Consider the following 53,414-nt stretch of genomic DNA (forward strand, 5'->3'; position numbering starts at 1 on the left):
GTTGGATGACGTCACGAAGTAGCGTGGGATCATGGGAGTTGTAGTCATATAACAGATACTTTTCTTACTTAGCTTTACAGTTAGTGATGGCTTCTCCCTCTCTGCTGCTCTCTCTTGCTCAGTGCGTCTTGTGTTTAGCTATTCCTCTGCCTCTTTTATAAATGCAGTTCATTTACCGGCATCAGCTCAGCATTATAGAAACCTATCGTTAGATGTTGTGGTTAGCCAGCCTCCACTCCACATCGCTCCGCAGCGGAGGCCGCTGGCCGGAGCGCTGGTGTCCCGGCGGGCAGCAGTGCTTGCAATACACTGGTGGAAATGATTAATATTTCGATAACATCAGCCAGATGTTTGCTTACCTGTCTAGTAGAACACACGCGAGGTCGGTGTCGAATTGTAGTCCTAGATTTTCACGAAGCTCTCTCCATCTCGGAAAGGCCGAGATGGAGAGAGCTCTTCTTATCCCAAATTCTTCTGGGATCGCTTGGTTGACCCATACGTTTCCGTTTTACCGGCTTGTTTACCGGGACAGCTTCGGTGTCAGAAGATGCAGCAACCGTCAATGCATTATCATGATCCATGACGAGTTAGCTTAGCCTAGCAACAGTAACGTTCATTCTCTGACGTCTCATCCGGTCTGCTTCTTCTTCTTCTCCTTCATTTAATGGCTATGGTAACTGGAGTTACGCCGCCATTGACATGCGACCTAATGACACGGTCCGTAACTTTTATTAATATTTCATATTTATCTGGGTTTGAAAAATTGTTGGAAACATTTCTGATAATCAAAGTACACAACTAAACAAAATATATAATATTGGTTTAGTCGTTTTTAGACATTTGTATGTGGAAAAACTACATATTATACCTTTAATTAAAAAAGGGTTTGCATTTATTTCTCACTGTGCCTGATTAAAAAATCTATCACAATTAGTGGTAAGACTTTGTTGTATTATATTGGCACTAACACCAGCCCTCGAGTTAAATAGTGGTACTGTTAGTTTTGTGCAAGAGCCATTTCTTGACCAGTTATCAAGATTATTGTTTGGTGTAGCCTAACACAGTGTGATGACAGCCTCTGGGGAAATCAAAGCTAGCTATTTCCCTTATAGCCATTCTTTATGCAAGCTAAGCTAAGCTAACTGTCTCCTGGTTCGAGCATACGTGATGTACAGAAAGAGTGGTATCAGTCTTCTCAATTTAAATTGCACTTATGTGTATTTTCTAAACCTGCACTAACTGTAAACTTCTTTTATTTTAGTAGGGGAAATGTCAGGGTCCCAAAGTCCAGGAAAAAGCAGGGGATTAGTCGGCTGTGTGACACATGGGACCAAACTGGTGGCAATAGTGGGACAAGAGGCCAAGACGGTTTGTGTGTGTGTGTGTGTGTGTGTGTGTGTGTGTGTGTGTGTGTGTGTGTGTGTGTAAGATGAACAGACTGATCTTTATGACGGAGGAACTTATGAAGACAATAGACTCAGTGTTCATCTCAAAAGACTCTGGAAACGACCGGCTGGAGGACAGACACTGATCAAACACTGTGCGTGTGTGCGTGTGTGTGTGTGTGTGTGTGTCACATGATGCTTCGTCATCATCATCATCATCATCATCATCATCATCACTGCAGGTTTCATCACATCTCCTGCTCTGATTGAAGGAGAGTGAAGTCAGTGCTGATTGGCTGATTGTGTGACCTGCACAACAGGGTGCTTTTGATGTCGGTGTCTCACGATGAACAGTAATCAGCTTCTTTTGTTTCGTGCTCCTTTTTTTATGTGAAGCACAAAACGTGGTTGGTGTAAATGACATAGCAACAGGCTTGAGTTGCATTTTATATTAATAATTGACAGCTCAACAGAAGCCACATGGATATGAGGAGTTAGAGCTCTTGTAGTGTTCACGTCATGGCTCCCTGCTCATACTTATCCAATAAAAATAATAATAATGATTAAAATAAAAGCCACTGTAGACCAGAGCTTTTTAATTACACATTTAATTGGGCCAGATTTTAAAACCAGGAAATGTAGATGGACCAGACATTTTCAGCAGCCAATTCATAACCTTTTCTTTTTTAGCTTTTGGTTAAGACAAACTTCAAACAAATAGAAATGAATGTAGCAAAAAATAACAATGTTTATCATTTCATTTTTTAAATAACTACATTTTTGGTGATTAAATATCTGACTGCACCATTAAATATCTGACTGCACCACATTACAAGCAGTAACAATAAAAAAGAGCTATCAATGCACAGAACCATAACAAGTGACACTCCATCTCCCTCTACCTACTTTGCATATTTTGTCATACTGGTGCATCAGATTTATGTATGCTGGGCCACTTGGACGTTGCTCCTGGGTCGGATGTGGCCTGTGCGGCCGCCAGTTGCCTCGGCCTGCTGTACACTGTAGACACACAGCTTCAAAGTGTTTCAGAAGCTCACTGCTCACCTTGATTTGAATTCAGTCTAATGGAGAAGAGACGCTGTTTGGCAGTCAAATCAGCTGCAGGTCGAATGAGCTCACGTTCTGAACTCTGACGGTGGAAGGAAACGACGATCCACTCTCTCCGTCTCATGTAACACCTGAGTGATGCTGAGTCACGTTACCTTTAATCACAGCAGGGACAATTTCTTCTCTGATCCAAATGGTGTGGATTATATCCTGGGATCAGCTGTTTTATACTGTATGTGACTCTTCATTTCTGGAAAGAAGGACACCTGTCTGACATGTATGTTAAGTTTCATTTAAAGGGCTTTTAACATCTCAAATGTGTAGGTGTGTGGTGTCATTGCTGTGATGAGGATATCAACTCACCAGTTTGTTACTTGATGTTACTGATTGAAAGCTGCATCTGTTCTTCACTGTTATACTGACTACTTTTAATTACTGTCTTGTACTTGTGCTCCTTTAAAGGGGTTCTGCTGCGCCTGTTTAAAGCACCATCACACTTGACTTACAAGAGGCAGACAAAAAAAGAAAAAACAAGGTAAAATCAACGCTGCAGAGACATATCCTGATTTTTAATCTTTAGTATGAGTCTACCTCCAAAAACATTGGATACATTTCCCGTGATTCAGCTTTTTGTTGGCTCACCATCAGGATTATTATTAATCCAGAGCGTTTAAGTAAATCTGACATTGAGATTATTTTGTCACATATCCTGTTCAATGTCAAGAATGAAGCTGGAGACTAAATATTGTTTTCACCAGGCCAGTGTCCTAACAATTATATCCATATTGGAAAATAATGTGTTTCACTTGTTCAGTGTAAATGCAGGAAGTAAGAGTGTCCCTTATAAAGACAGGAGGAAAAGTAAGGGATTGTAAATCAGAGTGACCAGAGAAAGAAATTTTCATTTTGGGGATCCCGTTGATTAGCACTGTGGCCTCACAGCAAGAGGGTTCCTGGTTCAATCCCTTCTGTGCAGAGTTATATATAGTCATAGCCCTTTATACTGTGATTTAAGAAACCATCTGTTTGAAAACATTCAGTGGAAAAATCTTGATTTATTTTGCTTGTCCGAAGGTGAGATGTTGCGTTGGCTTTTTGATGAGGAGACCTTTGCCTTGGCACTTAAGACAGAGAACACTGTACCCAACGTAATAAGATGTTTCTGTCATGGAATTTGGCTGTTCTGAAATATGTGCTTTTCCTTTGATCTGATATCAGAATCAGCTTTATTCACCAAGTACGTGTGTACATACAAGGAATTTGACTCTGATAGACTTGCTCTCAATGTACCAGAATATGGGCTGGGCACCACTTGGTGCACAACACTTAAATAAATAAAATCAATCAATCAAAAGCATCAACATTCAAAACAACACTTATCAGTATTAAAGGATAACTTTGGTATTTTTCAACCTGGGCCCTATTTCCCCATGTGTATGTGTGCGTATGATTCATAGGTACAACTTGTTTTAAAATTGGTTCAGTATTGAGGGAGGCGGATGCAGCCGGGAGCCACGAAGCCACGAGCTAAAATGGTAACAGGGGCAAATGCATCCCGTATAAGTTTGCGCATTAAAAGTGCTTTTTTTCGCCACTGACCGGTTCAGATCGCCAGTGCTATCTCTGTAAATAGCATAGTATATGTTTCCCTTACCTCTGGGCTGTGACGTCATCTCCCGAGAGCTTTGCTCCACTGTGTCTGTAGCTCTCTCTACTCGTGGGACAGCTGTTTTCTTGAGGAAGAGGTGTTTCGGGATTGGATGTCTTCTCTTCTTCGGCTGGCAGTAGTCATCTTGGGAGAAGTGAGCACTGCAGACCCGATGGTCTGCAAGGCGCAGTGTCTGAACAGGAGTGTTAGCATCCATTTGTAGCACAACTAGCCACAACTTCAGCATCTCGCCGTCCGACAAAGGCAGCCTATGAAAGCTGTACGGGGTGTTGCGCCACATCCTGTTCTTGCAATTCGGATAAGCACAAACACGAACCATTGTTTTCAATCGATGCAGTAAAACTCTCAGCTGTACTCCGGGACAACCAGCGCCACTCTGAGCGGCGCTCAGCATGGCTCCTCTGTTTTCTTCCGGCAACAAGCAAAGCTCTCGCGAGATGACGTCACAGCCCAGAGCAAGTGAAGGTCAGGGAAACGCTTAGTATGCTATTTACAGAGATAGCACTGGCGATCTGAACCGGTCAGCGGCGAGAAAAAGCACTTTTCATGCACAAACTTATACGGGACGCATTTGCCCCCGTTACCGTTTTAGCTCATTTCGCGGCTCCCGGCTGCATCTGCCTCCCTCAATACTGAACCAGTTTTAAAATGAGTTGTACCTATGAATCATACGCACACATACACATGGGGAAATAGGGCCCAGGTTGAAAAATACCAAAGTTATCCTTTAAGGTAGCAATCCGGCCACTGCTAGCGTACACTGATTCTTAAAACAGAGGTGGATTGAGAGTTTTTTAGTTTAGATTTGAGATGTTTTTACTGCTTTGGCTTCACCTATTAAGAGACACAGATCAAGTGCAATGATTGATGCGTTGTGATTAGACTGCTCCGGTGCATCAAATCAAGCGCTCCCTAAACTGTTTGTGCCAACTCAGCTCCTCAGGTCCACAATCCATGTCCACATTTTCCTACATGCATCCGCTTCTCTTTACAGGACTCAGAGCCCTGCTGCGTCTCACTCCCTACATCTACTCAGGGATTATTTTACACCTCTGACTCCAGGTGAATTGTAATAGACTAACTGTGATAATAGCCAGGTGATAGAGCCGAGGAGCAGCAGGACTCAGGGCCCCGAGGACTGTAAACAGGTAGAGCATTAAGCCCCTGATCTGCCAGAGACACATGGAGGTTTTCTTTTTTCTATTCATCAAGTGAGCTGACTGGCTAGAAGCCTTAAAAAACACACAAACTCTGAGTGTCTCAGGCATTAATCCATTTTCCTGAAGTGCTCCTCAGTCCTGCTGCGTTTAATTTCTTTCACCAGGAACAATCAGGTTCTGATCAGATGGCAAGAAGGAAACCCAGCAGGACTCTGTGTGACCAAGTGTTTAATATGTGCTGCTGAGAAATTAAAAATCTAGCCATGCCTTGTCCTGAGGGCAGCGTCAGAGGAGAGGTCATGTTGTCACTTAATTTCATCTCTGTATGGTGGCCATTTTAGGACACCTCAGATTCAATTCTTCAGACTCAGTTCGACAACACAAGATGCAAACTGTTTGCAGCCTTAGCCTTGATCCAGTTTTGCTGTAATTAAGCTGAATACTAATATTTGCATGTGAATATTAACAAGTTCAAAGTTTAGCATGCAAGCTTGTTAGCAATTACAATGTTTACAGGTAGCAGTAATCTCAGATACGACAAAGACTTACAGGAAGATGGTATTATGTGGGTGCTACATGAATTACCTGGGCTGCGTTCAGCCCCGTCAAATGTAGCAAAACATTTATTCAAACAGAAATGGTGTTAAGTTGAGAACCCTCTTGTGTTACGCAGGTGCATTGCCTTTTAATACAGAAAAGTTTAATTCAATTTAATTTAAAGGGGCTCTCGGCATGGGAAACATACCTTTACATCGCCAAAGCAAGTGTAAAGATCTACTGGACATTTATTTATATACACATCGCTGCTGACTGGGTAACTCTGACACACCCACCAAATGAGAAAACGTACCTCAAAGCCTGTTGCACACAATTTCAAAGAACATGTCGTTCAGCCTGGAAACTGTAGCAAAATGGTGCATGTCTTGGGATTGAACATGCCGCTGACTTTTCATCTTGCACCACCGGCAGGATTGTATTTTTGTGACAAACCACTACTGGATGGGTTGCCATGAAGTTTGGTCAAAATTTAAATCTGTCTAATACTTTGGTTTATGACATTCCCATCAGCCTCAGATATCAGATCCACTCCCCGCTTATCCACAGCTCCACCCTCCAGTCTGAATATTCAGATTCAGATTCAGATTCAGAATACTTTATTAATCCCCGGGGGGAAATTGTTTTTGTTCCAATGCTCCGTGCAAAGAAATACAGCATGAATGGAAACAAGAGATAAAGATGAAGATATAAATAAAATACTAAAATAGACAATGAAATAAATAAAATAAAATATTAAGGTAGACATTAAAATAAAATAAAATAATTTCCACCGCAGGAACTTCGGGGTAATTTTATGGGGCCGGGGCCGTTGCTGCGTGTCTCCACCACAGGAACCACCCCTGAAGGACAGAGTTGCCTCGGAGTAGGTACTCAGAACAGCCCTGAGACACAGTACCACTAAAACCACACTTGCCTCTACTGAAATACAACCTAACGCTGCCGCTTGTCTCGAGAGCCTGGTCTCACTCTAAAGTCGGCGAAATCCGGTGCTTGGGCAGTGACTTACAGCGTCAGCAACCAAGGAAAAACGCATCCTTTAACTTAGGCATGACACACAGCCAGTTGCCATTATAGTTTAACGGCGCCCAGCGAGGTCAGAGGTAAATGCGGTGGGAAAGGTATGGTGGCAAAAGTCCAAGTGGGGCGTGAGTGGTGGTGGATGGGTCCAACAAAAACCGACTGTCACCCGAGAAAGCAGTGATTGCGTCCCGTCAGATTCTAAAGCCAAGCCCTGTTCTTTTTTCCTTTTTTTCGTGTGTTTGTTGCCTAAACCTAACCTCATCTTTTTGTTGCCTTAACCTAACCACATGTTTTTGTTGCCTAAATTAACCACGTGTTTTTGTTGCCTGAACCTAGCCACGTTTGTTTGTGGCCTAAACCTAGCCACGTTTGTTTGTGGCCTAAACCTAGCCACGTGCTTTTGTTGCCTGAACCTAACCACGTGCTTTTTTGCCTAAATTAAACCTTGTGTTTTTGTTGCCTAAATTAAACCTTGTGTTATTGTTGCCTAAACCTAACCTCATGTTTTTGTTGCCTAAACCTAATCAGGTGTTTTTGTTGCCTAAACCTAACCACATGTTTTTGTTGCCTGAACCTAACCACGTGCTTTTGTTGCCTAAACCTAACCTTGTGTTTTTGTTGCCTAAACCTAATCATGTGCTTTTGTTGCCTGAACCTAGCCATGTGTTTTTGTTGCCTAACCCTAACCACATGTTTTGTTGCCTAAACCTAACCACATGCTTTTGTTGCCTAAACCTAACCTTGTGTTGTTGTTGCCTAAACCTGACCATGTGCTTTTGTTGACTAAACCTAACCTCATGCTTTTGTTGCCGAAACCTAACCTTGTCTTTTTGTTGCCTAAACCTAACCATGTGCTTTTGTTGCCTAAACCTAACCATGTGCTTTTGTTGCCTAAACCTAACCTTGTCTTTTTGTTGCCTAAACCTAGCCATGTGTTTTTGTTGCCTAACCCTAACCACATGTTTTGTTGCCTAAACCTAACCACGTGCTTTTGTTGCCTAAACCTAACCACTTATTTTGTTGTCTAAACCTAACCATGTGCTTCTGTTGCCTAAACCTAACCTCATATTTTTCTTGTCTAAACCTAACAAGGTGTTTTTGTTGCCTTAACCTAACCACATGTTTTTGTTGCCTAAATTAACCACGTGTTTTTGTTGCCTGAACCTAGCCACGTTTGTTTGTGGCCTAAACCTAGCCACGTGTTTTTGTTGCCTAAACCTAGCCACGTGCTTTTGTTGCCTGAACCTAACCACGTGCTTTTGTTGCCTAAATTAAACCTTGTGTTTTTGTTGCCTAAATTAAACCTTGTGTTATTGTTGCCTAAACCTAACCTCATGTTTTTGTTGCCTAAACCTAATCAGGTGTTTTTGTTGCCTAAACCTAACCACATGTTTTTGTTGCCTGAACCTAACCACGTGCTTTTGTTGCCTAAACCTAACCTTGTGTTTTTGTTGCCTAAACCTAATCATGTGCTTTTGTTGCCTGAACCTAGCCATGTGTTTTTGTTGCCTAACCCTAACCACATGTTTTGTTGCCTAAACCTAACCACATGCTTTTGTTGCCTAAACCTAACCTTGTGTTGTTGTTGCCTAAACCTGACCATGTGCTTTTGTTGACTAAACCTAACCTCATGCTTTTGTTGCCGAAACCTAACCTTGTCTTTTTGTTGCCTAAACCTAACCATGTGCTTTTGTTGCCTAAACCTAACCATGTGCTTTTGTTGCCTAAACCTAACCTTGTCTTTTTGTTGCCTAAACCTAGCCATGTGTTTTTGTTGCCTAACCCTAACCACATGTTTTGTTGCCTAAACCTAACCACGTGCTTTTGTTGCCTAAACCTAACCACTTATTTTGTTGTCTAAACCTAACCATGTGCTTCTGTTGCCTAAACCTAACCTCATATTTTTCTTGTCTAAACCTAACAAGGTGTTTTCGTTGTCTAAACCTAACCACATACTTCTGTTGCCTAAAACTAACCACATATTTTTGTTGCCTAAACCTAACAACGTGTTTTCATTGCTTAAACCTAACCTCGTGTTTTTGTTGCCTAAACCTAACCTCATCTTTTTGTTGCCTTAACCTAACCACATGTTTTTGTTGCCTAAATTAACCACGTGTTTTTGTTGCCGAAAGCTAGCCACGTATTTTTGTGGCCTAAACCTAGCCACGTGTTTTTGTTGCCGAAACCTAGCCACGTGCTTTTTTGCCTAAACCTAACCACGTGTTTTTGTTGCCTGAACCTAACCACGTGCTTTTGTTGCTTAAATTAAACCTTGTGTTTTTGTTGCCTAAATCTAATCAGGTGCTTTTGTTGCCTAAACCTAACCTTGTCTTTTTGTTGCCTAAACCTAACCATGTGCTTTTGTTGCCTAAACCTAGCCATGTGTTTTTGTTGCCTAACCCTAACCACATGTTTTGTTGCCTAAACCTAACCACGTGCTTTTGTTGCCTAAACCTAACCTCATGTTTTTGTTGCCAAAATCTAATCAGGTGCTTTTGTTGCCGAAACCTAACCTTGTGTTTTTGTTGCCTAAATCTAATCAGGTGCTTTTGTTGCCTAAACATAACCTTGTGTTTTTGTTGCCTAACCCTAACCACATGTTTTGTTGCCGAAACCTAACCGCGTGCTTTTGTTGCCAAAACATAGCCATGTGGTTTTGTTGCCTAAACCTAGGCATGTCTTGTTGATGCCCCAAACCTAACCACATGCTTTTGTTGCCTAAACCTAACCTCATGCTTTTGTTGCCTAAACCTAACCACGTGCTTTTGTTGCCTAAACCTAACCACATGCTTTTGTTGCCAAAACCTAACCTCGTGTTTTTGATGCCCCAAACCTAACCACGTGCTTTTGTTGCCTAAACCTAACCACATGCTTTTGTTGCCAAAACCTAACCTCGTGTTTTTGATGCCCCAAACCTAACCACGTGCTTTTGTTGCCTAAACCTAGCCACATGTTTTTGTTGCCCCAAACCTAACCTCGTGTTTTTGATGCCCCAAACCTAACCACGTGCTTTTGTTGCCTAAACCTAACCACATGCTTTTGTTGCCAAAACCTAACCTCGTGTTTTTGATGCCCCAAACCTAACCACGTGCTTTTGTTGCCTAAACCTAGCCACATGTTTTTGTTGCCCCAAACCTAACCTCGTGTTTTTGATGCCCCAAACCTAACCACGTGCTTTTGTTGCCTAAACCTAGCCACATGTTTTTGTTGCCCCAAACCTAACCTCGTGTTTTTGATGCCCCAAACCTAACCACGTGCTTTTGTTGCCTAAACCTAACCACATGCTTTTGTTGCCAAAACCTAACCTCGTGTTTTTGATGCCCCAAACCTAACCACGTGCTTTTGTTGCCTAAACCTAGCCACGTGTTTTTGTTGCCCCAAACCTAACCTCGTGTTTTTGATGCCCCAAAGCTAACCACTTATTTTGTTGCCTAAACCTAGCCACATGTTTTTGTTGCCCCAAACCTAGCCACGTGCTTTTGTTGCCCCAAACCTAACCTCGTGTTTTTGATGCCCCAAAGCTAACCACTTATTTTGTTGCCTAAACCTAGCCACGTGTTTTTGTTGCCTAAACCTAGCTAAGTGTATGTTGAAAGAAAACAATGCATGTGCAGTAACAGACAGAACTTGACAAGGTGTCCCAGAACATCAACCCAGGGTACTCTGCAGGTCGTATGAGGACGTGGAAAGTCCATGACCAAACGTCAATATGTGACGAGGTTGGAGTGGGAATGTGTTGGTCTGGCTGTACAGACTGTTAGTTGGTGTCTGGTGGTTGAGCATCGTGATAAACCTGCCTGACCATCTGACCAATGAGACAAGACAACCAAAACCACCATTTTCCCCCAACAACTCCAAAAATGATGTCTAAATAAATACTTTGAGGACTTATGTCTTTTTGTCACCCACAGTTTCAGCACTGGAACAGATCTGAGAGCACACATGAATAGACCTGTGTAATGTAAATACTTTGCATACACACGTATGTATCACCCCACTATTTCACACCTACAACTCTCCCTCCTCGCGCCCTCCACACAGCGTCTGCCTTCCTTTTGCCAAGTCGTGCGTCCCTGGAAAACCCCTGCCGGCAGGTCGATTTGTATTCTCATCATCCAGACAGGCAGACAGGCTGAATGTCACGAAACGCTCCTTCTGCTGCGATGAGAGAGAGAGGGAGGGACTGAATGAAGGAGAGGAGAGAGAGGAAGGGAGGGAGGAGCCAGGCTGTCAAGGTGAACCGATAAACCTCTCTTTTATTTCCCTTGACGTCCAAAACACGACGCGCAGCTCCCGGCAGGGAGGAGATAGAGAGTGGAGGAGCTCACATCCATTACCGTGTGATAATCGGACCGGAGCCGGTGAACAGTACAGACACACACCGACAGGGAGCAGACACAGCAAAGTGTTTCTTTTTAAAGCATCCTTTGTTTTGTTATTTTTCTAAATTTCTGGACATAAAACTTAGATGGCACGGAGCGAGCTGAGTGCGTCATGTCGTCGGAGAAGCCAGGAAAATTAAAGGTGAGTTTTTCCACCATGACATGATTCAAACAGGGACCTGTGGTGTTTGTGTGTGGAAACAGCTGTGAGTTTACAGCGACGTTATTGTTTACAGTAGTCTGTGTCATCACCTGCGCTGTCACTTTATCTCCTGATCTCCATGGAGAGAGGATGTCTTACTCTGCAGAATTTCATTTACTGGCCCTTTGTTGCTGTTTTGCTAAAAAAAAAAATAAAAAATAAAATAAATCTCTATTCTCAGGATGAAAAACCCTCCTGCTGTTTCACTCATGGAGGAAATTACAGAAGGGACATTTATAAAAACAAAAAACAGCAGTGCGTCTGTTGCGTAATGTAGAAATCATCGGTATGTTTTGGATGACTTGGCACAGACATGACTGAGTTTAATTCAGAGGACAGAGCTGCTAAAACACAGCGAAGGCGCCAAATGTCAAACTCAGAGGTTTCTCTTTTTTTTGGCAGCCATGAGCAGTGTAATTCTCTCTAGCAACACATTCAGATAAGCAACAAATACAGGGGACAGGCTGGGGCCCCTAACACCCAAGGGTCCCTGAAGAAGTAACACTGTAGGCTCCATAACTTACAGCTGAAGTGGATAGAAATATATATTAATGAACTTAATTTAATATGAGCCTATATGGATTTTTATAAATTGATTAAAGCTGGAATTTGATTTAAAAAAAACGAATAATTTATCAAAAAATTAAAAGTAAAATTAAGTATTCAGTGTTAACCTACGGACTTACTGAGCTTTGACTCATTTTCATTCATCTTTTATATACATTTTGATATTTATTTCTTTTATTTAAAAATAAAAAATGTCATTAGTTACTCCATATTTCCTGTTTTTTTCATCTGAGACATTTTGCAGATATGACTCAATGTGTAACCTCGCCATTGCCTTGCTTAAGGACACTTTTCAGCCTCCACTGTCTTTTGTTGTGTTGTCCTTGATGGACACCTTTGTCCTGCTGCCAGAGTGAAAAGCTACAGATACCATAGAAATGATGAGGTGGTGCTTCAGGTCTTGAACATGTGTTATCCATGGTAGCATACCCAACCCATTCTCACTGCCAGGTTGTTAGATACTGATGCTTTGTCACGCCCCTTAGTGTTTGAGAGCAATTCATGGGGCATCCTTTAAGGTATCTTTGTGATGCACAGGTTAGGTTTCGAAAAAAGATGTTGTTGGGTTAAAATAAGAATGTTTATTCAGCCCGTTTACATTCCAAAGTTGTCGAATACCGCTGCTTTATATCAGTGACAGACACCTGACGCCAAAAGCAACCTTTGGCGGAGGGATGATACAAGGCCGGATGGTGTATAGTATCTAACGCAAACGGGCGGAATCTTTCGTGGTGTTATGACACGCCACCAGACAGTTGAATCGCACCTGTCACAGCGGTATGATACGCTGCTGGGAACGACGTAACATAAGAAGCTGGAAAGTCCCTGTAGGGCTGGAGTGAGTGGTTGGTGGTGGATGGGTCCAACAAACCCCGGACTTTTACCCTGGACCCCAGTGTTTGCTCCAGGTATTAATGCACAGCCAAACCTTGATTTTTCTAAACCTAACCATGTTCATTTTTGACGTCCTGGTGTTGGTAGTGGCATCCTGGAATACCAACAGCAGACGGGTAGGATGGTTAGACGCAAAGATACCTAGTGCATAATATGTTGACGTGAATGCCCACTGACAAAGCAGCGATATGCGACGACTTGGGATGAGAACCTGTTGATTTATTATGTAACGTTATGTGACGTTAATATGTTACGTGAGTGATGTCAGTGCGTAACAACTACCCAACTTGCTTAATGTTATTTTAAAACAAGATTGACTTTTGGTGTCACACGAGACACGAACTGTAGCCTGGACAGTCCCATGAAGATTTTCTTGCTCTTTATACAACGTCAGTGTCAAGTGCTGCCGCAGATGTGTTTACATGGTAGTTTGGTGAAAGCCTGACGCATCTCATAGAGATGTTAAGGGGTGCCTTTGTTGTCAATCACACGCTGATGGGCTTGACAAAGCAGCTGCATTTGGCACCCTAGAAAGTAGAGCGGGCTGGCTTACCATACATCAGTTTTGTTGTTCTTTTATCTCAGACATGTGTTAAGGTGTTACATACCTTTTTTAGGCTTACCATACAGTTTACACAGACATATATTCATGTAAAAAACAAAACAAAGATCAACCTTGGTTCAGACGGAAACATATCAACAACTAATTGATGGATTGCCATTAAATCAGACATTCCTGATCCCCAGAGGATGAATCCCAATAACTTTGGTGATCCTCTGACTTTGCATTGAGCATGATCGAGTCAGAATTTTAAAATTTTGTCCAATATTTTGGTTTATGACCAACTCGTACTCGTACTCGTCGTCCTCCGCTTATCCGGGTCCAGGTCCGGGTCGCGGGACCAGACAGAAGAAGCCCAGACAGTCCTCTCCCCAGCCACTTCCGTCAGCTCTTCCGCGGGAACCCTGAGGCGTTCCCAGGCCAGCCGGGCGACGACATGCCCGAAACACCTCCCAAGGGAGGCGTCCGGAAGGCATCCTTACTAGATGCCCGAACCACCTCAACTGGCTCCTCTCGATGTGGAGGAGCAGCAGTTCTACTCCGAGTCCCTCCCGAATGTCCAAGCTCCTCACCCTATCTCTAAGGCTGAGCCCAGCCACCCTGCGGAGGAAACTCATTTCAGCCACTTGTACTCGTGATCTCGCTCTTTCAGTCACTACCCAGAGCTTGTGACCATAGGTGAGGGTTGGAACATAGATCGACTGGTAAATCGAGAGCTCTACTTTCTGGCTGAGCTCCCTCTTCACCACAACGGACCAGTTAAGCGCCCGCATCACTACTGACGCCGCCCCAATCCGCCTGTCAATCTCCAGCTCCATCCTACCTTCACTCGTGAACAAGATCCCGAGATACTTAAACTCCTCCACCTGAGGACCAAATTCCTGCAAAACTAATCACAGCATCTGCCTCAGTTTTGTGTCTGCAGCAAATTAGCCAACACACTAGACGAAAGCAAACATGGTAAACATGCTGCTAAACACCAGCATGTTAGTAAAAGCATCGTCTAAGTTAGCGAAGTTGGAATTTCAATCAAAGCGAGGCTCTGTCTACGTACAGCCTCACAGAGCCTCGTCTGTCATCTTGTTTTTAAGAAAGTGTGACAGAAAAAGACAAAATGTAAAGTACCAACAGAAAGAGAGAAGCATGGGAGACACAGGCTGGTCAAGCAAATCTACATAACAAGCAACAGGCAGCTGAGTCACATCAATTTGCTGAGACTGTTAATTTCCTGCATCCTTTACAGCTCCACAGTTTTAGGGGACCAGAAGTAACCCGATAACATAAACTTAAAGTCATCATGTTTTATGTTTGGCGTGAAGTGTTTGACTCTCAGACCTCAGCAGGTGATACACCACATGCCTTAGACTGCAGCCTGACTTCCTGCTTGTTTTAGGGGTTGTTTACCTTCAGTGTAATCTGCAGCAGTGAAAAATAAGTTGGATCGTTATGTGACTGACATGGACGGTCAAGTCAGTCTCGTATATTTGCTTGTAAACCTTGTTTTCAACTGTGCTGGAATATCTGAATTCATAAGTAATGTTTCATTGGCTGTTTATGTCCTAGAGCTCACTACGAACCATGATGAGAATCTCAATAACAGTTTATGAGTCACACTGACCTCTTGTGAATTTTGTAAACAAATAAGAAAAACACTGAAGAATCTGCCAGAAGTTGGTAATTTGTTCATAAGCACAAGCTATGTCCTGCTGCCTTGCTCTGAAATTGGACACTGTTTATCTAACTCAAGTGTAAAGACGCAGTTAAACGCTGATGCTGAAAAGTCAGAACTCTAACCATTGTGCCACTTCTGCTCCTTTATTGTGTGAAAGCTTAGTGATCTTTATGGGAAAAAAAAACCTCAGAGTTTTTGAAGAATCCAAGGACACAAGATGGAAAACTAATTTCCTGGGAAAAATAAACTCACTTAAATCGGACACCGACCTCATGTGGATCCAGCGATCATGTAGCTTTACTGCCCTGAGTGAAATGTGACGACAGACATGCTGCTTTCTGAAACCTCAGAGGATATGAAGTGGCCTGCTGAGGCCTTGAGAGTGACCTTGAAGTAAAACACTGAAGCCTGAAACTGGAGAGTCACGAGACTTTGAGGTGCATTTGAGGTGGAAACCTTCATTTATACAGGATATTTGAAGATTTAGCTTTTCAAGTTGTTTTTGTTTTAAATACTTATCACACAAACTGTACAGTAAATAATGTACGAAAAATTAGATCAACAGTTTCTGACGTTTTATGACTTCTCACTTTTCAAAGTTAGTGTAAATGATGATTTTTAGAGCTGCAACAATGAGTCAATCGACAGAAAATGAGTCAACAATAACTCTGCTCAGCCCTGTCAGCAGACATTAATGTTGGTATTGGATGTTTCTGGAAACAACGAATACGTTACATTTGCAAGTTTCATATATATCATATCGATGGTTCTCAAGTGACGTAGCAATGAGCAGACTTTGGGAGGTGGAGGGGATGGTGGATGGTGTGACACCTAGGGAAGACACGTGCCGAGCTGTTGGTCACTGTTCAAGACCAACAAACAACAACGCTGGTTATGATTCAGTGAGTCACTGACATGTTTCCCCCGCTGATTGTGCCATGAAAAGAGGTTGTTTTTTGACTAAGACATTGCTGCTTTTCCTGCCAGGATTGTGTCCCCCAGAGCATTTATTTTAAGCCAAACATGATCTTTTCTTCACCATAACCAAGTGGTTTTTGTGCCTAAACCTAACTGCATGTTAACCACAGCGTTTCAACACATCTGCGTCATGATAACGTGCAAATGTAACATGTCTGTGGTTTGCAGAAATGTACAACGCCAACATTTTTATTGGCAATTGGATTGTTCTGGTAATAGATTCATCATTTAAGTAAAGTATTTTTAAGTAAAAAAAAAAAAAGCCAAATATTTGATGGTTCCAGCCTCTAAAGTGTGAGGATCTTCTGCTTTTCCTTGACTTAATTTATTGTAAACTGAATATCTTTGGATGTAGATAAAATAAGACACTTTATAACTAGGGATGCACCGAAATGAAAATTTGTGGCCGAAGCCGAAGCCAAATAAAATTAAACACTTGGCCGAATACCGAGTGCTGAATACTGAATGCTGTTGTTTAGTTTTTCAATAGTTTTTGCAGATGAACCCTCCAGATTAGTGTTGTCACGGTACCAAAACTGGGACCCACGGTACGATACCAGTGAAAGTATCACAGTTCTGAGTAGTATCAGGATACCACAGCAAAAATGAGGCAGATGTGCCTTTTGTCATTTATAAAAAGATAAATCACTTTTCTATAATACATCAATGATATTTCAATGGAATAAATTACTTATTGACTTATTTATAGAAAAACAGCATCAATAAGTGATTAACATAGGGGGGATCAAAATAAATAAATAAAATAAAAATCAACCAGCCACCCTCCTCCCCTGACAAGTCCCTTCATAAGTAAAGAACAGTCCCTAAAGTGCGGTGAGGTTTGTGGGCCGTTACCTGCCACAAAGAGAGAAATGTGAACGGCTCGTTTCTCCTCTGACACGTCACATACTGTGTGCCGCCACGGCTCGGCTGTTCAGGTACTTTTGGGCAGTCATGACGCCAAGTAGAGGAAATTATTGGAGCCGGACTTCTCCGTCGCCGGTAAGCCTTATCTTGCGCCGCGGAGCACTATGGCCGCCGTATTTGACAGGAATACATTCCTTCTGTGTCTGTGAGCCCCGTTCAACCCAGAACCGGCAGGATTCGCCTTTCATTTCTGCTGCTGGTTGAAATCTGTACTCGCACAGCGTGCTGAATGATTTATTTTGCCCGCACAAAACTATTTTTAGTCGCAAATGTGAGTGAATCACCACACTGCCGACATTTAACTCCGTCTGTCACCTTACGCTGTTTGATTACGTTATCAAAACACGCCGCTATTATTCGGCCTTGCTTTTCACTTATTCCACCAAATACCGAATGTGTGTTTTTTTGCAATATTCGGCTGAATATATTCGGTTACCAAATATTTGGTGCATCCCTATTTATAACGTCACTTTGCGCTCTTTTTCCACAGTTTTGCAGTGTTTTGTAGAGCAATTGGTTGAAAACGATGAATAGTTTCAGCCCTACTCATTTTTGAGAAGGAAACCCCAGCAGCCACAGACTGTAATACTTCTGACACCTTTTCTTGTCGGTGCATTCAAAAGCCTCTGACTTTTAAGAATTTAAATTTGGCCACCGAACATCGACTTTTAAATAGAAAAACAAAGAAAATCACAAGATCCTTTTCAAAATAGCGAGTTCGGTTGTAATTTTGCCGTCAGAGTTTGATTTTATATCGACACCACATGGCAGTGATTAAACTTTTATCACTGTTTTATCACTACATACTGTTAGGTACTTTGAATCTCTGTGACGTGAAATTGTTCTTTACTATTAAATATGAGCTTAAACATTTCATTTCTGAATGAGGTCTGAATAAGTCTATGGATTAAAGCAGCAATGCTGCATTAAATGTTCTATCATGTAATGTCCTTCACTATTACTGCTTTTATATTTTACCTGGTCACACTTTATTGTCCCCCCCAGTTCTAAGAGTTCAGATTCAAACCTGAAACATTCGTCCTTTAAATCAGAGAATATTAGCTTTATGTCATAGTGTGGTCCGTATGAGAGAAAGATGAAAGACAAAAGAGGGATATACATAACGTACGTACTGTACATGTGTGTTGTAGTACATGAGTGGGTGTGAAGGTCTGAGTAAGTATATATCGCTGAAAGCACCCCTGCGATGACTGGATCGGACAGGCAGGAAGCGTGGGGAGTAAACAAAAGCTCTGTACCATATCAGCGCTCACAGATGGAAATATCAGCGGCTGTGAGACCCTGTGAAGGCCCTCCGCTGATGAATCACCTCTGGTGAACAATGTGAAATTACAGCAGACACAGGAGTGTGATTCCCAAAGGTGATATGAAGGTGGAAGATGAAAGAAACAGAACAAGAACACTGTGGCTCCACCTGTACTATAAATGTTACTGTAATACAGTAAGAGTGTCCAATTGTGTCCAAAAAAGGAAAAACACAGCCCTTACACTGTTAGCCATTTGATAAATAAAAGAGAAACACTTTGTTTTAACCTGGATAAAAGTCGGTGTCATTTTTCTTAGAGCACATATTTATTTCAAAAAAGCGGAAAATGTAATGTTTGCAGTTTAACTTGAGTTGTGGCAGCGTGAGATGTTGCAGCCCGATGGGATGAGTCACGACTGTTAAGAGCATTTCAAGGTGGAGGTGATTCCCTCAGGAGCTGTTCAGACAGGAGGGGAAGAAACATTACATTCATAATCTCATCAGGGCTTTGCAAAAAAACACAATTGCTGCTCTTTGCTTGTCATTTTTGCTGTCGCTGACAACTGGAAGAACCTTGACAAGAGAAAAACATAATGACGTTGGCTCCCAGAGGTGATGTGGAGATGATCTCTAAATTGTAAAATAAACAGGCAAGCTTGTTAGCATGACTCCCATACTGAAAATAAGCATGTTTTACATGTTTACATGTACCTCACAAGAGCATCTGGAGGGTCTTCGTCTGACAGCAGCTGATAATCTGCTCCCCAGCACAGATGACAACAAGATTCAGAGTCTTGCACAGACATTCATGTCCCCTCAGGATTAATTGTAACTTGTTAGACTACTCTTTAGTGTTTCATCTAGTGTCATCATCAGGTCAGAATATCAGTTTGCCCAATACTTTGGTTTCTCCTAAACTGTACTGTGTGTGTAGCCCTAAATGTGCTGAATACTGATGTCAGCATTTAGCTAGAAGCTGCACAAGCAGAATGATAGCTGGGTCGGGTACTCTTCACATTTGTACCTGTAATTCAGCACATTTTATTGGTAGTTTGCTTTCTCTGTAATAACACAAAAGTAATTTCTGAACAAGCTGCAGGGATGACATAGCAGACTAAGAAGCAATTCAGCTTCTCTGCTCTTTTCTAATCACACACAGAACTAATCATCTGTCTGTCTGCTTGTGTGTGTGTGTAGTTTGACTCGCTGGGAGGCCAACAGAGCGGCTGCAGAGCTCTGTGGCTGGCTTCCCGGCTTTAGGGCACTTCCGCTTCCTTTCTCAATCGAACCCGGTTGCTCCACGGAGCTCTATCACCACTGTGGAGCTCATGGCTGGCTTCCAGACTTTGGGGCAGCGCTGACGTGATGTAGTCGGTACCCTTAAAAGTACAGTTTGGTACCTAACCCTAAGATAACACATTAAACCAAGATGGTGACCACACAGCTACTAACCGTATTCAACCTGCAAAACATCAGCATGTTAGCATTTGCATTAGCATTTAGCTTGTTGTGTGTCAAATACTGCTGTGTGCATTGTGCAAATAGAATCTTCATTTCCAACAGTGTAACCTAACATCACATGACATGTTAGCATTGTCATTGAGAGCATGTTAGCATTTAGCTCAAAGCACCACTCTACCAAGGCTGAGCAAGAGGCAAGCTGGACTGTAGACTCTCTCATTCAAATGAAAACTTGACTTCATGAAATCTGGTCCAGCCGTCAGCACATCCCTTAAAGAGTATGAACAACGCTTTCTAGTGTTAACCTCCTCACCAGCAGACAGTTCAGTATTATCTGTCAGCAGAAATCTGGGTGTCAGAGCTCACCAGATGGAGGTCTGCAGTCTAATTAATGCCCATCTGTTTGTGGTTCGCTGACATGAAAACCTGCAAGACCTTCTGTTCTCCACCGCTGGTCTTTTACTGAAACTTGAAAGGAACAAAACTCAGGCTTTGTTCAGACTGCCAGCCAAAATCTGGATTGTGGCATATCCAGAATGTATCCAGATTGAGTTTAGAAAGTCTGGACAGCAGAAAACTACACGAATTGGATCCAACCACATTTGGAGGTGGGTTGAAATATAACTCCAATCGGACGCTCAGGTCAGATTTCAAAGTAGTGTCTTTTGTGTGACGTGCAGTGCAACACACAACTCTCTCATTTCTAAATTTGTACACGTCGATTCCTTTCCTCACCTTCTCTCCTTGCATCTCGATCCGTCCAACCTGAGCTGTGAGAGGAGGAGCAAAGGAGGAGACACGAGAGGAGTCAAGGCAACAGGCAAACAAAATGAGACAGATCTGTCGTTTTAAAGTAACGTGAATGAAATATGATGTGTGTCACGGCTCCTTTATACGTCAGAGATGCAAAAAAGACTTCGCTCACAGCTCCTCTCTCCTCGTGATGCATTTTAAGCATTGAGACATCTTTCAAGTTGGTGCGCTGAGACTGATACTGGGGACACAGGCAGGAGGACAGAGGAGACAAGGGGGTAAAAAATAGAGACAGGAGAGGAGCCCTCGCATGTTACTGCCACATCCTTACTGGACACCATGACCACGACATGGCGGGGCACTATGGGGGACAGCATGGAGAGCAGCAGACACTGACTGTGGAGTTCTGCACTGCAACTTGATAGCTCGATTGTTTGCAGGGCGAAAAAGATGGTCCTCCATTCCTCATGCTTCCGCGTTGGAATGCCTCGTCACCAGCTCAGCTACATAGTTACTCACGTCTACGTGGTTACCACAGCAACCCATGCAGATTTTTTGGTGAGGTCTGGACACACAAGTCCGATCTCTTCACTTGCAAATTACAGTGGAGACAGTCCGTCTTATTTGAGAAACAAATGTTTTGCCTGCAGTCTGAACGTAGCCTTATAGTCTGCACCATGGTTGGGAGTGACATGTTTACTTCTTCTTCAGAGTTAAACACAATCATTCTGCACAGTTTTCAGTTTGGGTCCAGCTCGTGTTTTTGCAGCTATCAACTGCTCATCAAGCTGCAGAAATGCTCCTCAGATTGGAGCAAATTGAGGCACAAAAAGCAGCTGCTGTTTGTGTGTGTGTGTGTGTGATGATTCTGCCGGCGGTTTTACCACAAAATTATTCATGTATTCTGTTTTCTGCCATTTAGAGGCCACCGACTGTGTCCTTTTAGCCAGTTAATGCTTTTTAGGAAAACACACACGTTTATCAGGAATATAAACATGGTGGCTTGTTTGGGCAGTGGAAGGGAACAGCATCTGTCTTTGCCAGGAGAAATTATTAACTGTACTCCATTGCTAAAGAAAAAAAATATACAAAAACGTTTATTTCGAGTTAAAGTGGAATTTTCTACCCTGAGCCTCCCAGGCAGATGATTTTCGTCTTATTCTTTCTCCTCCTTCTACGTGTTCCTTTTCTCTGTCTCCTGAATCCAATATTTAATATCCTCCCTTCAGACTCTAGGTCGATATTGGATAATATATTCACATCAATCCCCAACTGTGGGTATTCATATACCATAGGTGGTCCCATCTCCCTGTATTATTCTGTCTGTCTACTTCATGGATTTCATGAAATGTGGATTTGGGCAACTCTGGACACTCGTAGACTAGATTCACATCAGAAAACAACAGCATTAGCCATTTCAGCAAATGCCCAGTAATAACACAATGTTTATGTTCAAGTGATAAAACAAAAAGGAGGAAAAATGTGATGTCACAGAGCCACAAATTCAACAGATGACTTGATGGATGTTAGCTGTGACCGGGGAGATCAGTGTTAGTTTCCGAACAGTCAGCGTTCTTGCAAACATGATACAGATGATTCCCTAACCCTCGACCAGGAGGTTATTTTAACCTAAACTATGATGCATGTCACCATAACCAGGCCGTTTTGTGCCTAAACCCTAACCAAACCTTTGACCATAATGGTGTGAGATATATGTATGCCTCTGCATCGGCATCAGCCATGGCAGGAGGTATTATTGTTTCAGGTTGTCTGTCCATCTGCTCTTCTGTCATCTTCTCGTGAACCAGATAACTCAAGAACACCTTGAGAGAATTTCCTCAAATTTGGTATTTGGACATAAAGTAAGATTTTCTATGCTAAAAATGACCAATTTTCCCCTCAAATGTTGAAGAGGTTTAAATGATGATGATGATGAAGTGATGACACTAAAAGGCCAAAGGTCAACTCCACCATGACATCATTATGTTCCGCAAAAACACTCTTTTTGACTCAGGACAGAGGGAGAGACATTTGGTCGCACACAGAATTGGTAAAAACTAATCTTAGCTGCCCACACTGAAACTGTGCTGTCTGTAAAAGTCAAATCAATAAAGTAGAAGATCCTCACGTCACGGACATGCAATCAATCAGCGCTGAGCAAACACTGCCTCAGTTAAGAAGAGGCCCACCGAAAAAATAGAAATGAAATAAGTGGAAGTGTTTTTTGACCAGGGGCTGAAGCCATTATCTCAAAGCCACCAAACTCCACTGACAAAAACAGTAATTTAATTTATCAGAACACTGAGTCGCATACACTTACACTGATTTTTTTTTTTTTTTTAGGTGGCTAAAATACGATTTGTTGCTGCCCCGTTCACGGCATTACATTGCTTGGCTTCCATAGTTTGGCATACATAAAACAGGGATGTCCTGGGATCGGGTATCGGCGCTGATCACGTTATTTTTACAAAATCGGAATCGGTAATAAAAGATCAGATGAATCAAAACAACAAAAATGGCCAGGTTTTTCATCTATGTTGTTCATTGTTGCCTCCGCTTTCCAATGTATAATACTTCTAAACTGCTGCCGTTAGCATGCTGGCTGTCCATGCCATAGACATCACTCCCCCACCTGCCCAACGTTAACACGCTCATTTCGACACTCCTTTACCACAGGGCCTGCGGTAAATGAGTGTGTTTACGTTGGGCAGACGGGCGGCTAGTAACGGTAGCAAAATGTCAGCAATATGGAACTTTTATACATTGGAAGGCGAAGGCAGTACAACAGCCACTTGTAAAATGTGCAAGTCTCGCATTTTGCAAGGGGGCAAAGACAGAGCTCATTTCAAGACAACTAATTTGATACGCATCTGGAAAGGAAACATCCATCACAGCATGCCGAGTTACAGGCAGCAAGTAAAAAGCCACAGAACGAACCGACATTGGCGGAGGCTTTGAAAAGGAAAGAGAAGTTTCCCCAGGACCACGATAAAGCCAAAAAGATCACAGCCAAGCAGGGGTCGCGTTAACCGGATATTCTCGGTCACTGACCGTTTTTTTACAACAATGACTGGAAAATCTGAAGGCCATCAGTCATTTTGACCGGTTGCAACTACCACCCCTGCCCACTTGGCGGCGGAGTGCACAGTCAGTGGTGTAAGTGGCTGCTGTTTTCACACTGCAGAGAAAAAGTCATTCATCTGCTTCATGTAGCGTTGTTGACATAACGCCCTGCAGCGCTTCAGTTCGGCATCTGGTCTATTTTTCACGGGAGCCGCGAGCGCTTCTGTCAAGCTGGATAGAGCGGATCGTACCAAACAGGAAGTCGGACACAGAAAAGACGAGAGAATCCGGCCAATTTTCAAAATAAAATAACAACAGCACGCACTGAGGAACATGAGGAGAAAATACCGTGTTTATAATTTAAAATAACACAACAGTGCATAACCGAACACATTTTTCAATACCATAATCACTTCATTACAATTTTAATTTAGTGTCACCGAGCCTACAGGCATAACTACATAACGCCCTGGACACACCGGACGCGTTAGTGCCGTCCGGTGTGTCCAGGGTGAAGCATAATGGCACGGGTCTGTGGGTGTCTGTTCATCTTTTCGTTCATGTCCTCATTAATGCACACTTTATAACTTGCTTGTTGGATTTATTAAAAACGAACGAATGAAAACTAAATGTCTTTGAATATCTTTCGAAAATTAAAATGACCGGTAAAAATAGATTATGACCAGATTTTTATGACCCTGTCGGTCAAAATGACCGGCAATGAAAAAGTCTAGCGCAACGTCTGCAGCCAAGATAAACAAACGTTATGGGACAACTTGGATGCATTTTTTTTTCTTTCTTAATGCTTTGCAAAGTATCGGATTGGACTCGGTTTCAAAATAAAGGACTCAGTATCGGATCGGATGCAAAAAAGATGTGATTGGGACATCTCTAACATAAAATAAGCACCGCAGAAACATCAAATGAGTCAGAGCACTGTGTTTAACTATAAGCCTTTTAACATTACAGTTACAGCTAAAAATGACAATAGAAATCATGTCTCTGCAGTTGTAATCAAGTGATTGTTGTTGTTAGCACGACATCACAGTGATTCAGTCTGTAGATCCTCTGTGCTGCTGGGGAGAAGGTGTGTGTGAAGCATCCATGTTTTCAAAGACAAAAGTGTAAACTCAAAGTGCAGGTTGTTGGTTTCGTGGAGACATAACTAGTTCTTAGCAATCAATAACTTGAAGAATTTAAATGTTACAGAGATCATTATGGGCGGTGCAAAATAATAAACAATGCACACTTTGTCCTGGTTTTTAGTTTTTGTTTCAGTAACTCTGTCTCTTTTCTCTACATCACCGTGAATATTTTCCCTCTGAGCTGCTCTCTGAAGTGTGAAACTGATACTCACCCCCCGAGGTCAGCGACATAATCCTGCCTCAACAGCTGAGATTTATAAGCACACGGCCTCTGCGCTGTTTTTACTGCTCTGTGTTCTCACTGTGTTGAAAATATTGTCTGAATCTGCCCTCTGATAATCACCGATGATGGTCTTGTATCATCCCTGTGTGTCTTTGTAGAGCAGCGTGCGGCCGAGGAGTCATGCTGGGATCTGAGAAGGAAGAATTCGGCGTCCCAGAGAGTAGACGGACCCCCGACTCTGGTCTCCCACAGCCCTGAAGGGACCAGCTTGGCTTCACGTGGACAAACCCATCTGAGAGGGATTCACACATCACCCTCTGGTGTCGCTTCTGATTGGATGTCCAGCCTCAACTTCTTCCTTGTTTTTTTTTTTTTTCCTCTTGGACTTGAAGCTCTGCCTCAAAAATCTGGAGATGATGCCGCTGCAACTTTGTTTTCCATCAGAGAAGATGGAGAAGTTTTCAGCCACCACCGCTGAGAGGGTGGATTATTGAAAGGAGTCTGGCAGAGCTTTCTGAAGAATTAAAATGGATTTTTGCTGCTGCTGAAACACCTGTGAAGGTGCAGAGTTCATGTGTAATCTTGTGGAATAACAGTGTGTCTGTCAGTGTGTGAATGTGTGTGATCCATCTAAATGAGGAGGGCTGCAGAGGAGCTGATTTCGAAAACATCTGGATGGATACAGAAGATTTACAAACAGAGAGAGAGATAGTATTTTTTACATGTCCTGCACTTTTCTGTCCCACTTAACAGATTTTGGACCTTAAAGTAACTTTGAAACAATAGAGACTGATTTTTTTTTTTTTTAAATGGCACAATATTTCCTGAGATTTTTTTAGGGAATTTCCTGGCGATGCAGTCACTTTCTCATTTCCAGACACTAAGTTGGAAGAAATCATATTTTTCTGCCCATTTTCTGCCGTCACGCCTCAAAAGTGTAACATCCTGTGATTTACATTCATTGATCTTTCAACCAAGTGGACAGAATCAGTTTTGGTGAGACTAACGAGCCACTGCCGCTGTTTCCGAGCCAATTAACCTCATCGTTAACTTTTGGCATTCAGGTCCTTCGTGCTCCTTCGTCATTAATGAGAATGCTGACGTATGCGATTACACATTTCATTGAGGATGGTGCTTTTAACTGACAGTCAGCCCTGCATGATCACAACCAAGACTGAAACTGCAGAGTGCTTATTATTCAGACATGTGACAATTGCTTTCCAGAGAATATGCAGGTTCTACGTAATTTTAATGGATTTTCTTAACACATATCGAGCCTACGTGAACTGAAATCATCACAGTTTTTAAGGAACTTGGATCTTTTTTTCTTGATAAACAAGAAAGCAGAGGCCATTTTAATGTTTGTTTAAATTTTATAGTATTGAGTGAAACAAACCTGTTATTATTTTTTAGATATCACAGCTTTGGATCAGATTCTTTTGCCATTATTTTTATGGCTGTTGTAACTTTTACTGACTTGAATGCATCAGTATTCTGTTCAAGTGGCTGAACTGTCACTGCCAGAGAAACAAGCGCTCTTTGAATGGTGTTAACACCTTTTATCGCCTCCTCTTATTTTTTAGTTCCCACCTTGGATTACAGCCCACAGGATAGCAATGTCAGCATTTTAATCTGCAATACTTTTCATCACTGAATTGCCGGAATTTGGCTTATTGACCCCTGGAGAGACGAGCCTTGAGCTTGCCAAGTTTTACGCCAGGACCTCGTGTACATCCCATCCTGCGTGTCTGAAATCACCTCTTCCTGCCTCGGAGGGGAACTCTCAGCTGGTCCCATCACCGCCATGGTGATGTCACAGGGCACCTACACCTTCCTGGCCTGTTTCGCCGGCTTCTGGTTGGTCTGGGCCCTCATCGTCATGCTGTGCTGTTTCTGCAGCTTCCTGCAGCGCAGGTTGAAGCGCCGCCAAGAGGAGAGGCTGAGAGAGCAATGTCTGCGAACCGTAGAGATGGAGCCACTCAGCTGTCACCCCGCAGGATACCCGCCTCAACCTCCTCCTCCTCCACCCCCACCACCACCACCTTTACAGCTGCCCAGGGAGCCACCGCAGTTCTGCCCTCCTCAGACCTTGTCACCGCCTGTTCCTCTGCAGGTTCCTCATCCCATGCCGCAAGCAAACTGGATCAGCATGCCAGGTAATGTAAAGAGATTGTAATTATTTGGTTATTTGTTGTTGTTTGAATGGTTCTTACAACGGTTTCAAACCATTTTTCTATGAAATATAATGGAGGGGTGGAGCAGGTAAAGGAGGTACTTGTGGGAAGTGTGGAAGGACTCAAGAAGGATTGGAAAAGTGCACAGTGCCTTGAAGTTCAAGTGTTGTTATGTTGCCATACACTTTTCAGACCACAACACGAGCATGTTAATTAGTCACCACCCGCAGTGCTTAAAACAAGCTAAAGTTTATCACACAGCGAGTTTGTAACACTTTTTAAGGCTGTATTACATCTATTTCAATTTCTGGCAGTTTGGTAACAAAATCTGAGTAGGTGGGGAGGAGGCGAGATTGTACTCACAGTGTGAGGCTGGAGCTATTTCCTGGAGACAGTACATACCAGTGCAGACCCAGTACATCCTGAACTGGAAAAAGTCTCAGTAGAAAAGATATTTTTTTTGCCAGCACTGGTGACACAGGAGCTAGTGAAAATGGAGGATTGTAGGTTTGATGTACTGCGAGTACGAGTACGAGTTATCAATGACTATGTACTGTGTTAATTATTATTATGTTTAAGTGATCACCATTCAAACGCACAAGGGACGCAAGTTCTACAAACAAGCTGCCCACCATCAGATCCAGCTGACTTTAAATTCAAGATATTCAGCACCAGCGGTGTATGAAATAGTTGGTTTTCACTGCGCAACAGTGTGTTTTTCTTCCCTCATCTCTTTGAACCTGTATTTTAACTTCAGCTGTCAAAATATCAGCTATTGCATCCATTAGTCTCAATGCTACGCTCATTTCTGGAGCAGAACATTAATCTCTTCCCTACTGCTGAGTGTAAAATTGCGGACAAATCTCAAACCTGTCACATCTTATTTGTTCTCACCGGCCAGTTGCAAATTTTATGCAAAAGACTAATAATTTGAGGTCTTGAACAAAAACTACAACAAAGACTGAGAAATAATGAATTAATTCACAACGTCCAAATCAGCAATTCAGATGCAGACAGAGAAGCAGAGGACAGGAGGAGGATTTCATTATTCACTGTGTCAGATTTTTTTTTAGACTCTTTGCTTCCCAGCTTCCACCTCCCCGCCTGCCGGGCAACGTTCCCCCGCGGGGCGTCATGGTGACAGCTGCCGCTGAGGCGTGGGTGGTGACTGTGGAGGCCGAGCGGTGACGGAGTGAGCAACAACATGCATGGGCTAAACTGAAAGAGAAACAAAAAGACGAGAAGAAAGAGACAATCAGAGTGTAGAGTCAGCAGGAGCACAGCTGGGCAGGAGAAGGAGCAGAGAGACTCCATCGTAAAGGACAGTTTTCCCTCGTATGTGCATAGAAAGAGTTGCTGATTACTGTAATCATTCTTCGCTGAAATAGTCCCTTCATAACATAATTACTTTGTAAGAAATGGGACACCATTTACAATCCTTGTTCTGTGAAACAATGTCTTCTAAAGTTCAGCCAAAACTAAACTGAGGCTTCAGCAGTCCGAGTTACCGCATTCAAATTGGTATCTTCGTCCTAGTGGACACAGTGTTAGTGCGTGTTAGCAGTTAGCTCTCTTGTGTTGCACCAAACAGTATCATCTGTCACATGCTAATCTTCTGTTTTGGTGTCTCTGTGTGCTTCACTGATAGCCTGGGACTCAGATGAACCTGAGACCTCATGTTTTCCTTGCTTTGGCAGATACGTCTGGTCTACCTCCCATTCAAACAGATTTCCAGCGGACTAAACTCTGGTTGGGCCAATCATAACCCTTTATCTGATATGGGGCGGGCTGGAGACTCTGGCAAGCATAAACCTAACCTAAAGTGCTCGAGTCTCTCTTTAAAGGCTTAGGGCTCTAGTTTCCCGGCACAGCGCAGGGTGGCGCAGGGTGGCGGACCCCATGCAGAGCTAGTTTCAAGCAGCGCAACCCGAGGCACGCTCAGTTTGGTAGTTTGGCAGACTGAGGTGCGCTGAGATGGGTGTGGCAGCGCAGCAGGGGGAGGTGTCAACAGATCCAGCTTGGCGCAGTGACAGTTTCGTGCCAAAAGGCTTCACCGAAGGTGCGCTAAAAGCTCGCCAGCTGAAACCAGGTTTACTGTCAGCGCAGGCAGAGCGCAGGCGGTGTAGTGGAAGTTTGGCTGACCGGCGGACAGTGCGCACACGTCACCAAAACCTCACAGGCAGGTTTCCAGAATGTCAGGCACATTAACGATGCAATAAATACCCAAAAACCACTATTCAATGCAACTATCTGCAATCAGCACATAAATGTATCTCTATATCGACTGTCCCGTCACATCTGATGTCAGATCAAAGGGGATTGGCACCGTTTGGCACCGTTTGGCACGCATAATGGAAACCCAACCTGATTTGATTAACACAGCTGCAAACTAATGAGTTCACATCCCTCTCGAGTGCGAGAGATAAAGAGAGAGCGCACGCACGAGAGAAACGCAACATTGATTTACAGTTGTGGTGACCTCCTCCCAGGCTACCTTTGCATCATCAGCCCATGGAGGTCTGCTCGCAGTTCCGTATATTCAGACACTGCGAGCTTGGACCTCCCGGACCAAAACATCAGTTTCCTCCTGGGAGAAGTTTGGCCGTCTGACGCTGCTGCTCTCTTCTGCCATGGTGAATTGAGTAAACTCTCATTACGCCTTCGCGCGGCGCATTTAAGGGCGAGAAGAGGGGCTCATTTGATTGGTGTGATGTGTGTAAAACTCACTCTGCGCCTTCTCTCCTCCCTCTTTCCGACTTGCGCAGGTAGGAGGGACGGAGGTGGGAAAGAGGAGTAGCTGCGCCAGGTGCACGGTGTGCCAAACTTGTAAAATCCGCCTGGCCACACCCAGTTGGCGAAGCACAGGTGCGCTGCGCCTCCGCCTCGCCCGGTTTGCGAAACTAGAGCCCTTAGTGTTCTTAGGACCCAAAAGTAGACACAAAAACAGATGATGGCGAATTTATTTGGAAGGATAGGTGGGAAAAATTGGGAAGGTGGAGAAGGCAGTGAATGATGCCCCTGGGTTGTTATACTGTGGTGATAACTGAAGACTGGAGTGGCAATGAAACAGAAGCAAGGTGAGGAAAAGCCACGTCCACAACACACTGAGGAACACCAGGAAAATCCGGAGTCAGGGATTCTGTTTGAAGAGTTTACAGCAGCCTCAGTCAATAAGATTTGTTGTAGTGAAATATCTTCCAATGCTGAGCTAGGGGTGACTAGCTCCCCATACTTACCTTACTTGTGCTCAGTAGCCTCCTCCATAAAGTTCTCCCAATGCACTGTAAGCTTCAGCAAGAATTTGCTCTTGGTTGCCTCTGAAACCTGGACAATGTCAGGTCTGAGGGTGGTCTTTGCAGCATGCTGAGAGAACTTGAGTTTCCTACCAAGGTCCACCAACAGTGACCGGTCCTGTGCTGTGCAGAGGAGCCCGATGTTGCCTTGGATGTATCTTGCGGTTTCTTTCTGCCACTGATGAAGCTGTTTGCCTGATTTGAAGGTTTTTTCCTCTGGCAGCTGTAAGCTTCAGCAAGAAGCTTACAGCTGCCAGTGCTGGTGATGGCACTGCAGATGGTCTCAGCCATAGTCTTGAGCACCAGTGGTATCATCACTCCCCCAGAGCCTTTGGACAGCAGCTTAAGATGTGTTCGAGGCCTATCGACCGTCCTCCATCAGTGCAGGTTGGACGGAGTGGGAAGAACATCATAGATGACCAGGACTAAGAATTTGATGCAGTGTGGCTCTGACTTTTGAAGGTCAGTCCATGAGATCCTCCACTCCAACACTTGCTCTCATCTAGTCTCCATCCCTTGTTGCCTCATTGCCACTGCGCTGCTGGCCCTCTCCTCCTCAACAGTGGCTCTCACCTTGTTCTAGACCAGTTGCTGCCACTCCTTTCCCCGGGCCTGCTCAACTGCAGCCTCCACATTCTACTTACTGCCAGTCTTGACTGCTACCCCTGCCCCCAAGACTTTAGGGTCACTTGACTCTTGGAATGGCAGCACCTCCCTTGCAAGCAAGACCCTGAACTCTTCCTCAGTAGACCTCAGAGGGAGCCTTAGCTTTAAGCTGTTTGCATAGAGAACAGTGTTGCTCAAGGTCCTCAGCAGATCTAGCCATCTCCTCAAGTAGCAGCTGACTCTCCTTTCTAGTTCTGAGATGCTAATGATCAGGAACTCATAGAGTAGCTGTGGCCACAGTATCCTTGGTAGAATCCCGTGCTGGAAGACCCATGCCTTGAATTTTCCTGGGAGGCCTCTCTTGTCAACATCTTAAAGCCACCCTGCAACTCCTCGCAGGTGCTGTCATCTGTCTCTCCAATCATCACCATGTCTTCTTGGTTGCCAACCAGCTTTATTCTGGTAGTCACTGGTTTCTCCTGTCTAGCAGTTGAAATGAAACATGTTGTAATTTAAGGCTAGGGCACATCTTCAGTGATGTGGGCACAGATAGATGACGTTACAAACTTTGGCCACACTTCTGCAAAGGCAATGATTGGTTCAGTTTTTGATCCAGCTGGTGAAACAGCCATTCATAAGAGCAACACCACAGCTCTGAATCAGTCAACATGATTCAGATAATTATTCAGACATCTGGAAACTACAAGTCCTTTTTACTCCCTGCTCTGCTGATACATACTGTCACAGCTGGCAGATGCCAACTACAACCACAGACTGACACTGCAGGTGACTGAGGTGCTCCACTTTTGCATTTGGCAGTTAAGTGCCTTGTTCAAAGGGTCAACTCTTCAAAATCAGGAGGCGTTTTCTCCTGTCCAACATACACAACTTTGCAGCCAGGAGCCTTCTTTCCTTTTTCCCCACTTAAAACTTGCCAATCATTTCTCAGCCCAAAGTGTGTGTGTGCATGTGTGTGTGTATACAACTACTTTTTTAATGGAAATTCATTCATGAGTTTTGGGAACATTCTGCTTCACCTTTCTGGCAGATGTAAACATGAGGCAATTTTCATTTTTACGGAATTCAAGCTTCAGCCTTGAAAGCTAGAAAAACTTGAATCGTAAAGACGTCTGAGATGAAAAAAAAAGTGCTACTGCAGTGAAAATGATTGTCAGCGCTGAGCAGCATTAGCATTACGTAAAAGCACAGGCATTTCACACATGGAAGTGAAGGACCAAGTGAAAATCCTACAGGCTCTGACATTAGAGCATTAATATATACAGCAGATCTGCCATGTGCAACAGCGTTTCATCAAATACCAACTACACAAAGATTCAAATGCAATTTTCTGTTGCTGATGTGCCTAACTTCAAAATGAGGCAAGGAAGAAACAATACCAAAATTATTCACAGAAAAAAAAATATATAAGAAAGAGACAAAATCTTGAAAATCTTTAAAAATCTATAGAATGCTAGAAAATACAAGGGATGAGACAGAGAGAGATGACTGGAGAGTAAAGGGAAAGCTGGAGTGGGTAAAAGAATTACAGCATCAGCTGCTGTCAGAGATGGTTAATGAGCACAGACAGACAGTAACGGATAAAACAAAGGGTTGCTGGAGTCTCGGTCACAAAGCAGACTGATGAAGAGGTTTAGTATCCAGGGAGCAGCAGAGCTAAAAGGAAAGCAGGTGCCGACTGGCTGAGCACAGCAGAGGACGGTGAGAGAAGCCAGGATCTGGTCGTATATTTACCAGAGGGAGAGAGGGATGTGGAGATGGTGAGTGTGGAGAAGCAGTATCACATCACCTTTTACACTCATACGTCTTATACTCCATTTACACTTCTTCAGATAGCTATGCCATACCGAAAAGCCGTGTATAAACGCAACCAAGAGTCACTGGAGACGGATTGAAAACTGATCTCAAACCACTACAGCTCACAAATGCTTTAAGTGCAACACACACCACCGCCATACGCCGCGCGTCAAAACGCCCATCTCCATTATATTCTATGAACAAACCCGCGCCGGCCGCCGCTCTGCTTCAGTCCACTGCTCTATTTCCAGTGTGGCCGGCGCTGCGAGAAAAGCCTTTTAAGTACATCTCGGCCTCCGTAGTATCAACTCCGGTTGCTAGGAGAGACGATATTTGGCGCCACCTACCGTTTCTGTTGTTGTTTGTGGTTGTTTTTGAACAGTAGCAATTGGTATAGTAATCAAATTTTTAAGACGATTTTGATAAGAAACTCACCTGTGAATTGTTGTTGCCTCAAAGTTTTCCTCTTCTTCTTCCGTTAGTAGCAGTTGGCAACCGTTGGCAACTAGTGTAGGTACAGCCACCTAGCGGGCTGGGGTGGGAAGTGCACTTTAGTGTCGACGGTGCCGTTATGCGCCGCTGCCAGTGTGTGTTGGGGGGCGGCACTTGACGGCCACAGCACCGCGCCGGAGGCTATGGGGTGCCGTTTGTAAAGTGTCTCACGCTGAAAATAACATCAACATTTTGCTATATTTAGCTTCAAACAATGTTTAAAAAAGTGTTGTGAATTTTTTAACGTCACCTTTTACCACATTTACAGCAATATTTGTTAACTTAGAAATATATTAAATAGTTAAATCTAAATATTAAATGTGGCACTTAAATGTTAAATATTAAATGTTCTGGGTGAAACTAAATATTTAGCTAATATGCAAACTGCCGGTCACCGGAAGTACCAAAATAAAAGCTCAAGATGGTCAGACTGTGTTTATAGAATCAAATAACGAATTAAAACCAACTTATCGGGGGAAATGGACACTTGAACATACATTAGCGTGATAATAACTACCTAAAATAACAAAAAACATGTTTGGAGAAATTTTATTTGATGTGTACTTTGAGTTGTTAGTATCCCTTCGGAGGGAATCACCTTGTTGTTTACAAATACTTCTGGGTAGAAAACCAGCAGAGTTTAGCTACATATACGAATATCTCACATTTTTCACGTCACTGTATCACCGTTTAGACTAATCTGATGTTTGTAAAGTCTATAAACACAATGATTGAACAAACATTACTATTTCTGTGTGCACGTTTTGAAATTAATAGTTATCGTAGATTAGCGGGGCTAACTGTTAGCTGTTAGCTGTTAGCGGTGTCTGTAATGACTTATTAACTCTAAACGGTCCGTGAAAAAAATATTTTTTCCAGCGAATGTCTTAGTTACAACATGATTGAGCTAACTGGAGTAGTTTCATGTCGTATCCGACAACGGGAGGCTTTTAACAGATGACGTCCTGATGTTAGCTTTGCTGCTGCTGTTAGCTGTCCCTGTCAGCTGCAGCCACTGATGCTTTCTAGACATCGTGATTTCCCAAAACTGAATAAATACCACACATAGCAACACAAAACTGCTTTGCTAGCTCAATCATGTTGTAACTAAGATATCTGCTGGAAAAAAAAAAAATTTTTCCACGGAAAAAAAAAAGGAGGAGTTTTGCAAACATACAGGAGACCACAGAGGTTCTCATATGGATGAATTAACTTCTGGTTGACTCACGTATGTGCACAGAACTATATTAATATTGGCAAAATGAACATGCTGCATCTTGTTCATTTAATTCCATACCATTCAGTTGCGCCAGTTTACAAGCACACCTTGCTAAAACCAGTGCTGCACAGTACATTACGCAAGTACTGTAGGCTAAAAAAAAGGTATTTGAGCTTTACTTGAATATTTCCATTTCAGACATCTTACTCAACTACATTTATTTGATAACTTTAGTAAGTCTGGTCTACTTACTTTGCAGATTTAGATGATTAATCCAAAATCTAAATTAACTTTAAAAATGATATGATATTATAGAATTATTTACCTAGCAGTGTCTAAATTGAAATTAGCTCCACGTTTACTAGCTGCAACATTAAAGTGATGAACACATTAATGCATCAATAAGTTTAATCCAGTGATATATATGACTCTGAAATGGGCCATGCTGCATGAGTACGTCACTATACACTATACTTTTTTCATGCTTATACATGTGTACTTCTGCTTAAGTAAAGGTTTGATTGCAGGGCTTGTATTTGTAGCAGAGCATTTCTTTACCTACTTTAGTAAAAGATCTGAGTGCTTTTTCATACACTGGCTAAAACTGATACAACAATCCTGCAATATGTCCTCCCTTTATGATGGTTGTATGATTCAGTTTTTGTGTAGACGACTGCGGTTTGTAGTGAGAGGTGTGTCTGATATTTAGACTCTTACGGATATAAATGCACCAAACGGTAGAAACACCTTCAGCAAAACAAATCGTAATTCAACAGCACCACCAACTACATCCCCAGTAAATGATCACACAGTTGAATGTGAAACAGTTTGTATAAACTGAAGTCGATGCTGAAAATGTGTTGCCAGTTTGTTTTTTGTTCAGAGACTTAAACTTTATGAGTCAGTAAAAATGACAGAAAACACAAACGATTACATGTACACACACACACACACACACACACACACACACACACACACAGTGATTTGGGTTCCCAGCTGGCGAAATTAGGAGCACTCATAGTGAACAGAAAATAGATGTGTTTTCAGCCTGAATTTGAAAGCATCAGCTGAGTTTGCCTCTCGAATGTGCGCTGGGAGATTATCCCAGAGAAGTGGAGCTCGGTGGGCAAAGGCTCGACCACCTAAAGAGTTCTTATTAAATCCAGGAATTACTAAGTAACTGGGATCATTTCATGCGTCACTCAGCTGTCATCCCACACAGCCAGTGTGTCTTGCTCTGACAGGCTTTTGTACTGAAGTCCTGACCCACACAGGATGTTCACACAGGGAGCAGTCTGGAAAATCATGTTTATTTCTGCTTTCATTTTGTCTTCCAACGCTAAATTGTTGTATTGAGTCGTTATCTGGCAATCGCTACAATGGCTTCACAAATAGAAAATGACACATGAACTTAGATGTCTTGGTTGATCTGCTTAGAGAGACGCAATCTATGTGATGATTTGTGTGAGTTATTATCTTGTTGCTCACAGTGTCAATAATGGGAAGATGAGATGTGAGAAAAGGAATTAGATGAGATTAAATGAAGGGATGAGAGGAGTCGTAATGGCATTAGATGAAATGAGATAAAAGAGGTGGGTTGAGATGAAAATAATTTAGAGGAGATGCAAGATAACAAGACTCAAGGAGATAAAGTAAGAAAGCAGAGGACATTAGATGGCGTGAGGAAATGCAAGGATATGCAAGATAAGAAGAAAAGTGACAAAGAGATTGTGGAAAAATAGTTCAGGAAAGTTATGAGATAGGAAACAACAGGAAAGAGGAGGGCATATGATGAAGGTAAAGTGGAGTAGCATGGGAAAGGAGGGATGAGAGCAGATGCAGAGGGGAAAAAAGAGCTCAGAGTGGAGATGAATTAGATGAGTAGATTTCAGATCAGAAGATACATCAGGGACCCCCTTTTACACGTTGCATCAAAATGCAGATTGGGTGATTGGACATATGATCACATAGTGCGTGACCACACTGAAAGTACAGGTGTAAATGCATCCAAAATGCTTTGAGAACAGATTGAGATAATTGCACACAATTGTTCCAAACTAGCAAGGTAGCAGCCATTAGCCAGTTAGCAAGCTAAGCTACTATCAAGAAAGCAGCAAGAAAGCTTGCAGACATGTGTAGGGTTAACACTCAGGGTGCATCCAAGTCTCTTGAATTGCATCCATCTTTCCTTCACTGCGTCTTTTTCTTGCATCTTAAGTGCCAGACACACCAAACCGACGTCAAAGAACTAGCAGCGATGAAAGCCCCTGCTGTGTCTCCTCTTGTCGAGGTGTCTTGGCCAATAAGTAACATATGAACACGCCAAATCGACAGCCAACAAGCATGTGTGTTCTGTGCCTGCGTGAAAGGACATACCCCTACATATCAGCAGAAGGCGGTCGTCTGTAATCCCCATTCAAAAAGGGAAACCGGACGCTAGTTAGCCAGTTAGCATATTACCAACACAATCTGGTGTTGAAAGAGCAGAGCAATATTACCACGCACCAGTGAACAATGACACAAACCATCATGAAACGTTTCTGCGAAAGACCTCAATGGCTAAAGAAAAATAATCTTACCTTACATAACAAGTTTGTTTCAGTGTTATTCCCGCTTGACTTTAGCTCTTCGTTTACATTTCACACGTCTGGTTTTCTTCTCGTTAGGGATGGGTATCTTTAAGATTTTAACGGTAGTACTACTCTTATCGATACTGCTTATTGATCCGGTGTTTTAACGGCACTCTTATCAATACTTTTTGAGGAAGAAAAAACAAATTAAGATCATAAATTGCTTTTTTTTCCTCAATTGTCATTATGCAACAAAATAGTAAACTCCGGTTGCTAGGAGAGACGATATATAAGTAAACATTTTACTTTTTACAACTTGAAATGTAAAATACATAAAATAATAGTGTTGTCACGGTACCAAAATTGGGACCCACGGTATGATACCAGTGAAAGTATCATGGTTCTGAGTAGTATCAGGATACCACAGCAAAAATGAGGCAGATGTGCCTTTTGTCATTTATAAAAAGATAAATCACTTTTCTATAATTCATCAATGATATTTCAATGGAATAAATTACTTATTGACTTATTCATACTTCAAAAACAGCATCAATAAGTGATGAACATAGGGGGGATCAAAATAAAATAAATAAATAAAATAAGAAACGTGAACGGCTCGTTTCTCCTCTGACACGCCACATACCTGTGTGCCGCCACAGCTCGGTTGTCTAGGTACTTTTGGGCAATCATGACACCAACAAAGAGTAAAATATTGGACCTGGAGCCGGGCTTCTCCATCGCCGGTAAGCCGTTATCTTGTGCCGGAAACCCTATTTAGTAAATAGAGTTGCAGAATAGCTAATGGTTATTAACTCCACATGTTGGCTGCTAGCATAATGTTACAAACCTGGACTGGACATAAATGAACTAGCTGTGCTAGGGCAGTCAAACCCTGTACGTCTGAATATGATGCACTTTGACAAGGTGTTTTGACAAATTACTAGTGTTGCCGCCCTTACACGCAAAACATTTGTCATTTGAGAATAGCGAAAATTATGATACAATGACGGATAATTGACGGAGTTGGTGAGATAAATGTGCAAGGTAACGTTTATCTTGTAAAAAAAAAAAAAAATTGGAACCAACTGAGGAGAGATGAAACATGCCTTTAGAGAAATGAGATGTCTTTTCCTCTGGAGCTGGATCAGTATCAGTATCATGTATTCTTGCGTATCGCTCCTCAGCATCTCTCCTCACTTAGAAATAAGCAGAAATAGAGAGATGGTGCACTAGAACGACTTCTGGCTTAATTGAGGTGTAAAGAAAAAATTAAATTAGAGACTTGGGATGCACCCCCAGTCTCCAACCGTAAAGATCGCAAAGGTTCTTGCATCCAGATCGTCCTCTGGACAGCGGTGGTACTGACCACAGCTGCAATAAAAGCTGCTTAATAAAACAGCATTCTGCCTCTTTTTCATATTCCCATTGTTGAAGACAGCTTCTTCCCCTGTTTCTGAAAGCAAGCAGTCCATACAATAGTGCAGCTTCACAGATGGATACCATCTTATTTATTTTGTTTTCAGATCCACACAAATGGGAAGAGACGTTTGAGCTGGACAGAGCGATTAGATTGAAATTGGATCTAAATTTGGACACTTGAGACGCATATTAATACCAGGTGTAAATGTCATGAAGTTAAATCATACCTAGCCACAATCTGGATACGAGACGCATTGTAATGTGAGTCGTAAAAGGGATCAAGGAGATAGAAAGAAAATAAAGACAAAAGTTAGATAAAACTGGAGACTAGATGAGACAAGAACAGACCTCTGAGATAAAATAAATCTGTATCACCTGATATCCCTATGTACTGAAATCAAACAGCATGATCAGCACCTGAAATGAATAAAAGGAAGTTTGTATCTCGTGGACACCCAACTACACACACTGTTTTCCTTTAATCATTTTTCTGTGTAATCCTGTAACTCACCTCGACTAACAGGATCACCGTGATTCATACAGTAGCTGTCACAGATCACTCTGTCACACCACATACAGTCACGCACTATATCCTTACAGAGCTGGCATGCTGCTTCAAACGAAACCCCCTTTGATCCTCTGCGATGAAAACATCAGTCCCAAGTGTATCTGCTGCTGTTTATTTAAAGCTGTCCTGGCAGCTCGTAGTATTGTTTACAACAGAGAGCGATGGACGGGGGAGTTAGGACTGAGCTGAGAGAACAATGAGAGTCTGATCCTGGAGGTATCTGCGAGGCATGATGGAAGTGATGGATTTAGTGCCAGGTACACTCACGCTTACACAAGAACACACACAGAGACATTTGCATCTATAAATACATCCAGCTCCATGCCGACAGTTCAACAAACATCTGTTGATTTACAACACTGTGATGATGACAATGGGCCTCATTCACAAACAGTCCGTACGCACAAATCTGTGCTTAAACTGTGCGTACGATCGTTTGACGCACGAATCCGGGATTCATCAATATTTTCTTACCCGAATTTGTTCTTACTCTGCGAACAAATTTAGAACTGCCTCAGACCATGCGTACGCACAAATGAGGAAGGCCGAACTGACTTAGAAAATGCAAACATACCTTTTAAGTACATGCAGAGTCTATAAAACCACATTCATGAAAAAGAGATTTAATTAACATTTTTTAAAATAATTAATTTACTAATATATTGGCCAAATGGATTAAATTACCATGAAATTGACACACGTTCACCCTCATCATTGTGACAATTAAAATATTAACAATAACATGAACAGAAAAACTATCACTCCATCAGCGTGCAGATGATCTGTAATGCCGACTGCCATATCCTTAAGGCTGTGGCCCGCTGGCCAGGAGGCACCACGACTCATTTATTTTGCAGAACAGTACAGTGGGAATGCGTTTGGAGGCAGGAGCTGTGAGAAGTGGATGGCTTGTTGGTGAGCATCTTTTGTTCTAGTCTTTTATTTCAATTGTTTTAAGTTAGTATTTTTAGTAAGTCTCTATTCCGTTAATGTTAAAATGTTATATTGTTTGGGTGACCGGGCATATGGCCTTAAAACATGGCTGATGACACCATACGCAAACCCTGAAACCCCTCAAGAGGTGCGCTATAATAACATACATGCCCACACACGCGCCGTAGAGCGCACTTTTGGCGTGCTTAAGGGCCGTTGGATGTGTTTGGATCAGATACGGCCGGTGGCAAACTACTTTATACCCCTGAGAAGGTGTGCAAGATCATCCTGGCATGCTGTGTCCTCCACAATCTCACAATGACCCATGGCATTCCTGTAAGACCCGGCGCCATCGCTTCTAACAAACTGTGAAATTTACTACTTCTCTCCTCGCGTAACCGCTTCCTTCATTCATGAATCAACTCTAGGCAAGCGGTTTCCTTATATGGAGAAATGGGGGCGTGGCAGTATGCTGATTGCAGATCGCGGACACGCACCTGTCAATTTAGAATGGTTCTGATTTACTAACATACGCACGGTGGTGAGAACAAAATTGGCCGGTACGCACGTGTCATGAATCCAACGGTGATTTTGAGCAAGTACTTATTTTTTGCGGAGAGTAAGAACATTTCTGCGCAGATATTAGTGAATGAGGCCCAGCGTCTGTACTACAACAGAGAGAAAACCAGCAGCTACAAACACTGAGGTCAAGCATGAAAGGACAAAAGACATGGCCTCTGAGCATTTCATCATAAAGGAGATTATAGTGATGAAGTTTTCACATTTCAGTGATCAGACCTATTTCCTTTGTTCATTTTATTATTTTTATTTATATTTCAGCATTATGTACTAACCATCGCTTCCATCATCTTTCTGAAAATTACAGCCCCACATTTCCATTTTTTTTCTTAAATGAAACTAAAACAGAAAAGTAAAAATAAAGTGAGTGCGGCCATCGTTTTGATGCCTCTGCACTGGCGACAGCTGTGGCCGGGGCATTGTGTTTCAATTGTCTGTCCGTACATTTGTCTGTCCCAGTCTCTTGAATGTCTTTTCTTGATATTTTAAGACCACCTTGAGGCTTTTTTTTTTCAGATTTGCTACAAATGTCCACTTGGATTTGATGATCAAACGTCACTCTGACCTCACAAAACATGTGTTTAGGCATAACTCAAGAATTCATGCGCCAATTACAACAAAATTTCACATAAAGGGTCAGGGACAGAAGAGGAGACATTTGGTCACACACTGAATTGGTGACACTAATCTTCAGGGCCAGCTGATACAGTTCCGTCTATTTCTGAAAACGGGTATTTAACTTTGCGTTTGCACCTATCATTTACACGAACCCGGCGTTTTTCCTCGACGAAAACGGAGATTTTCAAGTTTTTAAAAATATCCGTTTCTATGGAGATGTGTAAACAGGATAGACGGAGATTTTGGAAAACGATGACGTTGCAACCCAGTTCGCGCATGCCCATTAGGTGCCCGGGAACCACAACAACAATGGCGGATATGTGCCGGATCGTTTACGTTTTGTTAGCACTTTTGGGACTACTTACGAGCTTACAAATGAACATCAACATCACCGCTACATCAGCGCACAAAGACGTCTGCTGTGTCCAATTTTAGTAAGTGGATAGCAGCTAACTATGCTACATAAGGTTAAAATGTAGTTTCATTGTTTTTATCACTAGCGCCAAGAGGAAACAAATCACTGTGCATGCGCAGAATGTTCTTCTGTGGTGTTTGACATATGGTATATCGCCACCCACTGGCCTGGCATGCTAACTGCAGCAAAAAGCTGCAGGGACATCATTTTCACAACTGATCGTGTAAACCTGGAATTTTTTTATACGGGATAAATAATCTGTTTTTATTTGAATCGGTGTCCGTGTAAACAAGGCGTAGGTGTCCACCTTGAACCTGTGTTGACTGTATAGATCTTCTGTGTTGCTGGGTTGAAGATGTGTGTGAAGCATCTACATTTTAGGATATGTAGCTTATTTGCAGCATTGTCTACTGTCATGGCTACGTATGCGTTGGACAGACATGTAAACTGTCACTGCAACTTGTCTGGTTTGGGGAGGCATACAAATTAATATTCATATAACCTTATAATAGTCATTTTTTCTGTTGAGCAAATCATGTCTGCTGTCCTGCAACACAACAACAATAAAGTGGGCATCCTCCTGAGCATGCAGTCATTTCATACAGGACAGAAGCACCTTCAACCTGTGTTGGGCCTGTCACTGTTAGCAGAGACTCCAGTCTGCAGCTCTTACTGTGCGTTCAAACCAGAAGCTTCCAATGAGGCAAAGTCTCTCGAGGACGCCCAAGAACCACGACTGTCAATAATATTTCTGGCAGCTTTGGTTGCTCTAGTCGCTCATCACGTGAATCATTGACCGTTCGATCGTGCTTGTCAATTTAAAGGAGCTGCAAAGCGGACAGCTGGCTTGAAAGCAGCGTAGTTGCTGCTTGCTGTTGTCCAGTCAAAAAGCTCATAGTTGGCCAAAAGAAAGTTATGTTCGGTCAATGAAAACAGAAAACGAATCTCATCTCATTCAAACCAAGCAAGGAAGACTTGCACACTACGTCTCAACATTAGCCTGCAAATCTCTCCTCTATTACAAACATTACACACTTGAACACTCACCAGACCAACCAACGACCTACGCGACGCGGTCCCAAGCCCCATCCTTTTTATTTTGGTCTCTGTAACCGAACAACAACACATTATAAAGGACTGAGTGGGCGCGAACGCAAGTAATAAACTTCTCGATAGTCATTGTCGGAACAAGTGTGCTGTAGGAACCAAAGTTACACGGCTTGTTCTCTGGGACCCGCTTCATCGAAGCACGTCAGCATTTCCATCGGTTGCTGTCGAATCGCGTCAGAGCTCATTACCATAAAGTTAAGCGAGTTTTAACTGCACTCCACACGGCTGAAGATCAGGTCGCCCAAGTCGCCGGGCTCTCATTGAAAATGAATGACTTCGGCCATTTTTGAAGCTCTGGTCGCTGTTGGTGTGAACTTACAGTTACACTTCACTGATAAACTGAAACTGAGAGCTATACAGAGTGAAGTTAAGCAACACAGTCAACAATGTGTTCAGCGTCTTAGTGAGTTATGAGACAGACTGATATCATTTCACAAATTGTGATAACTATGTTTCTTCTTCAGTAAAACTGAGCACTAAAGGTAAATTCAAATTCAACGTATCGCAATATTTCACCTTACTAGTTTATGGGTGTTTCTGCGGTTGCCCCGAGCCAACCCTAATGATCTGAACCCAGCTGCCTGTTGCCTTCCTCAGCCTGTTGGTGATGCAGCGCTGCACTCTTTTACCACAGCCAGGCTCTGCAGTGCGACCATTTCACTACATACGCCAGTGATAATTAGCTGTGTGTGAGTGTAACTTGTTTTTCGATCCTAACAACTCCAACTCTGATCTCACCCGAGCTGGCAGAATACATGGATATTGAGAGACTTGGAACACGATGAAGGCAAGAAAAACTTGTTGAAGACATCCCTAAGGTCCCAGCTTATTTTTAACTTGAGGACACAGTAGAGCAACATGCATCTTATTGCATGTGTTATTTTCTCTCTCAGGAATGATTATGATTATAGGGCTACCATTCTACGTTGAATTATCTGCTATTGTAGTTTTCAGGCTATAAAAGTGTGAAAGACTCCCCATTTGCCTGATCTCAAAAAACATTTTCACTATTTTGAAGAGAAAGTGTTATTACTGCAGCATCAGGAGTCACTTTGAAAAATAAACCTAAGTATGATTCTCGCATGATTAAAAAAAAAAGAAAAACTTTCATTTTAGGGTGCAAACTCTCTTTTTTCTCCAAAAAAACCTTTACAAGAAACTGACAAGACGAGTTACTGTTAATATTTCAGGTCCAGTGAAAGCAGGAGGAGAGCTTGTGCAACATTTGGACAGATATCGATCAGGATCCGGGCAGATTCATCAGCCTGGAAACAGAAACTGCCTTCTCTTGTTCCAAAAAAAATGCTGTAAGGCTGATGTTTGTTGCCCAAGGCCCCAGAATATTTTCCTTTATACTGACAATACATTGAAATATAGACTCTACCATCTTACATTATGCCCACAGGCTCTCTGTCAGGTCAGAGGTATTTTAGAAATGCTGCAGGAGTGATCTTGTTTTTCAGGGTAGATGCTTTTCCTTAAAAAAATATTTTTGTGCTTGTATTTCTTTGCAGTAAAACCAATATACTCATAACTAATATACCCCAAACACATTTGTGTCAGGTAACAGTCGTGTTACTAAAATGCCACAATTCTTCAACCAAACTGCATCAAGTTTAGGATTTACTCTTTGTTTAGTGTTCAACCGAATAATGGGAAATTGTATCTGATAGAATGAAAGAAAACATCACTTTACTAATGTCAGCTGCAGCAGCTGAAATGCCTGCAGCGTAACGCAGGGAGTCTGTTATGATTCATGTCTGAGTGTTTCCTAAAAGCACACTGACAGGTGAAAAACCTGTGCAAGTGTTTCTGCTGAGTAAACCAAACTTGCGTCCAAATTCCTGCGTCACTCTGAACATTTCACTGCTGAGGTCTTAAATCACTTGCAAATTTAAGCAGAGTTTAATGCGGCTCAGAGCGCTGCTGATCAGGCCTTCAGTGTAATTAGCAACATGTGTGAATGGTCTAATTTGTGGAGAACCATCTGTTACTGCTTATCTGCAAAATACTGCAAAATACTGCAGTGTGTCACTAAATAGAAAATAGTCAAGAAAATATATTTTTAATTGACTGTACTCGTATTGTACAACACTGTGTGGATAACAGCAGATAAACCATTGATAAATCCTCATCAGTGCCAAGACACATTTCTTTCTCTCTCTAAAATATAAACAGAGGACACATTGTGAAGGAGGAATCAACAGAAGAATAACAAAATATGGCAATTAACCAAAATGACAGTATTTCCTCAACAACCTTGGACATTTTCCTCATTGATTGAAGGCTTGCAGGTTGAAAGGAGCGGAAAAAAAATGTCTCCTTGAAATTACATAACAATTTATTTGCAACAGAAAATATGCTCTGAATGAAATATAATACTGTCTGCTGCAGTGTGCACATCTGCTCTGTGAATCACCTATGCTCAACATTAAATACGGATCCGGATACGGGCGGAGTCTTCTGTCCGTGCTCCGCATTCATTTCGTCCGTATTTCTGCACGTTTCCATAAAGCTTACGGATACGGGCCAAACGGAGCAGTACCACCGGGAACCGTGGGGGCAGTGTTGCTGTCACTACCCGATACGTAGCTCTAGTGAGACACGAAGAAGACATAACAATTAAATTTCTCTCATCGGCAGTACTAGAGAAAAGAATTCTCCGTCCTCCAGTCGCGATGTATTTAACGGCCTCACCGACCACCGCCTCCTACAACGCTGCCTCTGTTTTTGTCTTTAAGCAAGAAGTACATTATCAATATCTCCTCACAGTCGCCATGTTTGTTTTTGAGTTTGTTGTTGTTTTCATAAACTTTTGACACTGGGCTGCCCCCTGGTGGATATATTGGTTAACATCCATGCCAACGTAAAGGGCGCATGAAAGTATGTGGGCAGTGACGGTAACATCGTTTGAAACGGACGTATACATTTTTGTACGTAAAGGGAGCATAAATGAGCCTTAATACAGCAGCTTGCTTTACAACACAGCCTCAGCCACAACCCAAATTAGCTCTCCTTCTTAACATAGAAAGATTAACACGTCTTGCCCTGCGCCTTAGCCTGTTGAACGAACCAACAAATGAACATTCACCTGGGAAAAGTTCACTGCTGACATCAGTTTGCAGGCTGACGCAATTAGCTCATTAGCTGCTGAGCTGCAGCACATTAAACAGCATGTAAATCTAAATGTACCTGCAAGTGTTACATGTGTCTGGTTAGACGCTGCTGTGGTCCTGTAGTCTAGTGTTGTGTCGTTTGCGAACGAATCTTTCAAAAGAACCAATCTGTTGAGTGAACGTACTGAACTGAATCCCTTCTGAAACTGATTCATTCATTTCTCAGTTCAGTTGAGCTCAGCAGTGAGCGTGCAGGCTGGGAGTGGAACTGCCGATTTGGTCCATGCGAGCGATGAATCACTTGTGAGTCGCAAGGCAGCCAGGGTGCAGGGAGGCCTGCCTACCACGTGACGAATCACTCGGTGAATGAATCACATGGTGAACGACGTAACCCCGATCCCTGAGTGATTCAAATCATTTCTTCTCAGCAATGCACTTTCATAGGGACCGTTTTCTCCAAGCTAATGGCTAATGTAGCCAGGAGTCAAGCCACATGAACACAATCACACACCTCCCCATTGTTTTAACAGACTTAGTTTCCAGATAAACAAACTTAAAACGTTAGGCTGGCCAGTAATGAGACTCACCAGTGCAGGGCAGACGCAGCAGCAGCAACGGAGAGGGACTGAGTCGGAGTGCGCAGTCCACAGTCAGGGCTTCTCCTACCAAGCACTGAACGATTCAGTGAACGAATCTTTTGAACGAATCCTTTTAATGAACTGATTCTAGTGATTCAGTAACATCTAAAGAACTGAAAAAATCAAAAATACATCAAAAAAAAAAAAAACACCCCCGAAAGACTCCTGGCTGGGGCTTGGAGTTTACTTGGTGCTGATTGGATATACTCAAGGAGGGATGTGACGACAACAGAAAGCAACAAAATAGCTTGCATTTTTAAAACTCAGCAGATGAGGGTTAGCTCGTTTATATAGCTTCCGCTGCCATTAAAAAAAAAAAAAAAACTCATTAAATGGCCCGTGAAAAAATTATTCTTGCCAGCGGATATCTTAGTTACAACATGATTGAGCTAGCAAAGCAGTTTTGTGTTGCTATGTGTGGTATTTATTCAGTTTTGGGAAATCACGATGTCTAGAAAGCATCAGCTGACAGGGACAGCTAACAGCAGCAGCAAAGCTAACATCAGGACGTCATCTGTTAAAAGCCTCCCGTTGTCGGATACGACATGAAACTACTCCAGTTAGCTCAATCATGTTGTAACTAAGACATCCACTGGAGAAAATATTTTTTTCACAGGCCATTTAGTGAGTTATTACACACACCGCTATCAATCAGCTAACGGCGTCCCTACGTTGCCCTGGTCAAAATGGTTGCGCAACGATTACGTCACATAGGAACCCGGTAACTTTACAGGAACCTTCCTCCTACTCCGGTATCAGTGGAGACACGGTGGTTGAGAGGGCCGAGCGAGAGGACGTTCCTGTAGTAGTTCCTGCCCCCCAAACAGTACCAGGAACTTCTTCAGTGGAAACAGGCCTAAAATGTCTTTGAGATGTCCATCCTTCCAGTAGAGTAGATTTTGGTGGTCATAGGTCAAAGGTCAAGGTCACTGCTATCTCATCTGTCTCTTTCTAGTGGACGCTATATCTCAAGAACGCCTTGAGGGAATTTTTTTTCAATTTTGGCACTCTGGGTCAAGGATGAATTGATCATATTAGGTGGTCAAAAGGTTAAAGGTCAAGGTCACCATGACCTTACATCCATCTGAAGTACACCTTAAGGGAATTTCCCTCAATTCTGGCACAAACTTCCACCTGAACTCAAAAACAAACTGATAAGAATTTGATGGTTTAAGATCAAAGGTCAAGGTCACTGTGACCTCACAAAACATGCTTTTGACCATAACTTTAGAATTCATATGCTAATTATTACAAAATGTTACACAAATATCCAACAGGATAAACTAATGAAGGTCAAAGCTCAACTTCACTGTGACATCATAATGTTCAGCTAAACACTTTTCAGGCCATTCTTTAACATCGTAACTCAGGAACAGAAGAGAAGACATTTGGTCAGGTAGAGTTTGTGACAGTAATCTTGGGAGTCCACCTTGAAACGTGTGTGACGCACCTATGTTTTCACAGACATGAAGTAAACTGTAACTGCAACTTGATAGGCATAACAACAGCAAGGTGTTAATTCTAGTTGAAGTTTTTTATAGTTACGTTTAGGCACTAGAAGCACTTGGTTTACAGAGAGATCACAGTGTTATTTAATACAGAAGAAGGTTGCAGTGAATCTAAAACTATAAACATTATTATCAGTATTAACATTTAACCAAAATCACAGTCTACAGACTTTTCCTTACCTTGACTGAAGTGTTTTTGTTGCCTTAACCTGACCAGAGATGGGTCTCTGGGGTGACAGTCCTGTGCCTCGTATACCTACTATCAACCCTGACCACCACCTTGCAACCTGGGAAAACAAGTACTGTATAAATGTAATTTCCAGGAGACAGTCTTGGAGGAAAAGGATTGTCAGACATGTTTCTGCTAACATGTAAACCTGTCTTGACGACAGCAATCGATGTGTTTTGGTTCATTTCTGTACTAAGACAAAGATTGCAAAGAATACACATGGAAAAACAAAGCAGGATTCATTCCTACCAGAAGCAGAACTCTTATATCCTTCGATAAAACACCAGAATTTTGAAAGTGTCATTCTTTAAAGCTACATTTGCAAAAATAGCTTTCAGGATGTGTGTCCATTTGGCTGTACTCCCAAAAATCTGCTAAAAATGAGACAGCCAGGCCCAAACACACCAACACTTTCTCTGAAATCATTCATTTATTCACTTCTCCCTGCACAGTAGAAGTAGCCTAAATGGCAATTACAGACAGTAATGAATCATCATTTTATGTCATCACTGACGTGTAGGGTTGGAGGACTGTAATTTTACAACAATGAAATGCATATGATTATGGGTTTGTTAGCTACAATGTATGTAATATTATCGCATGGACTTGCGTTGCAGTTCTTCCACCAGAAATTGCTTCAGTCTTAAATGAGAGGCAGAAAGATGGAAAACAAGTGCGCCTGAAATTGGAGCGAGTGATAATGGAAAATAAATATGTGTAAGACAGAGAAACAGACCAAATGTGCTGTGATGCATTTTGTTCCCACAGCTGAACACACTTTCACATGTATCACAGTAGGACACTGCTTATTACAGTCCTTTGGGTTGTGACCTGAAGATGAAGTGTGACACACACACACACACACACACACACACACACACACACACACACGCACAGCATCATGTATGTATTATGTGAACTGGATATCAGACTGCAAAATGGTCTCCAAAGTTGTTCACCCAGCCCGTATTCCAATATAGTCTTCTCTCTTTCTGGTTTGCTGCCACGTTATGCAGCCCACTGCACATACAGTGTCTCTTGTCCAATAGACTTCATATTGGGATGACACCATGCACCTAAAAATAGCTTTTCTAGACTCTGGGAAAGTGTCACAAATATTAAACCTTAATGGTTTAATAAAATAAAATCATACCAGAAAGTAGTCTCGCCACCAGCCAATCACAGATCTCCGCCTTCTGATAGTCTGGGGACACTCCTTTCTAAAGTGTGTTTAACACACCGGCAAAAACGGCCGGCAACAAAGCAACAGCTCTTGCATTTTTGAAAAGGACACACCTTCTTGGAAATGTGCGCTCCTCCTTTTCTCGTCCGCAAGGAAACAAACACACAGAGAGCTTGAAAATGGATGCCGAGAGATTTAACTCCATTTTATCAAACGTGTGCTCATCCATGAAAAAAATATTTTCTCCAGCGGATGTCTTAGTTACAACATGATTGAGCTAACTGGAGTAGTGTCATGTCGTATTCGACAACGGGAGGCTTTTAACAGATGACGTCCTGATGTTAGCTTTGCTAACTGTCCCTGTCAGCTGCAGCCACTGATGCTTTCTAGACATCGTGATTTCCCAAAACTGAATAAATACCACACATAGCAACACAAAACTGCTTTGCTAGCTCAATCATGTTGTAACTAAGATATCCACTGGACAAGATATTTTTTTCACGGACCGTTTAATGAGTTATTACCTATTACAGACACCGCTAACAGCTAACAGGGCTAACAGCTAACGGTTAGCCCAGCTAAACGTGCACACAGAAACAGTAATGTTTGTTCAATCATTGTGTTTATAGACTTTACAAACATCGGATTAGTCTAAACGGTGATACAGTGATGTGAAAAATGTGATATATATATATATATATATATATATATATATATATATATATATATATATATATATATATATATATATATATATATATATATATATATATATATATATAAAAGCTCTGCTGGTTTTCTACCCAGAAGTATTTGTAAACAACAAGGCAATTCCCTCTATAGTACGGCTGGACGGATGAGTCATGGCCTTGTAAAAGATTATGTTGGTGAGAATGTGTCGCCGCAAACGCGACAAACATCCACTAACTTTGACGGCGTTTTCTGCGAGCGCGGCTGAGCCATTTTGTACCGCTACACGTGTTTCTAGTGGGACACTGTTTACAAGCACAAGAGTTCAGCGAGCCACCGAAGGACCGCCCTGTGGATTTACTATTGGTTCTGCAACGTAGGGAGTTTTTTTAAACTCTGAAATTGTATCCGCCCATCTAAACACAAAATCAGGGAGAAAGTCATCAGTCTTTAGTTAAGCAAAGCGTCTAAAGACTGACTTGTGAGTCTAACCAGAAAGAGTCATAGTTGTTGACCTTGCATGCAGTTTGTCTTGTCATATGTCTTGTCTCTTTACAATAGTGGTCTATGTTGCAGTGTCGCGGTCGGTCTCCGGGACAAATTAGCAACAAGGCTGACTCACTAAAATATTGGTGCATGTTGTGATTAATCCCTGTCTCCTCTTTTTTCAGACACAGACCTTTTCGGGAAGCCGCCCTGCTATGAGGAGGCAGTTCTAATGGAGGATCCTCCTCCGCCCTACAGTGAGGTCTTGGCCGATCCACGGGGGGGCACCTACCTGAAGCCTGCAACGCTCCGAGCCATGCCACCTCGGCCTCCTCCTCCTGTCAGGGAACACCAGGATCCTGCTCCAGTGTTCACGTCTGAGACCAGCAAGCCTCCCGTGGCGGCCGTATTCCCTGATAGAGGTTACTCCTCCCTAATACGCTTGCCCTCATCCCAGCGCTGGGACTCCCTGGGTCATCTCCTGTCAAACATGGACCTGAACCACAACAACCTCACCCCGCCAGGGGCCCGTCCCATCCAGGCTGCCGCTGCGATGGCAACCATGCCCCGCCGAGAGCCCAGGACTCCTCATGATGGACTTGGGTTCCGAGGTGGAATACAAGGACTCCAAGGTGGCATACAAGGACTACAAGGAAGCATACAAGGACTTCGAGGAGGGATGCAAGGACTCCAAGGGGGGATACAGGGGTTCCAAGGAGGGTTTCAGGGGCTTCAGGGGGTCCATGGACTGAGGGGACTGGAGCCCAGCTGTGGCCTGCCAACAGCCTTCCCCCTGCTGGGTCGTAGCACCGCTGTCTAGACCTGGATGCTGACTGGAGGAGTCTAACTAACCAATACGTTGGCCCATCTCTGAAGAGCCTTCAAGCAGGAGATCTATTAACACAGACTTCCTGTCTGTATGCCTCCTTTGCTGCTCCATGTTTACAGCAGTAACACTGCAGTAGTAGAGATTTAATTCCCTAAAGAGCTAAAAGAGGGTTAAAGTGCTGTGAAGGCTCAGTGGTTAAATTCCCTGATGCAGTTCTGCAGGCAATGGGTGCCACTTACTCTGCTGGGATCGAGGCTTTCAGCTCTGTGTAAAGGAGGAAATGACACACCGTTTCACACCAGTGTTGTCAAATTAAAGAAGCATCCTGGTGTCATAGTGAAGCTCGATGAGTCAAGGTTCTTTTGAACAGCACAAGAGAAAAAAGGATCAGTGACGAGGTAAAAGGACGAGTGACAAGCACGGACGTTTCTCCACCTTTCATCCAGACTTCCTTCATTTTCATCTCCACCTCCCCATCTCGTGTCGCCCTCTCGTTCTGTTCGTCCCTCCTCCCCTCTCTCGGTGCCTGAGCAACCTATTGTACCAGTCTGCTGTTGCCATGGCTCCCGGGAACTGTCTGTTGCCCACAACGACCTCTCCTCTTTTATCTGCTCTGATTCTCCGACGACTCTGTTCACAGCTTGTCTCGTCTCAAGGACTGAGTGTTAACATTTATAAAAGGACACGTGATGACCCTCTCTGGGACTTGACCACTGTGTTTGTGACATTAGAGCCTGGTGGCCAGTTTTTACAGTGACAGTCAAAACAACAAGGTAGAGTACAACAAGCTCTCCAGAGAACAAGTGTACTTGGATTGCATTGTGTAACATGCTGCTTTGTTGTTTTCAATGTCTATACTACAAAGGTTTGGAGCCCTGTCGGGGGTCACAGGATGGCGTCAGCTGGATTATTTACGGGGAAAAAACTGAATTTTTCATGTACAAATTTATTATCATTCTTTTAAGCTTTGTAACAAATGCTTTTCTTTTTCTCGCTGGGCTTCTTCCAATAATTTATGGAGTTAAAAAAAAAAAAAAAAAAAAAAGAGCCAAAAATGGGACCAGCTTATTGTGTGTTTTTATGCTCTCCGCAATATACCATTAAATATTGGATCCCTCCCTCTGGAGCATCTTGAAATCAAAATTAAAGCCATTAACTTCACTAAATGTCTTCTGGATTCAATTACAGTTACATCTCCTTCACAGTGCCAAATCATATTTTATTGGATTTCGGTATTTACCTTTTGGTACAGCTCTTGTTTGTTTCTGTAATAATGCAAATCTCACTGGGTTTGTGGTGAAAAAAAAAAAAAAGGTCTCAGGAAGATGGAAACATCAATAAATGAAGTGTGAAAGAAGATACAAGCAGGATATTATAATACAAAAAAAACAGGGCAAGTCAAACATTCAGAGGAATTACTCAGGAATAATTATAGTTAATAATAATAATAATAATAATAATAATAATAATACCACTGAATCCCAGAGACACCGGTATAACTGTCATTATGACTGTAACTGTGCACCACAATGCAATTTTGATACTTATTACCGACGTGCATGCATCTTTCTTAATGGTCCAATAACGTGTTTTCCTTGTGAGACGGGGAGAAGACTCAATCTATTGATAATCTAATGTGCAGGTGGTAATGGTTGGATATCAAGAGGAAGTGGGCGGCAGTAGGATTAGGAAAACAGTTGCACGCAGGGCGCTCTTGTGAACTGTGAAATGCAGGAAAAAATTACACCTATTACTTCCTTTTTTGATCGTGGTTGCTCATTTCAAGGTGCCCTGGAGTTTCTGAATAGTAGCAGCGCTGACGTAGAGTGCGTCCTCATTTTCTTTTTTTATTGTATCATGCAAGTGAACAAGGATGCACATGGTGAGATGCACAGTCCTGCTGATAGATTTACACTTTTTTCCCCACTGAGAGGTGAAATTCAGCTGCTTAGGCAAGAAAGAGGGGGA

At 42.6% G+C, this 53,414-nt stretch overlaps 1 protein-coding gene across 3 annotated transcripts; it reads left to right on the plus strand.

Moving 5' to 3' along the window:
- Window positions 1-11,031: 11,031 nt before the first annotated feature.
- Window positions 11,032-52,831, plus strand: LOC125897902 (proline-rich protein 7). 3 transcript variants are annotated; one of them, XM_049591374.1, is made up of 3 exons: window positions 11,032-11,384; window positions 25,115-27,112; window positions 50,803-52,831. In XM_049591374.1, exons 2-3 carry the CDS (start codon window positions 26,761-26,763, stop codon window positions 51,435-51,437), a joined length of 987 nt encoding a protein of 328 aa, XP_049447331.1. In that variant the 5' UTR covers window positions 11,032-11,384; window positions 25,115-26,760; the 3' UTR covers window positions 51,438-52,831. The 3 variants fall into 3 exon arrangements, with proteins under 3 accessions (XP_049447331.1, XP_049447333.1, XP_049447332.1); XM_049591376.1 differs by having other exon boundaries at window positions 50,809-52,831; XM_049591375.1 differs by having other exon boundaries at window positions 25,120-27,112.
- The last annotated feature ends 583 nt before the right edge of the window (window positions 52,832-53,414 follow it).

This window comes from Epinephelus fuscoguttatus, linkage group LG12 (genome assembly GCF_011397635.1).
Source record: "Epinephelus fuscoguttatus linkage group LG12, E.fuscoguttatus.final_Chr_v1".
Lineage (NCBI taxonomy): Eukaryota > Metazoa > Chordata > Actinopteri > Perciformes > Serranidae > Epinephelus > Epinephelus fuscoguttatus.

Excerpts from the sequence above, each read along its gene's own strand:
- LOC125897902 (XM_049591374.1), top strand. The coding sequence starts at position 26,761 with ATGGTGATGTCACAGGGCACCTACACCTTCCTGGCCTGTTTCGCCGGC. Across the intron at positions 27,113-50,802 it reads AAACTGGATCAGCATGCCAG|ACACAGACCTTTTCGGGAAG; the intron begins GTAATGTAAAGA and ends CTCTTTTTTCAG.